This window comes from Puntigrus tetrazona, unplaced genomic scaffold (genome assembly GCF_018831695.1).
Source record: "Puntigrus tetrazona isolate hp1 unplaced genomic scaffold, ASM1883169v1 S000001140, whole genome shotgun sequence".
Taxonomy (NCBI): Eukaryota; Metazoa; Chordata; class Actinopteri; order Cypriniformes; family Cyprinidae; genus Puntigrus; species Puntigrus tetrazona.
The window spans coordinates 78,714-150,802 of NW_025048726.1; the positions used below are offsets into that span (position 1 = coordinate 78,714).

A 72,089-nucleotide genomic window follows, 5' to 3' on the forward strand; every position below is an offset into this window, starting at 1 on the left:
TTGCCTCTTGCCTGAATGATTACCGCGCAGTTCTGGCACGGTAGAGATGAAGTGCTTTGAGAGACTCGTCAGAGACTTCATCACCGCATCACTACCGGACACACTCGACCCACTACAATTCGCCCACCGCCAGAACCGGTCTACGGAGGATGCCATCACACACCTCCTCCACACAACCACGAGCCACCTGGATTTTAGAAAGGGAACTATGTGAAATTGCTGTTCGTGGACTATAGTTCAGCGTTCAACACCATAGTTCCCTCCACACTCACCTCGAAGTTGGAGGTCCTGGGACTCAGCCCATCCCTGCGTCACTGGATCACCAACTTCCTGACCGACAGACCACAAGCCGTCACGGATGGGAAAACACACCTCATCCTCCCTCACTCTCAGCACTGGAGCCCCTCAGGGTTGTGTTCTGAGCCCCTGTTGTACTCGCTGTACACACATGACTGTGTGGCCACTACAAACTCCATCACCATCATTAAATTTGCTGACGACACTGTCGTGGTGGGCCTGATATCCAACAACGATGAGATGGTCTACCTTCAGGAGAACAATCTGCTCCTGAACGTCAGAAAAACAAAGGAGTTAATAGTGGACTTCAGCACGAAGCAGGTGCGCTCTTACCATCCCATCATGATCAAAGGGGACCCGGTGGAGAGAGTGGACAGTTTTCGGTACCTGGGTGTTCACATCACGCAGGACCTGTCTTGGTCCTGTCACATCAACACCCTGGTGAAGAAGGCCCGGCAGCGTCTATACCATCTGAGGCGCTTAAGGGACTTCAGACTCCCATCTCAGGTGCTCAGGAACTTTTACACCTGCACCATTGAGAGTGTCCTGACGGAAACATCACCTCCTGGTTCGGGAACAGCACCATGCAGGACAGGCGAGCCCTTCAGAGGGTGGTGCGGTCAGCTGAGCGCACCACCCGCACTGACCTCCCTGTGCTGCAGCACATCTACAACAAGCGGTGCTGTACCAGGGCCAGGAAGATCGTGGAAGACCTCGGCCATCCCAACAATGGACTCTTCTTTCTGTTGCGTTAAGGAAAGCGCTTTCCTTCCCTGAAGGCAAACACAGAGAGAATGAGGAGGAGCTTCTTCCATGGCCATTCGAGTCTGAACCAGAGAACACCCAGCGCCTAATCACGGGATTCCCATGTTCACCCCTCTTTCCCCAGATACCCACTTACAACTGGACAATTACACTGGACAATACTCCACTAGTCACTTTACATTGGACATTCACACAGCCACTTTATATTTTATACTTTATTTTATTTTTACCTTTTATACTTTGTACACTTCTTCGTATATATATATTTTTTTATATTTTATATTTTTCGTTTTCTATTCCGACGCTGGAAGGTTGTAAAAAACATTTCACTGCATGTCATTACCATGTATGTATGTGTATGTGACAAATCAAATTTGAATTTGAATTTTTGAAGTGCCTTGATGCTGTCCGCCTCTTTCTCTGTGCTGTTCGCGCTGGTGGAGGTGTTGAGTGCCTTTTCTTTCAGCAAAGCTACATCGCTTTCCAACTTCAGCAGCCTTCGAGCGGTGTTACTCAGTTTTAGCTCCAAGTCCAACGCATTTTAAACAAAAGAGTCACAAATTGCTTCAAAGATCAAGTCCAAATTACTAATGACTAAAGAATGGCTAAAACGGTCCCCTTTGGAACCAATGGCTAGAAATGTAGACTTACGGAGACCAGCAGGTCTTGCGTTCCCTTGATGTCAGCGCTGGCCTGTTTCAGAGCCTCGGTCACTGAACTCTGGGCGCGCTCAGCCTGCTGCAAGGCCTCCTTCACCATCTCAGAGGTGTCTTTCACATCCGTCGCCTCCTTTCTGTGAAAACCAGACAATATACAAACATTTACATTCATTTCCAGTTATTATTGTCATTTGACTGCACAGACACTACATTTTACTTTACTATTCTCCTGTTTGATACTCTTAAGTGCTTTGACACAATCTGTATTGTTAAAAGCGCTATATAAATCTGATTAACAATGAACCGGTCAGTAGGTGGCAATGCTACCACATTCCACAGATATGGTACATTTTAGTGAAGTGCTTCTCAACCAGAATCCCACTCAAAATTGCTCATTCCAAAAATAGTTTTTCCTTCACGTCAGATTTTTCTACTAAATGTTTTTGCTTTCGACAATTATTTGTACGACAAAGAAGTCTTGTACTACGCCTTAATTAAAAATGCTATAAAGACATGATTTCTATTTTCCTCTGATACTTTTTGTTCCAGTCAATTTTCACATTTTAATGATTTAGAAAACATTATTTCATGCCTATTTTTGTTTATAAATACCTGAAGGCAAATACATATCTATAAATAGATGTACTCCCGACAGCCGCAGATTCTCTCTCTCTCTCTCTCTCTTTCTGTCCTTCTTTTATTCCTTTCTTTACTCTTTCTTTCTTCAGGGAAACTGACAGAATTAAACTGACCGTACATAAAGAGCGAGAGATATGTTGCCATGTAATATTCTCCATAAACTCTTGCACAATGACTTCCTCACAACACTCACACATGCATCAAAAACAGAATTGTGATAAACTCCAAAACAATTGCCTGATATTAACACAAAAATATCAGAATTCAGAGGAATTTAGTCATTTCTTCAGCTCTGGAATGGGATTCGTGCTGTAAAGGCTTTTAACAAGTGGGTTTAATGAGGGTTTAACAAGTCAGGGATAAGGTTACCTTTCTGATCTTCTTTGTGAGGCCAGCATCGTCACATTTATTAATTCGAAGTGTTTTAAAAGAAACCTTAACACTTACACAGCTTACTGCTAAATGAGCAAATAATGTCAGATCATTTCAAACCTGCTGTTTTTTTCTATTTGTATTTCACACACACTCAAAAATGAAGGTACAAAAGCTGTCACTGGGCGAGTACGTTTTTAAAAATACACTTTTGTACCTATTAGGTTGTCACACGTGTGGACTCTTTTGTTGTTGTTTTGTCTTCTCCCATGTGTTCAGTGTCACCTACTTTCTATTAATTGTCTAACTGTGTCTTGTTAATTTAGTCAATTCCTGTGTGTATTTAAGTTCCAGTTTGCTTCTGTTTAATCGTCAGTTCTCGTCTTTAATGCGTGTGGTCCTTTTTGTCCTGCCTGCTTGCAGCTATATTGCTATTTTGTTCGTTTTTAGAGGATTAAAACTGTTTTAGTTTATTTTTCTCATTGAGTGCTCCTTCTCATAAAACCACACCGTGACATAGGCTCAAATATGTACCTTTACGAACTAATATGTGTACCTTTTAAGCTACCAAAATGGACCCTTTAGGTACAAACATGTCCCTTTTAAAATCTACCGCCCCAGTGACAGCTTTTGTACCTTTATTTCCAAGAGTGTATTTGCACTAAAAGGTATAATATACAGTATTATCATAATTCACTGTGTTCCTGTCATAATCCTTAGAAATAGCAGAATGTATCGCTTAAAGTGCAACATAACAAACAAATACACACATTAACCCTCTGTCCACTAAAAGACACTGCAATCATCTGCAAACGTACAGGCTTTATTCAAATATATTTACACTAAATGTATAATTGAAATTACATTTCATTATATGACCAAATTAATTTACAAAACCACAAGCTGGTTTTAGACAGCACAGACTCCTTTTGCAAACCAACTAAAAATCTATTACATCTAAACATGAATAAATATATGAATTATATGTACAATTTAGTGTCTAGTGCCTCGGTCTGTTCCTCTTATTTACACAATGTCCCATTTCTCCTTTTTTCTCTCTCTACTCTCATTCTGAAAAACACGCTTTAGCTAAAAAACCCCAATCTCTATCTGATCTCAGGCTCTGGTTTCTGCTGGTGCTGTGTGTTCAGCTCCTCCAGGATCCACACAGAGCCCCTCACCGGACTGAAGGTGACCAGGAAGCAGTTCTCCGCACTTCCTGTGTCACTCCTGCTCTCCTATACAAACAGTCGAAAAGCATTGATCTAGACTGATCCCAACGACACAATCCAGCCGTGACTCTGCTGTGATTCAGAAAGTGTGTGTCACTGGCCTTACACCTGTTCAGTTTAACCAGGGTGGCTCTCAATGTCCTCTAAACTGGGCGGTCTGATGCCGATGCACTGAGACACCAGCGAATCAGCTGACGGCACTCTGTTACACACAACACAGTCTTCAGCAACACAAAAGCACACGCTTCACCTGGATCTGGGCGTGGCGTCTGTCTCTTGCCTGTAGACAGCTCTCTAGGGAAGGTCAGCCTGCTTTTGGAGGTGACCCTGCGTGCTCCTCTGAAGGGGAAACAGCCGCACAGGATGCTGTAGAGCGTCACCCGACCGACCAAACCGTGGCGGTCCTGCGTGATAGCGGTGCTGCGAAACCACTCAGGAGGCGTATTCAAGAGTGCCTGAGAGACACAACAAGACCACAAGCGTCCGATCAAAATCTTCCCTTTGCTGTTCACAAGCGCATCACTGCAGTGAGATCAAAGCAACCTGCAAAGTGTCGGTAGGCCGAGTCTTGCAGCAGATCTCCACAGCCGAAGTCCAGCAGCTTGATGTCGTGTGACTCAGTGGAGATCAGCAGGTTCTCCGGTTTGGCGTCCCGGTGCAGGACTCGCGGCTCTCGCAGTGTTTCAGCGCCGTGATCAGCTGCAGCAGGACTTTCTTGGCCAGAGTCTCCTCCAGACATCCGTTCTCCTCGCAGAAACTCTGGAGATCTTGGCAAGGAAGCGGGGCGCTCCAGGATCATGGTGTAGCGTCTGCGATGGTCGAACCACTCCAGCAGCTGCAGGACGTTTGGGCAGGCAGGAGCCGAATTGACCAGGGTCATCAACGCCACCTCCAGCGGCAGCAGACCCTGACCTTCCTGCAGAGACCAAAGATCCGTTACATCCAGAGCTGAATGCAGATTCACAACAGATTCACCTTCAACTCACCACTTTCAGCTTCTCAGGCGTCCTGCTTTTGCAAACGTACTTGATGGCAACCTGTGAACAGATCAACCGCAGGAAATCACGCCTTCACTGATATCGCCAACTCTAAAAGCTGTTTGAAGGAGGCAGGGAAGGAAGCGTCTTACTGGCAGTCTGTCGGACCTGCGTATCCCAGCATGCACCGAGCAGATCCACCTCGGCCCAGCAATGGGCCCTTGGCATACGCTTCTGAAACGCACAAGAACATGTATAAACAGAACATTTTCTATTAATAACTGAGTCATGACATCTTTGATAATCCTGACCTCTGCGGAGCGTTTGGCTGGTCTTGTGTTGGAGGTGGACGGCCCTTCATCCTCCCGGCCGCCGCTCTGCCGCTTCCTCTTCCTGTGAGGCTGATCTGTGGACACAGAAACAGCCAGGTCAGAAGGCAGAGGCGCGATGTATCCTGGTAGCTCTTGGCTCAGGGGCTGCTCTGGGTCACGATCACCAGAGCCTCGTCTCCCATCCTCCTGAGCAGCCGTCTGAGAGATAGCAGCGCTCCTGGATCTGGAGCGGCCCGAGGCTGAAATATTACACACTTACAATACTTCATACTGTTTTATTAACAGTCAATAATCAAAACCTTATTTAGCACAGTTTATCTGTCACGTGGAACAAGACACGCATCACTTAACTTCAATATAACAGGTTGCACAAGCTGTCAAACAATGCACATACCAATAATAAATATCCTAAAATAATCCATTAAAAAACATACCTCGTCTTTCGTCCGAGTGAGCCATTGACGACTTCCTCCAAACTCCAAATAGGAGAAAAAAAAGAAAATGTATAAAATAAAATGAAATACAATAACAATACAAGACACAACTGCAGTAATAAGTTTAGTTATAGAACAAATAACAGTTTAAAACTCTTCTCCAAGAAAATCCGCTGATCTCCGTCTGAAATAAAAGTCTTCTTCTCGGGAATCCTCCGATGAGCTTCAGAAAGCAACAAGATCTGATCAGAAAATACTCAAATGTCTCCTCGTCTCACAACCAACAGATAGCGATGGGTTCGAGTGTTTATATATTCAGGCGGAACTCATAACACTGCGTCGCTATAGCAACTAAGACGCGAATCACGCCCGGCGCTTACGTCAGTTCCGCATCGCTCGTACATCTCAGCACGAGTTGAATATTTATGCAATTATTCATTTCTTTTTAAATTAAATTTTTATAATAGATTTCATTTTAATTATTTAACTGTTTTAAAAACAGCTTTAAATGACAATTCAAGGAGTTTCATTTGCAAGATTTCATACAACAGTTCAATAAACGACGCTGATATTAAATGACTTACATTGTATGACTGCAACACTTTTTCATGATTTCGCTCTGCTTCGTCAAAGAAAATAGTTTTAAATGAGTTTGGTTTATGCATGAATGTGCGTTTTTAAACGAACGAGTCAATGATTCAGTTAGACACTCATTAAGAACAGACTCCTGAATGAATCAGTCTTTTGAGCGAATCATTTGAACTATGATTCGCTGTTTTAGTTTCAATTGTAAAATACTATTTGAGTTATTTTAATACTTATTTTAATATATATATAGGCCATCGTAAAATATGCTACTGTATGAACTACACTGCAAAAAAACTGCTGTTCTTGTTTAGATTTGTTTTCATTGTTGTCCAGCCAAAATATTCAAAAAATCTTCAATTAGAGGATTTTCAAGACTGACAGACTTTTCAAGAAAAATCTCTCACTTAATTTTGACTCACTTTTTCTTAAAAGGAAGCAATAATTATAGTATATATTTTTATTTTTCTATTTTTATTTTTGCTGTGTTGCACATTTTATATTTTGTATATTGTACATAATTCTCTTTATATCTGTCTTGTCTTGTTATCGTGTTGCACTGTAGAGTTTTTGTCACTAAAACAAATTCCTCGTATGTGCAAACATACCCTGGCAATAAAGTGATTCTGATTCTGATTCTGATCATTTTGATTTCTAGATATTTTTTTCGGAAACGTATGTAAGAAAAGCATATTTTGCAGTTCGGCAACAAAAACAAAATTGGTCATAAAATTGAAAAACAGAAGGGAAGGACTAAAAGGAAGTCCAGCTATTCTTGTCTGGTGACCATCTGTTAAAAATGAGCATAAATTATATTATTATTTGGTAAGCTATTGTCACTTTTAATATGGGGTGTAAGCTGTTTTGTCTGTCATTACAAATGTCCCTATAGTGAAGTTTGCTGATATGATCAAACCAGTGTGCTTTAAAAATAAATAAAATAAACTGAGCTGCATTAAAACACAATGGAGCTCAGCAAGAGTTTTCTGCTTGTAATTATGGAAATTGCTTGATTTATTGACTTGTCTCTAAGGATCCTCGCTCTTACAATACTAAACACAATGAAAATGAATTGACTTTGAAAGACACAGACCTTGTTTATGTCTGTGTTGTGGTTTGTGATGGTGACCCCGAGACCTTTTGTACGCTGCCATCTAGTGGTCGTTTTATGTTGTTGACATTTTTGCGGTTGATATTCATTTTAGTAGAGTTGCATAATGTATTGTTGGAAATTAGCACAAATGAATATAGAGCCAATTCATTTATTTATTTATTTAAAAGTTTTTGCCATAAAACAACATATATTGACATTTGTATTTCATATTAAAATCAGTCTACAGTAAAATGTACTACAGATTCACTCAGAAACTGCATTTGTTGTAACGACTTGTGGATGTAGCTTCGAAATAATTCTATTAAGATACATTGGGTATTAACATAGCCTGTTTTCGTTGTCCTATAGGCTTTCTAAATTTCTAAATCATTAACATTCCATTTTAAAATGAACAATATCATAAATTCATTTACATGAACCTATAACACGCATATATTCTTTATTCTCACATTTACTGAACTTCTAGAACATAGAAGGATACTCTATTTTATTTAATTTTTCCCTGGTGCTTCTTACATGGCTGAATAAATTCAAATGTAATATAGGTTAAGATTAAAATACATCTGCAGTATAAAGGAAACACAAATTAGGGCTTAGCGTCTTTCCATTAACATCAAACAGTAAGCGCGCGCAAGTGTTTAGGGGTCATTATTTAAGAAAAATAATTCGAAAAAGGTATTGCAGCAGAAAAGCAAACTTCAAAAACCTGTTCTAAAATTATGTTATTACTATAGGTAAATGTTGTAAGGTACGGGTAAGGTTTGTTGAATAAAGGTTTGTGTTGTAGAATACAGTTAGGTCCTGCAGAATACAGGTAAGGTTTGTTGAATAAAGGTTAGTGTTTGTACAGTACAGGTAAGTCCTATAGAGTACAGATAAGTTCTGTAGCATACAAGTAAGGTTTGTTGACTAAAGATAAGTGTTTTAGAGTACAGGTACAATTTGTTGACTGAAGGTAAATGTTGTAGAATACAGGTAAGGTTTGTTGACTGAAGGTCAGTGTTTTAGAAGTCTGAGTAAGGTTATCTTCTTGAAGAGGGAGAACCCCACTGTCCTGCCAGGACGATGGCAGCCGGGTATTCGATGGACGCGTGGGAGAAGTGGCGTCTCGTGTGCTTGGCACCTCTTTCCGTGGAGGATATTGAAGATATCTTTCATTTCGGAACTTTGATTACGGGCTATTGCTGATCGGATTGGGCATAGCCCTGGTATATCGACAAATTGAGAGAACGAGGGCAGCTGTCCACAGCCCCACAAGGCTGCCTGGAATAACTGAAGTAGTGGGCAGATCTGTCGGGACTCAGACTGTGGTTGTAAACCGCACTTTGGATAACATCATGGGGAAGCTCGAGGCTTTGCATCGAAAAATGGATCAATTTGGGGACCACAATGGACAATAGAGTTGTTCGGGTAAACTGCTTACGACTACTCGCACCAAGCCTAAACAAATTCCATTCCTATCTGGTTTCGACTCCCTCTACCATGCACTGCTGGAAAAACAACTCCCCCGGTAGATCACGGCAGTGAAGACGCTCTCGCACTCCTCACTCCCACCTTTCCGCCTGCCTGGCAGACAGGTCTGGATCAACGCTGCATTGACGGCTGCCAGAGAAGGATGACTGCTCGCCAGTGGAGGATCCCAATGACCCAGAGACTTTACATTGTTTTACATGTTGTCAAAGTGTCTAAACTATCTTCTTCTATTGCTGAGGTGTTTTTTTTTCCCCGTTATCACACTGTGGTCCTGTCATGAGTGAGGGGTCTGAGCGCGTTGGATCCATATGCAGGCTTTTATTAAACGAAGGCATGGTCATAGCAGGCAGGCGTCAAACAGGGCAAACAGATGTATAGGAGGCGAGGCAATAACAAAATCCAGAAACAGGCGATGGTCAGGTCAGGCAGCAAACAATCAGAAAACCGAAAAACAGACAGGGTCAAAACCAGGGAACTCAGAAACAATAATCCACGAACGATCTAACAAAGAAACAGGCGAAACAATGCAACCTGCAGGTGAGTGGCTTGCTACAGTTTTTATAGTCCTGGAACAGGAAGTAGCAGCAGAGGGAGTGATCGCAGATCACCCAGGGGTAAGAGCCCCCTCTTCTGGCTTCAGTGACATAGCCCCCTCCTAGGAGCGACTCCTGGCACTCCATAAAACAAACAAAAACACTGTGAGCTTGGGAGGGGTTCCAGGAGGGGGTCAGCAAACGGAGTCCAAGGAGGAAGAGATGGAGGGAGGAGCCAGGAGAAAACAGGAGGAGTCCGGGCGGGAGGCGATCCAGAGCCCAGCCATGATGGTCAGTGGTGGAGCCGACGGAGGAGGAGCCATGGAGAGGTAACTGTCATCGACTCCATGGGGCCGACCGATGGCAGCGGAGCTGGTGGTCGAGAGACTGAGGCGGAGGCGGAGAGCCGAAGAGCCAGGGTGACACAGAGGCGCTGGAGGTCCTAGGCGACACCGCAGGCCGGCAACTGATGCGGAGACGGGGACGAGAAGGGACGCGGTGAAGCCAGAGGACTGAGGTGGAGCCGGGGAGGGAGGAGCCTGACAGAGCCGGAGGATGGAGGGACGAGGCGAAGCTGGAGGAGTGGAATCCTGAGGCGACGGATGGTCGACGACCGACCAAGGCGTAGCTGGAGAGACGATGGAGCCTGGTGGAGCTGGTGGACTGACGGAGCACGGTGGAGAGGAGGGAGCTAGAAGCCCAGGGGAGCCGATGGGTCTACAAGCCGAGGTGGAGTCTGGGACTCGGAGGCGGAGCGATGAAGCGAGGATCCTTCACCCACGGCGGCGATGGAGACTGGCAGACCCGTGGTGAGCTCCAGGTGGAGGGCAGAGGATGAGTGCAGGGGCTGCTGGGATCCATCGACGACGTGTAGCAAGGGTGGGAGGGTGGGATAACTTGAGGTTTTGCACGAGGCGCGGGCACTGGAGGCTTTGCACGGCAGGTGGCCATCTTGGGAAGCGGCTCTGGGCAGGCGGCGGCCATCTTGGGAAGCGGCTCTGGGCAGGCGGCGGCCATCTTGGGAAGTGGCTCTGGGCAGGCGGCGGCCATCTTGGGCAGCAGCTCGGGGAAGGCGGCCATCTTGGGCAGCGGCTCTGGGAAGAAGGCGGCCATCTTGGGCAGCGGCTCTGGGAAGAAGGCGGCCATCTTGGGCAGCGGCTCTGGGAAGAAGGCGGTCATCTTGGTCAGCGGCTCTGGGAAGAAAGCGGCCATCTTGGGCAGCGGCTCTGGGAAGGCAGCCATTACTGGAGTTGATGCTGTATCCTTTTCCTCCTCAACACCCAACGTGAAAGCTGACCCCACAGTCACTAAACCGAACTCAATAAACTGTGCAAGCGACTCACGTGGACCCTCACGAACAAGTTTTGTCTTGAGTGGCTGATTTACTCCCTCATGATACAACTCAATCAATAAGCAGTCAGGTATGTCAGAGAGGTAAGCCATGTCCAGAAACTCTTGAGTATAATCCTCAATTGATCGAGTGCCTTGCTTGAGGGCCAATAAGCGTCTAGCGAGGGTCCTACCTGGACATGGATCAGGTGAAAAGCCGCTGGATCCTGGTGTGAGGTTGCATTCTGTCATGAATGAGGGGCCTGAGGCGTGCGGATCCATATGCAGGCTTTTATTAAACGAAGGCATGGTCATAGCAGGCAGGCGTCAAACAGGGCAAACAGATGTATAGGAGGCGAGGCAATAACAAAATCCAGAAACAGGCGATGGTCAGGTCAGGCAGCAAACAATCAGAAAACCGAAAAACAGACAGGGTCAAAACCAGGGAAATCAGAAACAATAATCCACGAACGATCTAACAAAGAAACAGGCGAAACAATGCAACCTGCAGGCGAGTGGCTTGCTACAGTTTTTATAGTCCTGGAACAGGAAGTAGCAGCAGAGGGAGTGATCGCAGATCACCCAGGGGTAAGAGCTCCCTCTGCTGGCTTGGTGACAGGTCCCCTAGGAGCACAGTCTGGGTTTGTTTTTTGTTTTTTCTCGCCTCACCCTTCCTCATGTAAATGCTGTACTTCCTTATTTCTGTCATCCCATCATGTCTAACCCCATCTTGTATCTGGATGTGGATGGGATGATGGCCCAAAGCATTTCACTACATGTCGTACTACGTATGTCTGTGTATGTGACCAATGGAATTTGAATTTGATTTGATTTGATTTGATTTGACTAAAGGTAAGTCCTGTAGAATACAGGAAAGGTTTGTTGAATGAAGCTAAGTGATTTAGAAAACAGGTAAGTCCTGTGGAATAGATGTAAGGCTTGTTGAATTAAGGTAAGTAATTTAGAAAACAGGTAAGTCCTCTAGAATACAGGTAACGTATGTTGACTAAAGGTAAGAGTACAGGTACAGCTTGTTAACTAAAGGTAAGTCCTGTAGAATGCAGATTAGGTCTGTTGATTAAAGGTAAGTCCAGTAGAATACATGTAAGATTTGTTGAATGAAGGTAAGTGATTTAGAAAACAGGTAAGTCCTGTAGAATACAGGTATGCTTTCTAGACTAAAGGTAAGTGTTTTAGAGTACAAGTAAGGTCTGTTGAGTTAAGATATGTCCTCTAGAATACAGGTAAAGTTTGTTGACTAAAAGTAAGTCTCATAGAATACAGGTAAGGTTTGTTGAATAAAAGTAGGTGTTTGGCAAAAAAATCATATTTAATGTGTCCAAAAGCAGTCTAAAGAGATAAAGACAGATAAAAGACTGAAGTAAATGCATGTAAACACAAATGTAAATGTATCTTTATACACTATATTGACAAAAGTTTTGGGTCACCCACTTCCAATAAACAGGTTGAACTACTTTATTATTAATTTTATCATTAAATTTAGTATGTATTTATTATTATAATATCCATGAGTACAAATCGTAATGTTAAAGCATACAATGATGTTCTAGGGAATTGTGGATACAGATTTATGGACAGGACTCTAACATGACAATGCCTCTGTGTATAAGGCAAGTTTAAATAACAAATGATTGATTGAGTCACTGTGGAAGATCTTGACTGTTCTTCATAAAGCCTGATCCCAGCTGAACACTTCTGAGTGTGCGAGTTTAAATAACGCAGCTGTAACGTAGTAACAAACACAACACGACTGGTGTCTGATTCAGAAGCAAATCCACAAGAGCACAAGAACAATGTCAGAGCTGTAGCCCAAGACTGATGATACACAGGGCAATTGAGAATAGGTAACAGATCTTTATCTGGATCGTTTAGATCAGTCTGCGGGCTCCATGTATCATCAGTCTGCGAGCCTCATTGCTTCAGGACAGGTCCAGCTCCAGTCTACAGCCATGATCCCGGTCCATATCAGTGTCATTTTCCAGCAATAAAACCAACAACTGAAAATAAACAAATGTAAAAATATTTTGGAGTAAAGAGTGATTTTCTTTCACAATACACTTCAGTCTTCAGTGTTGTTTGCATATTTTAAGGTTTCCTCAGATTGATTGATTTCCTTGATTTGAGAAATTTACACAATAACAATGTCAGTTTCACACTTGAGTTTATTCTGATTTGAACTTTCATGGTATTCACAAGTTGGTCCAAGTATCTGTAAACAAAAACGTTTGTAAAAATTACATTTATATTATTTTACTTTTTAACTCTAATCTAAAATTGAAACAATGAGGTCAATGTAATTGCAGTCTCATAGTTATGTTGGGCATATCCTACATTCACTCTTTGGTCTGCTATGGTTTAAAATCCAAATCGCATTCTCTCGTGTTCATAAAAGTGTGTAACACCCTTCCATACAGTGATCATAAAGTATGGGTAAAACTCACAAAACCTTCTCAGGGATTTGGCGTAGAAGGTAATTTCATAAATGTTCCCAAAGCAGTCAGTAGTAGTGTTAAAACAGTCAGGTGCTGTAGACGGTGACTTTGTGACTGATCTCCTGAAGCAGTTCTTTCACAGCCTTATCCACATCCACCAGTTCATTGGCCTTGTCCTCCAGCAGCTTCTGATCTACATCATAGTTCTTCTCAGGATCTGAAAAACACAGACATATTGTTCTTTTAAGCGAGAACATTTAAAAGTTAATGTTTTGTGATGGTTCTCTTCTAATGCTTTAATTAGAGATGCGTTATTGACATACTTTTTAGCAGCTGGAGTTTGTCGCTGGCCTGTAGCAGCCATGTTTTGGCTTCCTGTTGGAGTTTCTCTGCTCTTTTCTTGGCCTCTGCCACTCCTTCTGCTTTCTGTGTGATCACCTGCTCGACACTACTGTACTTGTCCTTCAGCTCTGAATCCAGATCCTGCATAAACAGTCATGTATAGTATAGGTTACAAACCCACAACACTTCTTAGCAGAGATGGCGTATCATATCCAGGTGATTCATGCACCTTTTGAGCTGCTCAGCAAGTGCAAGATGGCGCCGTTGAGGTCGGCTGCCGTCCACGACCGCTCGGCAAAACTTTCTGTTTTTTTGTTAAGTATGTTTGTATTTTAAATAGTCTACGCTGTTTTCTTTATATAAGATGGCTATTACTACATATGACCGAGCCACTCTTATATCTATTGGTGTACAATGCACCCACCTTTCGCCGCGTTTTAAACCCGGACCCATGTTGGCGGCGAGATCCTGTCGAAGACAAAAGGGCGCGACCGCACCGGCATCCCGAGAGAAGCGAGCGGCATCAGGAACAGGTTGAGGGCACGCTCACGCCGCGCTCCCCTACCTAGTGTCCTGTTAGCCAGCGTCCAGTCTCTGGAAAACAAGCTCGATGACCTCAGGGCAAGGATCAAGTTCCAGAGAGACATGGTGCGGGACTGCAACCTCCTCTGCTTCACCAAGACATGGCTGAACCCAGTGGTACGCCATACAACCGCCGAGTTTTTCTCTGTTTACCGCATGGACAGAACAATGGAGTCGGGGAAGACAAGAGGAGGTGGAGTGTGTCTGATGGTGAACAATCGCTGGTGCGAGTTGTTTACCAACCCTCTCTCACGCTCCTGCACACCAAACCTGGAACTTCTGACCATCAATTGTCGCCCTTTCTATCTTCCACAAGAATTCAGCTCGGTCATAGTCAGTGCCGTTTATATTCCACCTCAAGCACGATCACCTAACATCACACCAGTCACAGCACCGGGACGCCGCACTCATTGTGATGGGGATTTTAACAGTGCAAACCTCAAGCGCGCACCGCCAAACTTTCACCAGCAACTCACCTGCCCCACCAGGGGCGAAAGGACACTGGATCACTGCTACACACCCTTCATAGAGAGCTACAAGGCAAAATCATGCCCACCGTTTGGTAAATCGGACCATGGCGCCATCTTCCTCGTGCCTGTTTACAAACAGAGGCTGAAACAGGAAGCCCGGTACAGAGAGGAGGTGTCACGCTGGTCTGAGCATTCGGTGGCCGCTCTGCAGGGCGCTTTGGATGGCGCAGACTGGGCCATGTTCAGGTGTAGCTCCGAGGGCGTCAAGCGTGTTCACAGAAGCAGTGATGGGATTCATCGGGAAACTAGCGGATGACACGGTAGAAAACAGTCATCAGGGCGTTTCCCAACCAGAAGCCGTGGGTAAACCGTGGGTAAACTATCCACGACTCTCTGAGATCCCGCTCCGCGGCCTATAACGGGGATAGTGTTACGAGCCTCCCGTTTGTCTAGAGGGCACGCAAGGCTGTAACAAATAAAGTCTACAAAAAAAAAAAAACGCGTCGGACGGTCACATCAATCCCTGATCCAGAAAAGCACAAACGCAGTCTTGAATAAATATCTTTCATTTATTTAAGAACAGATGAATAACAGAGGAAGCAAATCTTCAGGAGAGGCAAGGCCAACATAACAAAACAAACTACAAATTACAAAATATAAATAACCTACTCAAACGAAAATAAATAAATAACAGAGTCTTACCTTAGATATTTAATCTCTCCCTGAAACAGTCTACAGTCCCCTCGTGTTTCAAACAGTCCATCATTGTTCCTGTGCCGAAGAAACCTCTTGCCTCTTGCCTGAATGATTACGCGCGCAGTTCTGGCGACGGTAGAGATGAAGTGCTTTGAGAGACTCGTCAGAGACTTCATCACCGCATCACTACCGGACACACTCGACCCACTACAATTCGCCCACCGCCAGAACCGGTCTACGGAGGATGCCATCACACACCTCCTCCACACAACCACGAGCCACCTGGATTTTAGAAAAGGGAACTATGTGAAATTGCTGTTCGTGGACTATAGTTCAGCGTTCAACACCATAGTTCCCTCCACACTCACCTCGAAGTTGGAGGTCCTGGGACTCAGCCCATCCCTGCGTCACTGGATCACCAACTTCCTGACCGACAGACCACAAGCCGTCACGGATGGGAAAACACACCTCATCCTCCCTCACTCTCAGCACTGGAGCCCCTCAGGGTTGTGTTCTGAGCCCCTGTTGTACTCGCTGTACACACATGACTGTGTGGCCACTACAAACTCCATCACCATCATTAAATTTGCTGGCGACACTGTCGTGGTGGGCCTGATATCCAACAACGATGAGATGGTCTACCTTCAGGAGAACAATCTGCTCCTGAGCGTCAGAAAAACAAAGGAGTTAATAGTGGACTTCAGCACGAAGCAGGTGCGCTCTTACCATCCCATCATGATCAAAGGGGACCCGGTGGAGAGAGTGGACAGTTTCGGTACCTGGGTGTTCACATCACGCAGGACCTGTCTTGGTCCTGTCACATCAACACCCTGGTGAAGAAGGCCCGGCAGCGTCTATACCATCTGAGGCGCTTAAGGGACTTCAGACTCCCATCTCAGGTGCTCAGGAACTTTTACACCTGCACCATTGAGAGTGTCCTGACGGAAACATCACCTCCTGGTTCGGGAACAGCACCATGCAGGACAGGCGAGCCCTTCAGAGGGTGGTGCGGTCAGCTGAGCGCACCACCCGCACTGACTCCCCTGTGCTGCAGCACATCTACAACAAGCGGTGCTGTACCAGGGCCAGGAAGATCGTGGAAGACCTCGGCCATCCCAACAATGGACTCTTCTTTCTGTTGCGTTAAGGAAAGCGCTTTTCGTTCCCTGAAGGCAAACACAGAGAGAATGAGGAGGAGCTTCTTCCATGAGGCCATTCGGAGTCTGAACCAGAGAACACCCAGCGCCTAATCACCGGGATTCCCATGTTCACCCCTCTTTCCCCAGATACCCACTTACAACTGGACAATTACACTGGACAATACTCCACTAGTCACTTTACATTGGACATTCACACAGCCACTTTATATTTTATACTTTATTTTATTTTTACCTTTTATACTTTGTACACTTCTTCGTATATATATATTTTTATATTTTATATTTTTCGTTTTCTATTCCGACGCTGGAAGGTTGTAAAAACATTTCACTGCATGTCGTACCATGTATGTATGTGTATGTGACAAATCAAATTTGAATTTGAATTTTTGAAGTGCCTTGATGCTGTCCGCCTCTTTCTCTGTGCTGTTCGCGCTGGTGGAGGTGTTGAGTGCCTTTTCTTTCAGCAAAGCTACATCGCTTTCCAACTTCAGCAGCCTTGAGCGGTGTTACTCAGTTTTAGCTCCAAGTCCAACGCATTTTAAACAAAGAGTCACAAATTGCTTCAAAGATCAAGTCCAAATTACTAATGACTAAAGAATGGCTAAAACGGTCCCCTTTGGAACCAATGGCTAGAAATGTAGACTTACGGAGACCAGCAGGTCTTGCGTTCCCTTGATGTCAGCGCTGGCCTGTTTCAGAGCCTCGGTCACTGAACTCTGGGCGCGCTCAGCCTGCTGCAAGGCCTCCTTCACCATCTCAGAGGTGTCTTTCACATCCGTCGCCTCCTTTCTGTGAAAACCAGACAATATACAAACATTTACATTCATTTCCAGTTATTATTGTCATTTGACTGCACAGACACTACATTTTACTTTACTATTCTCTGTTTGATACTCTTAAGTGCTTTGACACAATCTGTATTGTTAAAAGCGCTATATAACTCTGATTAACAATGAACCGGTCAGTAGGTGGCAATGCTACCACATTCCACAGATATGGTACATTTTAGTGAAGTGCTTCTCAACCAGAATCCCACTCAAAATTGCTCATTCCAAAAATAGTTTTTCCTTCACGTCAGATTTTTCTACTAAATGTTTTGCTTTCGACAATTATTTATGCGACAAAGAAGTCTTGTACTACGCCTTAATTAAAAATGCTATAAAGACATGATTTCTATTTTCCTCTGATACTTTTTGTTCCAGTCAATTTTCACATTTTAATGATTTAGAAAACATTATTTCATGCCTATTTTTGTTTATAAATACCTGAAGGCAAATACATATCTATAAATAGATGTACTCCCGACAGCCGCAGATTCTCTCTCTCTCTCTCTCTCTTTCTGTCCTTCTTTTATTCCTTTCTTTACTCTTTCTTTCTTCAGAAACTGACAGAATTAAACTGACCGTACATAAAGAGCGAGAGATATGTTGCCATATAATATTCTCCATAAACTCTTGCACAATGACTTCCTCACAACACTCACACATGCATCAAAAACAGAATTGTGATAAACTCCAAAACAATTGCCTGATATTAACACAAAAATATCAGAATTCAGAGGAATTTAGTCATTTCTTCAGCTCTGGAATGGGATTCGTGCTGTAAAGGCTTTTAACAAGTGGGTTTAATGAGGGTTTAACAAGTCAGGGATAAGGTTACCTTTCTGATCTTCTTTGTGAGGCCAGCATCGTCACATTTATTAATTCGAAGTGTTTTAAAAAACCTTAACACTTACACAGCTTACTGCTAAATGAGCAAATAATGTCAGATCATTTCAAACCTGCTGTTTTTTTCTATTTGTATTTCACACACACTCAAAAATGAAGGTACAAAAGCTGTCACTGGGTGATACGTTTTTAAAAAATACACTTTTGTACCTATTAGGTTGTCACACGTGGACTCTTTTGTTGTTGTTTTGTCTTCTCCCATGTGTTCAGTGTCACCTACTTTCTATTAATTGTCTAACTGTGTCTTGTTAATTTAGTCAATTCCTGTGTGTATTTAAGTTCCAGTTTGCTTCTGTTTAATCGTCAGTTCTCGTCTTTTAATGCGTGTGGTCCTTTTTGTCCTGCCTGCTTGCAGCTATATTGCTATTTTGTTCGTTTTTAGAGGATTAAAACTGTTTTAGTTTATTTTTCTCATTGAGTGCTCCTTCTACTTAAACCACACCGTGACATAGGCTCAAATATGTACCTTTACGAACTAATATGTACCTTTTAAGCTACCAAAATGGACCCTTTAGGTACAAACATGTCCCTTTTAAAAATCTACCGCCCCAGTGACAGCTTTTGTACCTTTATTTCCAAGAGTGTATTTGCACTAAAAGGTATAATATACAGTATTATCATAATTCACTGTGTTCCTGTCATAATCCTTAGAAATAGCAGAATGTATCGCTTAAAGTGCAACATAACAAACAAATACACACATTAACCCTCTGTCCACTAAAAGACACTGCAATCATCTGCAAACGTACAGGCTTTATTCAAATATATTTACACTAAATGTATAATTGAAATTACATTTCATTATATGACCAAATTAATTTACAAAACCACAAGCTGGTTTTAGACAGCACAGACTCCTTTTGCAAACCAACTAAAAATCTATTACATCTAAACATGAATAAATATGAATTATATGTACAATTTAGTGTCTAGTGCCTCAGTCTGTTCCTCTTATTTACACAATGTCCCATTTCTCCCTTTTTCTCTCTACTCTCATTCTGAAAAACACGCTTTAGCTAAAAACCCCAATCTCTATCTGATCTCAGGCTCTGGTTTCTGCTGGTGCTGTGTGTTCAGCTCCTCCAGGATCCACACAGAGCCCCTCACCGGACTGAAGGTGACCAGGAAGCAGTTCTCCGCACTTCCTGTGTCACTCTGCTCTCCCTATACAAACAGTCGAAAAGCATTGATCTAGACTGATCCCAACGACACAATCCAGCCGTGACTCTGCTGTGATTCAGAAAGTGTGTGTCACTGGCCTTACACCTGTTCAGTTTAACCAGGGGTGGCTCTCAATGTCCTCTAAACTGGGCGGTCTGATGCGATGCACTGAGACACCAGCGAATCAGCTGGCGGCACTCTGTTACACACAACACAGTCTTCAGCAACACAAAAGCACACGCTTCACCTGGATCTGGGCGTGGCGTCTGTCTCTTGCCTGTAGACAGCTCTCTAGGGAAGGTCAGCCTGCTTTTGGAGGTGACCCTGCGTGCTCCTCTGAAGGGAAACAGCCGCACAGGATGCTGTAGAGCGTCACCCGACCGACCAAACCGTAGCGGTCCTGCGTGATAAGCGGTGCTGCGAAACCACTCAGGAGGCGTATTCAAGAGTGCCTGAGAGACACAACAAGACCACAAGCGTCCGATCAAAATCTTCCCTTTGCTGTTCACAAACGCATCACTGCAGTGAGATCAAAGCAACCTGCAAAGTGTCGGTAGGCGAGTCTTGCAGCAGATCTCCACAGCCGAAGTCCAGCAGCTTGATGTCGTGTGACTCAGTGGAGATCAGCAGGTTCTCGGTTTGGCGTCCCGGTGCAGGACTCCGGCGGCTCGCAGTGTTTCAGCGCCGTGATCAGCTGCAGCAGGACTTTCTTGGCCAGAGTCTCCTCCAGACATCCGTTCTCCTCGCAGAAACTCTGGAGATCTTGGCAAGAGAGCGGGGCGCTCCAGGATCATGGTGTAGCGTCTGCGATGGTCGAACCACTCCAGCAGCTGCAGGACGTTTGGGCAGGCAGGAGCCGAATTGACCAGGGTCATCAACGCCACCTCCAGCGGCAGCAGACCCTGACCTTCCTGCAGAGACCAAAGATCCGTTACATCCAGAGCTGAATGCAGATTCACAACAGATTCACCTTCAACTCACCACTTTCAGCTTCTCAGGCGTCCTGCTTTTGCAAAGCGTGCTTGATGGCAACCTGTGAACAGATCAACCGCAGGAAATCACGCCTTCACTGATATCGCCAACTCTAAAAGCTGTTTGAAGGAGGCAGGGAAGGAAAGCGTCTTACTGGCAGTCTGTCGGACCTGCGTATCCCAGCATGCACCGAGCGAATCCACCTCGGCCCAGCAATGGGCCCTTGGCATACGCTTCTGAAACGCACAAGAACATGTATAAACAGAACATTTTCTATTAATAACTGAGTCATGACATCTTTGATAATCCTGACCTCTGCGGGAGGCGTTTGGCTGGTCTTGTGTTGGAGGTGGGCGGCCCTTCATCCTCCCGGCCGCCGCTCTGCGCTTCCTCTTCCTGTGAGGCTGATCTGTGGACACAGAAACAGCCAGGTCAGAAGGCAGAGGCGCGATGTATCCTGGTAGCTCTTGGCTCAGGGGCTGCTCTGGGTCACGATCACCAGAGCCTCGTCTCCCATCCCCTCCTGAGCAGCCGTCTGAGAGATAGCAGCGCTCCTGGATCTGGAGCGGCCCGAGGCTGAAATATTACACACTTACAATACTTCATACTGTTTTATTAACAGTCAATAATCAAAACCTTATTTAGCACAGTTTATCTGTCACGTGGAACAAGACACGCATCACTTAACTTCAATATAACAGGTTGCACAAGCTGTCAAACAATGCACATACCAATAATAAATATCCTAAAATAATCCATTAAAAAACATACCTCGTCTTTCGTCCGAGTGAGCCATTGACGACTTCCTCCAAACTCCAAATAGGGAAAAAAAAAGAAAATGTATAAAATAAAATGAAATACAATAACAATACAAGACACAACTGCAGTAATAAGTTTAGTTATAGAACAAATAACAGTTTAAAACTCTTCTCCAAGAAAATCCGCTGATCTCCGTCTGAAATAAAAGTCTTCTTCTCGGGAATCCTCCGATGAGCTTCAGAAAGCAACAAGATCTGATCAGAGAAAATACTCAAATGTCTCCTCGTCTCACAACCAACAGATAGCGATGGGTTCGAGTGTTTATATATTCAGGCGGAACTCATAACACACGTCGCTATAGCAACTAAAGGCGCGAATCACGCCGGCGCTTACGTCAGTTCCGCATCGCTCGTACATCTCAGCACGAGTTGAATATTTATGCAATTATTCATTTCTTTTTAAATTAAATTTTTATAATAGATTTCATTTTAATTATTTAACTGTTTTAAAAACAGCTTTAAATGACAATTCAAGGAGTTTCATTTGCAAGATTTCATACAACAGTTCAATAAGCAGCGCTGATATTAAATGACTTACATTGTATGACTGCAACACTTTTTCATGATTTCGCTCTGCTTCGTCAAAGAAAATAGTTTTAAATGAGTTTGGTTTATGCATGAATGTGCGTTTTTAAGCGAACGAGTCAATGATTCAGTTAGACACTCATTAAGAACAGACTCCTGAATGAATCAGTCTTTTGAGCGAATCATTTGAACTATGATTCGCTGTTTTAGTTTCAATTGTAAAATACTATTTGAGTTATTTTAATACTTATTTTAATATATATATAGGCCATCGTAAAATATGCTACTGTATGAACTACACTGCAAAAAAACTGCTGTTCTTGTTTAGATTTGTTTCATTGTTGTCCAGCCAAAATATTCAAAAAATCTTCAATTAGAGGATTTTCAAGACTGACAGACTTTTCAAGAAAAATCTCTCACTTAATTTTGACTCACTTTTTCTTAAAAGGAAGCAATAATTATAGTATATATTTTTATTTTTCTATTTTTATTTTTGCTGTGTTGCACATTTTATATTTTGTATATTGTACATAATTCTCTTTATATCTGTCTTGTCTTGTTATCGTGTTGCACTGTAGAGTTTTTGTCACTAAAACAAATTCCTCGTATGTGCAAACATACCTGGCAATAAAGTGATTCTGATTCTGATTCTGATCATTTTGATTTCTAGATATTTTTCCGGAAGCGTATGTAAGAAAAGCATATTTTGCAGTTCGGCAACAAAAACAAAATTGGTCATAAAATTGAAAAACAGAAGGAAGGACTAAAAGGAAGTCCAGCTATTCTTGTCTGGTGACCATCTGTTAAAAATGAGCATAAATTATATTATTATTTGGTAAGCTATTGTCACTTTTAATATGGGGTGTAAGCTGTTTTGTCTGTCATTACAAATGTCCCTATAGTGAAGTTTGCTGATATGATCAAACCAGTGTGCTTTAAAAAATAAATAAAATAAACTGAGCTGCATTAAAACACAATGGAGCTCAGCAAGAGTTTTCTGCTTGTAATTATGGAAATTGCTTGATTTATTGACTTGTCTCTAAGGATCCTCGCTCTTACAATACTAAACACAATGAAAATGAATTGACTTTGAAAGACACAGACCTTGTTTATGTCTGTGTTGTGGTTTGTGATGGTGACCCCGAGACCTTTTTTGTACGCTGCCATCTAGTGGTCGTTTTATGTTGTTGACATTTTTGCGGTTGATATTCATTTTAGTAGAGTTGCATAATGTATTGTTGGAAATTAGCACAAATGAATATAGAGCCAATTCATTTATTTATTTATTTAAAAGTTTTGCCATAAAACAACATATATTGACATTTGTATTTCATATTAAAATCAGTCTACAGTAAAATGTACTACAGATTCACTCAGAAACTGCATTTGTTGTAACGACTTGTGGATGTAGCCGAAATAATTCTATTAAGATACATTGGGTATTAACATAGCCTGTTTTCGTTGTCCTATAGGCTTTCTAAATTTCTAAATCATTAACATTCCATTTTAAAATGAACAATATCATAAATTCATTTACATGAACCTATAACACGCATATATTCTTTATTCTCACATTTACTGAACTTCTAGAACATAGAAGGATACTCTATTTTATTTAATTTTTCCTGGTGCTTCTTACATGGCTGAATAAATTCAAATGTAATATAGGTTAAGATTAAAATACATCTGCAGTATAAAGGAAACACAAATTAGGGCTTAGCGTCTTTCCATTAACATCAAACAGTAAGCGCGCAAGTGTTTAGGGGTCATTATTTAAGAAAAATAATTCGAAAAGGTATTGCAGCAGAAAAGCAAACTTCAAAAACCTGTTCTAAAATTATGTTATTACTATAGGTAAATGTTGTAAAAGGTGCGGGTAAGGTTTGTTGAATAAAGGTTTGTGTTGTAGAATACAGTTAGGTCCTGCAGAATACAGGTAAGGTTTGTTGAATAAAGGTTAGTGTTGTACAGTACAGGTAAGTCCTATAGAGTACAGATAAGTTCTGTAGCATACAAGTAAGGTTTGTTGACTAAAGATAAGTGTTTTAGAGTACAGGTACAATTTGTTGACTGAAGGTAAATGTTGTAGAATACAGGTAAGGTTTGTTGACTGAAGGTCAGTGTTTTAGAAGTCGAGTAAGGTTATCTTCTTGAGAGAGGGACCCCACTGTCCTGCCGGGACGATGGCAGCGGGTATTCGATGGGCCGCGTGGGAGAAGTGGCGTCTCGTGTGCTTGGCACCTCTTTCCGTGGAGGATATTGAAGATATCTTTCATTTGGAACTTTGATTACGGGGCTATTGCTGATCGGATTGGGCATAGCCCTGGTATATCGACAAATTGAGAGAACGAGGGCAGCTGTCCACAGCCCCACAAGGCTGCCTGGAATAACTGAAGTAGTGGGCAGATCTGTCGGGACTCAGACTGTGGTTGTAAACCGCACTTTGGATAACATCATGGGAAGCTCGAGGCTTTGCATCGAAAAATGGATCAATTTGGGGACCACAATGGACAATAGAGTTGTTCGGGTAAACTGCTTACGACTACTCGCACCAAGCCTAAACAAATTCCATTCCTATCTGGTTTCGACTCCCTCTACCATGCACTGCTGGAAAAACAACTCCCCCGGTAGATCACGGCAGTGAAAGCGCTCTCGCCTCCTCACTCCCACCTTTCCGCCTGCCTGGCAGACAGGTCTGGATCAACGCTGCATTGGCGGCTGCCAGAGAAGGATGACTGCTGCTCGCCAGTGGAGGATCCCAATGACCCAGAGACTTTACATTGTTTTACATGTTGTCAAAGTGTCTAAACTATCTTCTTCTATTGCTGAGGTGTTTTTTTTTCCCCGTTATCACACTGTGGTCCTGTCATGAGTGAGGGGTCTGAGGCGTGCGGATCCATATGCAGGCTTTTATTAAACGAAGGCATGGTCATAGCAGGCAGGCGTCAAACAGGGCAAACAGATGTATAGGAGGCGAGGCAATAACAAAATCCAGAAACAGGCGATGGTCAGGTCAGGCAGCAAACAATCAGAAAACCGAAAAACAGACAGGGTCAAAACCAGGGAACTCAGAAACAATAATCCACGAGCGATCTAACAAAGAAACAGGCGAAACAATGCAACCTGCAGGTGGTGGCTTGCTACAGTTTTTATAGTCCTGGAACAGGAAGTAGCAGCAGAGGAGTGATCGCAGATCACCCAGGGTGAAACCCCCTCTTCTGGCTTGGTGACATAGCCCCCTCCTAGGAGCGACTCCTGGCACTCCATAAAACAAACAAAAAACACTGTGAGCTTGGGAGAGGGGTTCCAGGAGGGGGTCAGCAAGCGGAGTCAAGGAGGAAGAGATGGAGGAGGAGCCAGGGAGAAAACAGGAGGAGTCCGGAGGCGGGAGGCGATCCAGAGCCCAGCCATGATGGTCAGTGGTGGAGCCGGCGGAGGAGGAGCCATGGAGAGGTAACTGTCATCGACTCCATGGGGCCGACCGATGGCAGCGGAGCTGGTGGTCGAGAGACTGAGGCGGAGGCGGAGAGCCGAAGAGCCAGGGTGACACAGAGGCGCTGGAGGTCTAGGCGACACGCGAGGCCGGCAACTGATGCGGAGGCGGGGGGGCGAAGGGCGCGGTGAAGCCAGAGGACTGAGGTGGGCCGGGGAGGAGGAGCCTGACAGAGCCGGAGGGATGGAGGGGGCGGCGAAGCTGGAGGAGTGGAATCCTGAGGCGACGGATGGTCGACGACCGACCAAGCGTAGCTGGAGAGGCGATGGAGCCTGGTGGAGCTGGTGGACTGGCGGAGCACGGTGGAGAGGAGGGAGCTAGAAGCCCAGGGGAGCCGATGGGTCTACAAGCCGAGGTGGAGTCTGGGACTCGGAGGCGGAGCGATGAAGCGAGGATCCTTCACCCACGGCGGCGATGGAGACTGGCAGACCCGTGGTGAGCTCCAGGTGGAGGGCAGAGGATGAGTGCAGGGGCTGCTGGGATCCATCGGCGGCGTGTAGCAAGGGTGGGAGGGTGGGATAACTTGAGGTTTTGCACAGGCGCGGGCACTGGAGGCTTTGCGGCAGGTGGCCATCTTGGGAAGCGGCTCTGGGCAGGCGGCGGCCATCTTGGGAGCGGCTCTGGGCAGGCGGCGGCCATCTTGGGAAGTGGCTCTGGGCAGGCGGCGGCCATCTTGGGCAGCAGCTCGGGGAAAAGCGGCCATCTTGGGCAGCGGCTCTGGGAAGAAAGCGGCCATCTTGGGCAGCGGCTCTGGGAAGAAAGCGGCCATCTTGGGCAGCGGCTCTGGGAAGAAGGCGGTCATCTTGGTCAGCGGCTCTGGGAAGAAAGCGGCCATCTTGGGCAGCGGCTCTGGGAAGGCAGCCATTACTGGAGTTGATGCTGTATCCTTTTCCTCCTCAACACCCAACGTGAAAGCTGACCCCACAGTCACTAAACCGAACTCAATAAACTGTGCAAGCGACTCACGTGGACCCTCACGAACAAGTTTTGTCTTGAGTGGCTGATTTACTCCCTCATGATACAACTCAATCAATAAGCAGTCAGGTATGTCAGAGAGGTAAGCCATGTCCAGAAACTCTTGAGTATAATCCTCAATTGATCGAGTGCCTTGCTTGAGGGCCAATAAGCGTCTAGCGAGGTCCTACCTGGACATGGATCAGGTGAAAAGCCGCTGGATCCTGGTGTGAGGTTGCATTCTGTCATGAATGAGGGCCTGAGGCGTGCGGATCCATATGCAGGCTTTTATTAAGCGAAGGCATGGTCATAGCAGGCAGGCGTCAAACAGGGCAAACAGATGTATAGGAGGCGAGGCAATAACAAAATCCAGAAACAGGCGATGGTCAGGTCAGGCAGCAAACAATCAGAAAACCGAAAAACAGACAGGGTCAAAACCAGGAAATCAGAAACAATAATCCACGAACGATCTAACAAAGAAACAGGCGAAACAATGCAACCTGCAGGCGAGTGGCTTGCTACAGTTTTATAGTCCTGGAACAGGAAGTAGCAGCAGAGGAGTGATCGCAGATCACCCAGGGTAAGAGCTCCTCTGCTGGCTTGGTGACAGGTCCCCTAGGAGCACAGTCTGGGTTTGTTTTTGTTTTTCTCGCCTCACCCTTCCTCATGTAAATGCTGTACTTCCTTATTTCTGTCATCCCATCATGTCTAACCCCATCTTGTATCTGGATGTGGATGGGATGATGGCCCAAAGCATTTCACTACATGTCATTACTACGTATGTCTGTGTATGTGACCAATGGAATTTGAATTTGATTTGATTTGATTTGATTTGACTAAAGGTAAGTCCTGTAGAATACAGGAAAGGTTTGTTGAATGAAGCTAAGTGATTTAGAAAACAGGTAAGTCCTGTGGAATAGATGTAAGGCTTGTTGAATTAAGGTAAGTAATTTAGAAAACAGGTAAGTCCTCTAGAATACAGGTAACGTATGTTGACTAAAGGTAAGAGTACAGGTACAGCTTGTTAACTAAAGGTAAGTCCTGTAGAATGCAGATTAGGTCTGTTGATTAAAGGTAAGTCAGTAGAATACATGTAAGATTTGTTGAATGAAGGTAAGTGATTTAGAAAACAGGTAAGTCCTGTAGAATACAGGTATGCTTTCTAGACTAAAGGTAAGTGTTTTAGAGTACAAGTAAGGTCTGTTGAGTTAAGATATGTCCTCTAGAATACAGGTAAAGTTTGTTGACTAAAAGTAAGTCTACTTAGAATACAGGTAAGGTTTGTTGAATAAAAGTAGGTGTTTGGCAAAAAAATCATATTTAATGTGTCCAAAAGCAGTCTAAAGAGATAAAGACAGATAAAAGACTGAAGTAAATGCATGTAAACACAAATGTAAATGTATCTTTATACACTATATTGACAAAAGTTTTGGGTCACCCACTTCCAATAAACAGGTTGAACTACTTTATTATTAATTTTATCATTAAATTTAGTATGTATTTATTATTATAATATCCATGAGTACAAATCGTAATGTTAAAGCATACAATGATGTTCTAGGAATTGTGGATACAGATTTATGGACAGGACTCTAACATGACAATGCCTCTGTGTATAAGGCAAGTTTAAATAACAAATGATTGATTGAGTCACTGTGGAAGATCTTGACTGTTCTTCATAAAGCCTGATCCCAGCTGAACACTTCTGAGTGTGCGAGTTTAAATAACGCAGCTGTAGCGTAGTAACAAACACAACACGACTGGTGTCTGATTCAGAAGCAAATCCACAAGAGCACAAGAACAATGTCAGAGCTGTAGCCCAAGACTGATGATACACAGGGCAATTGAGAATAGGTAACAGATCTTTATCTGGATCGTTTAGATCAGTCTGCGGGCTCCATGTATCATCAGTCTGCGAGCCTCATTGCTTCAGGACAGGTCCAGCTCCAGTCTACAGCCATGATCCCGGTCCATATCAGTGTCATTTTCCAGCAATAAAACCAACAACTGAAAATAAACAAATGTAAAAATATTTTGGAGTAAAAGTGATTTTCTTTCACAATACACTTCAGTCTTCAGTGTTGTTTGCATATTTTAAGGTTTCCTCAGATTGATTGATTTCCTTGATTTGAGAAATTTACACAATAACAATGTCAGTTTCACACTTGAGTTTATTCTGATTTGAACTTTCATGGTATTCACAAGTTGGTCCAAGTATCTGTAAACAAAAACGTTTGTAAAAATTACATTTATATTATTTTACTTTTTAACTCTAATCTAAAATTGAAACAATGAGGTCAATGTAATTGCAGTCTCATAGTTATGTTGGGCATATCCTACATTCACTCTTTGGTCTGCTATGGTTTAAAATCCAAATCGCATTCTCTCGTGTTCATAAAAGTGTGTAACACCCTTCCATACAGTGATCATAAAGTATGGGTAAAACTCACAAAACCTTCTCAGGGATTTGGCGTAGAAGGTAATTTCATAAATGTTCCCAAAGCAGTCAGTAGTAGTGTTAAAACAGTCAGGTGCTGTAGACGGTGACTTTGTGACTGATCTCCTGAAGCAGTTCTTTCACAGCCTTATCCACATCCACCAGTTCATTGGCCTTGTCCTCCAGCAGCTTCTGATCTACATCATAGTTCTTCTCAGGATCTGAAAAACACAGACATATTGTTCTTTTAAGCGAGAACATTTAAAAGTTAATGTTTTGTGATGGTTCTCTTCTAATGCTTTAATTAGAGATGCGTTATTGACATACTTTTTAGCAGCTGGAGTTTGTCGCTGGCCTGTAGCAGCCATGTTTTGGCTTCCTGTTGGAGTTTCTCTGCTCTTTTCTTGGCCTCTGCCACTCCTTCTGCTTTCTGTGTGATCACCTGCTCGACACTACTGTACTTGTCCTTCAGCTCTGAATCCAGATCCTGCATAAACAGTCATGTATAGTATAGGTTACAAACCCACAACACTTCTTAGCAGAGATGACGTATCATATCCAGGTGATTCATGCACCTTTTGAGCTGCTCAGCAAGTGCAAGATGGCGCCGTTGAGGTCGGCTGCCGTCACGACCGCTCGGCAAAACTTTCTGTTTTTTTGTTAAGTATGTTTGTATTTTAAATAGTCTACGCTGTTTTCTTTATATAAGATGGCTATTACTACATATGACCGAGCCACTCTTATATCTATTGGTGTACAATGCACCCACCTTTCGCCCGTTTTTAAACCCGGACCCATGTTGGCGGCGAGATCCTGTCGAAGACAAAGGGCGCGACCGCACCGGCATCCACGAGGGAAGCGAGCGGCATCAGGAACAGGTTGAGGGCACGCTCACGCCGCGCTCCCTACCTAGTGTCCTGTTAGCCAGCGTCCAGTCTCTGGAAAACAAGCTCGATGACCTCAGGGCAGGATCAAGTTCAGAGAGACATGGTGCGGGACTGCAACCTCCTCTGCTTCACCAAGACATGGCTGAACCCAGTGGTGCGCCATACAACCGGCCGAGTTTTTCTCTGTTTACCGCATGGACAGAACAATGGAGTCGGGAAGACAAGAGGAGGTGGAGTGTGTCTGATGGTGAACAATCGCTGGTGCGAGTTGTTTACCAACCCTCTCTCACGCTCCTGCACACCAAACCTGGAACTTCTGACCATCAATTGTCGCCCTTTCTATCTTCCACAAGAATTCAGCTCGGTCATAGTCAGTGCCGTTTATATTCCACCTCAAGCACGATCACCTAACATCACACCAGTCACAGCACCGGGGCCGCGCACTCATTGTGATGGGGATTTTAACAGTGCAAACCTCAAGCAGCGCACCGCCAAACTTTCACCAGCAACTCACCTGCCCCACCAGGGGCGAAAGGACACTGGATCACTGCTACACACCCTTCATAGAGAGCTACAAGGCAAAATCATGCCCACCGTTTGGTAAATCGGACCATGGCGCCATCTTCCTCGTGCCTGTTTACAAACAGAGGCTGAAACAGGAAGCCCGGTACAGAGGGAGGTGTCACGCTGGTCTGACCATTCGGTGGCGCTCTGCAGGGGCGCTTTGGATAGCGCAGACTGGGCCATGTTCAGGTGTAGCTCGAGGGCGTCAACGTGTTCACAGAAGCAGTGATGGGATTCATCGGGAAACTAGCGGATGACACGGTAGAAAACAGTCATCAGGGCGTTTCCCAACCAGAAGCCGTGGGTAAACCGTGGGTAAACTATCCACGACTCTCTGAGATCCCGCTCCGCGGCCTATAACACGGGGATAGTGTTACGAGCCTCCCGTTTGTCTAGGACACGCAAGGCTGTAACAAATAAAGTCTACAAAACAAAAAAAAAAACGTCGGACGGTCACATCAATCCCTGATCCAGAAAAGCACAAACGCAGTCTTGAATAAATATCTTTCATTTATTTAAGAACAGATGAATAACAGAGGAAGCAAATCTTCAGGAGAGAGGCAAGGCCAACATAATAAACAAACTACAAACTACAAACTACAAAATATAAATAACCTACTCAAACGAAAATAAATAAATAACAGAGTCTTACCTTAGATATTTAATCTCTCCCTGAAACAGTCTACAGTCCCCTCGTGTTTCAAACAGTCCATCATTGTTCCTGTGCCGAAGAAACCTCTTGCCTCTTGCCTGAATGATTACGCGCAGTTCTGGCGGCGGTAGAGATGAAGTGCTTTGAGAGACTCGTCAGAGACTTCATCACCGCATCACTACCGGACACACTCGACCCACTACAATTCGCCCACCGCCAGAACCGGTCTCACGGAGGATGCCATCACACACCTCCTCCACACAACCACGAGCCACCTGGATTTTAGAAAAGGGAACTATGTGAAATTGCTGTTCGTGGACTATAGTTCAGCGTTCAACACCATAGTTCCCTCCACACTCACCTCGAAGTTGGAGGTCCTGGGACTCAGCCCATCCCTGCGTCACTGGATCACCAACTTCCTGACCGACAGACCACAAGCCGTACGGATGGGAAAACACACCTCATCCTCCCTCACTCTCAGCACTGGAGCCCCTCAGGGTTGTGTTCTGAGCCCCTGTTGTACTCGCTGTACACACATGACTGTGTGGCCACTACAAACTCCATCACCATCATTAAATTTGCTGACGACACTGTCGTGGTGGGCCTGATATCCAACAACGATGAGATGGTCTACCTTCAGGAGAACAATCTGCTCCTGAACGTCAGAAAAACAAAGGAGTTAATAGTGGACTTCAGCACGAAGCAGGTGCGCTCTTACCATCCCATCATGATCAAAGGGGACCCGGTGGAGAGAGTGGACAGTTTTTCGGTACCTGGGTGTTCACATCACGCAGGACCTGTCTTGGTCCTGTCACATCAACACCCTGGTGAAGAAGGCCCGGCAGCGTCTATACCATCTGAGGCGGCAGGGACTTCAGACTCCCATCTCAGGTGCTCAGGAACTTTTACACCTGCACCATTGAGAGTGTCCTGACGGGAAACATCACCTCCTGGTTCGGGAACAGCACCATGCAGGACAGGCGAGCCCTTCAGAGGGTGGTGCGGTCAGCTGAGCGCACCACCCGCACTGACCTCCCTGTGCTGCAGCACATCTACAACAAGCGGTGCTGTACCAGGGCCAGGAAGATCGTGGAAGACCTCGGCCATCCCAACAATGGACTCTTCTTTCTGTTGCGTTAAGAAAGCGCTTTCGTTCCCTGAAGGCAAACACAGAGAGAATGAGGAGGAGCTTCTTCCATGAGCCATTCGGAGTCTGAACCAGAGAAACCCAGCGCCTAATCACCGGGATTCCCATGTTCACCCCTCTTTCCCCAGATACCCACTTACAACTGGACAATTACACTGGACAATACTCCACTAGTCACTTTACATTGGACATTCACACAGCCACTTTATATTTTATACTTTATTTTATTTTTACCTTTTATACTTTGTACACTTCTTCGTATATATATATTTTTTTATTTTATATTTTTCGTTTTCTATTCAGCGCTGGAAGGTTGTAAAAAACATTTCACTGCATGTCGTACCATGTATGTATGTGTATGTGACAAATCAAATTTGAATTTGAATTTTTGAAGTGCCTTGATGCTGTCCGCCTCTTTCTCTGTGCTGTTCGCTGGTGGAGGTGTTGAGTGCCTTTTCTTTCAGCAAAGCTACATCGCTTTCCAACTTCAGCAGCCTTGAGCGGTGTTACTCAGTTTTAGCTCCAAGTCCAACGCATTTTAAACAAAAGAGTCACAAATTGCTTCAAAGATCAAGTCCAAATTACTAATGACTAAAGAATGGCTAAAACGGTCCCCTTTGGAACCAATGGCTAGAAATGTAGACTTACGGAGACCAGCAGGTCTTGCGTTCCCTTGATGTCAGCGCTGGCCTGTTTCAGAGCCTCGGTCACTGAACTCTGGGGGCGCTCAGCCTGCTGCAAGGCCTCCTTCACCATCTCAGAGGTGTCTTTCACATCCGTCGCCTCCTTTCTGTGAAAACCAGACAATATACAAACATTTACATTCATTTCCAGTTATTATTGTCATTTGACTGCACAGACACTACATTTTACTTTACTATTCTCCTGTTTGATACTCTTAAGTGCTTTGACACAATCTGTATTGTTAAAAGCGCTATATAAATCTGATTAACAATGAACCGGTCAGTAGGTGGCAATGCTACCACATTCCACAGATATGGTACATTTTAGTGAAGTGCTTCTCAACCAGAATCCCACTCAAAATTGCTCATTCAAAAATAGTTTTTCCTTCACGTCAGATTTTTCTACTAAATGTTTTGCTTTCGACAATTATTTGTACGACAAAGAAGTCTTGTACTACGCCTTAATTAAAAATGCTATAAAGACATGATTTCTATTTTCCTCTGATACTTTTTGTTCCAGTCAATTTTCACATTTTAATGATTTAGAAAACATTATTTCATGCCTATTTTTGTTTATAAATACCTGAAGGCAAATACATATCTATAAATAGATGTACTCCCGACAGCCGCAGATTCTCTCTCTCTCTCTTTCTGTCCTTCTTTTATTCCTTTCTTTACTCTTTCTTTCTTCAGGGAAACTGACAGAATTAAACTGACCGTACATAAAGAGCGAGAGATATGTTGCCATATAATATTCTCCATAAACTCTTGCACAATGACTTCCTCACACACACTCACACATGCATCAAAAACAGAATTGTGATAAACTCCAAAACAATTGCCTGATATTAACACAAAAATATCAGAATTCAGAGGAATTTAGTCATTTCTTCAGCTCTGGAATGGGATTCGTGCTGTAAAGGCTTTTAACAAGTGGGTTTAATGAGGGTTTAACAAGTCAGGGATAAGGTTACCTTTCTGATCTTCTTTGTGAGGCCAGCATCGTCACATTTATTAATTCGAAGTGTTTTAAAAGAAACCTTAACACTTACACAGCTTACTGCTAAATGAGCAAATAATGTCAGATCATTTCAAACCTGCTTTTTTTCTATTTGTATTTCACACACACTCAAAAATGAAGGTACAAAAGCTGTCACTGGGCGGTACGTTTTTAAAAAATACACTTTTGTACCTATTAGGTTGTCACACGTGTGGACTCTTTTGTTGTTGTTTTGTCTTCTCCCATGTGTTCAGTGTCACCTACTTTCTATTAATTGTCTAACTGTGTCTTGTTAATTTAGTCAATTCCTGTGTGTATTTAAGTTCCAGTTTGCTTCTGTTTAATCGTCAGTTCTCGTCTTTTAATGCGTGTGGTCCTTTTTGTCCTGCCTGCTTGCAGCTATATTGCTATTTTGTTCGTTTTTAGAGGATTAAAACTGTTTTAGTTTATTTTTCTCATTGAGTGCTCCTTCTACTTAAACCACACCGTGACATAGGCTCAAATATGTACCTTTACGAACTAATATGTACCTTTTAAGCTACCAAAATGGACCCTTTAGGTACAAACATGTCCCTTTTAAAAATCTACCGCCCCAGTGACAGCTTTTGTACCTTTATTTCCAAGAGTGTATTTGCACTAAAAGGTATAATATACAGTATTATCATAATTCACTGTGTTCCTGTCATAATCCTTAGAAATAGCAGAATGTATCGCTTAAAGTGCAACATAACAAACAAATACACACATTAACCCTCTGTCCACTAAAAGACACTGCAATCATCTGCAAACGTACAGGCTTTATTCAAATATATTTACACTAAATGTATAATTGAAATTACATTTCATTATATGACCAAATTAATTTACAAAACCACAAGCTGGTTTTAGACAGCACAGACTCCTTTTGCAAACCAACTAAAAATCTATTACATCTAAACATGAATAAATATGAATTATATGTACAATTTAGTGTCTAGTGCCTCGGTCTGTTCCTCTTATTTACACAATGTCCCATTTCTCCCTTTTTCTCTCTACTCTCATTCTGAAAAACACGCTTTAGCTAAAAACCCCAATCTCTATCTGATCTCAGGCTCTGGTTTCTGCTGGTGCTGTGTGTTCAGCTCCTCCAGGATCCACACAGAGCCCCTCACCGGACTGAAGGTGACCAGGAAGCAGTTCTCCGCACTTCCTGTGTCACTCCTGCTCTCCCTATACAAACAGTCGAAAAGCATTGATCTAGACTGATCCCAACGACACAATCCAGCCGTGACTCTGCTGTGATTCAGAAAGTGTGTGTCACTGGCCTTACACCTGTTCAGTTTAACCAGGGGTGGCTCTCAATGTCCTCTAAACTGGGCGGTCTGATGCCGATGCACTGAGACACCAGCGAATCAGCTGACGGCACTCTGTTACACACAACACAGTCTTCAGCAACACAAAAGCACACGCTTCACCTGGATCTGGGCGTGGCGTCTGTCTCTTGCCTGTAGACAGCTCTCTAGGGAAGGTCAGCCTGCTTTTGGAGGTGACCCTGCGTGCTCCTCTGAAGGGGAAACAGCCGCACAGGATGCTGTAGAGCGTCACCCGACCGACCAAACCGTAGCGGTCCTGCGTGATAGCGGTGCTGCGAAACCACTCAGGAGGCGTATTCAAGAGTGCCTGAGAGACACAACAAGACCACAAGCGTCCGATCAAAATCTTCCCTTTGCTGTTCACAAACGCATCACTGCAGTGAGATCAAAGCAACCTGCAAAGTGTCGGTAGGCCGAGTCTTGCAGCAGATCTCCACAGCCGAAGTCCAGCAGCTTGATGTCGTGTGACTCAGTGGAGATCAGCAGGTTCTCGGTTTGGCGTCCCGGTGCAGGACTCCGCGGCTCTCGCAGTGTTTCAGCGCCGTGATCAGCTGCAGCAGGACTTTCTTGGCCAGAGTCTCCTCCAGACATCCGTTCTCCTCGCAGAAACTCTGGAGATCTTGGCAAGGAGGCGGGGCGCTCCAGGATCATGGTGTGGCGTCTGCGATGGTCGAACCACTCCAGCAGCTGCAGGACGTTTGGGCAGGCAGGAGCCGAATTGACCAGGGTCATCAACGCCACCTCCAGCGGCAGCAGACCTGACCTTCCTGCAGAGACCAAAGATCCGTTACATCCAGAGCTGAATGCAGATTCACAACAGATTCACCTTCAACTCACCACTTTCAGCTTCTCAGGCGTCCTGCTTTTGCAAGCGTGCTTGATGGCAACCTGTGAACAGATCAACCGCAGGAAATCACGCCTTCACTGATATCGCCAACTCTAAAAGCTGTTTGAAGGAGGCAGGGAAGGAAAGCGTCTTACTGGCAGTCTGTCGGACCTGCGTATCCCAGCATGCACCGAGGCGAATCCACCTCGGCCCAGCAATGGGCCCTTGGCATACGCTTCTGAAACGCACAAGAACATGTATAAACAGAACATTTTCTATTAATAACTGAGTCATGACATCTTTGATAATCCTGACCTCTGCGGGAGCGTTTGGCTGGTCTTGTGTTGGAGGTGGGCGGCCCTTCATCCTCCCGGCCGCCGCTCTGCGCTTCCTCTTCCTGTGAGGCTGATCTGTGGACACAGAAACAGCCAGGTCAGAAGGCAGAGGCGCGATGTATCCTGGTAGCTCTTGGCTCAGGGGCTGCTCTGGGTCACGATCACCAGAGCCTCGTCTCCCATCCTCCTGAGCAGCCGTCTGAGAGATAGCAGCGCTCCTGGATCTGGAGCGGCCCGAGGCTGAAATATTACACACTTACAATACTTCATACTGTTTTATTAACAGTCAATAATCAAAACCTTATTTAGCACAGTTTATCTGTCACGTGGAACAAGACACGCATCACTTAACTTCAATATAACAGGTTGCACAAGCTGTCAAACAATGCACATACCAATAATAAATATCCTAAAATAATCCATTAAAAAACATACCTCGTCTTTCGTCCGAGTGAGCCATTGACGACTTCCTCCAAACTCCAAATAGGGAGAAAAAAAAGAAAATGTATAAAATAAAATGAAATACAATAACAATACAAGACACAACTGCAGTAATAAGTTTAGTTATAGAACAAATAACAGTTTAAAACTCTTCTCCAAGAAAATCCGCTGATCTCCGTCTGAAATAAAAGTCTTCTTCTAAGGGAATCCTCCGATGAGCTTCAGAAAGCAACAAGATCTGATCAGAAAATACTCAAATGTCTCCTCGTCTCACAACCAACAGATAGCGATGGGTTCGAGTGTTTATATATTCAGGCGGAACTCATAACACACGTCGCTATAGCAACTAAGGCCGCGAATCACGCCGGCGCTTACGTCAGTTCGCATCGCTCGTACATCTCAGCACGAGTTGAATATTTATGCAATTATTCATTTCTTTTTAAATTAAATTTTTATAATAGATTTCATTTTAATTATTTAACTGTTTTAAAAACAGCTTTAAATGACAATTCAAGGAGTTTCATTTGCAAGATTTCATACAACAGTTCAATAAACGGCGCTGATATTAAATGACTTACATTGTATGACTGCAACACTTTTTCATGATTTCGCTCTGCTTCGTCAAAGAAAATAGTTTTAAATGAGTTTGGTTTATGCATGAATGTGCGTTTTTAAACGAACGAGTCAATGATTCAGTTAGACACTCATTAAGAACAGACTCCTGAATGAATCAGTCTTTTGAGCGAATCATTTGAACTATGATTCGCTGTTTTAGTTTCAATTGTAAAATACTATTTGAGTTATTTTAATACTTATTTTAATATATATATAGGCCATCGTAAAATATGCTACTGTATGAACTACACTGCAAAAAAACTGCTGTTCTTGTTTAGATTTGTTTCATTGTTGTCCAGCCAAAATATTCAAAAAATCTTCAATTAGAGGATTTTCAAGACTGACAGACTTTTCAAGAAAAATCTCTCACTTAATTTTGACTCACTTTTTCTTAAAAGGAAGCAATAATTATAGTATATATTTTTATTTTTCTATTTTTATTTTTGCTGTGTTGCACATTTTATATTTTGTATATTGTACATAATTCTCTTTATATCTGTCTTGTCTTGTTATCGTGTTGCACTGTAGAGTTTTTGTCACTAAAACAAATTCCTCGTATGTGCAAACATACCTGGCAATAAAGTGATTCTGATTCTGATTCTGATCATTTTGATTTCTAGATATTTTTTCCGGAAGCGTATGTAAGAAAAGCATATTTTGCAGTTCGGCAACAAAAACAAAATTGGTCATAAAATTGAAAAACAGAAGGGAAGGACTAAAAGGAAGTCCAGCTATTCTTGTCTGGTGACCATCTGTTAAAAATGAGCATAAATTATATTATTATTTGGTAAGCTATTGTCACTTTTAATATGGGGTGTAAGCTGTTTTGTCTGTCATTACAAATGTCCCTATAGTGAAGTTTGCTGATATGATCAAACCAGTGTGCTTTAAAAAATAAATAAAATAAACTGAGCTGCATTAAAACACAATGGAGCTCAGCAAGAGTTTTCTGCTTGTAATTATGGAAATTGCTTGATTTATTGACTTGTCTCTAAGGATCCTCGCTCTTACAATACTAAACACAATGAAAATGAATTGACTTTGAAAGACACAGACCTTGTTTATGTCTGTGTTGTGGTTTATGATGGTGACCCCGAGACCTTTTGTACGCTGCCATCTAGTGGTCGTTTTATGTTGTTGACATTTTTGCGGTTGATATTCATTTTAGTAGAGTTGCATAATGTATTGTTGGAAATTAGCACAAATGAATATAGAGCCAATTCATTTATTTATTTATTTAAAAGTTTTTGCCATAAAACAACATATATTGACATTTGTATTTCATATTAAAATCAGTCTACAGTAAAATGTACTACAGATTCACTCAGAAACTGCATTTGTTGTAACGACTTGTGGATGTAGCTCGAAATAATTCTATTAAGATACATTGGGTATTAACATAGCCTGTTTTCGTTGTCCTATAGGCTTTCTAAATTTCTAAATCATTAACATTCCATTTTAAAATGAACAATATCATAAATTCATTTACATGAACCTATAACACGCATATATTCTTTATTCTCACATTTACTGAACTTCTAGAACATAGAAGGATACTCTATTTTATTTAATTTTTCCCTGGTGCTTCTTACATGGCTGAATAAATTCAAATGTAATATAGGTTAAGATTAAAATACATCTGCAGTATAAAGGAAACACAAATTAGGGCTTAGCGTCTTTCCATTAACATCAAACAGTAAGCGCATAAGTGTTTAGGGGTCATTATTTAAGAAAAATAATTCGAAAAAGGTATTGCAGCAGAAAAGCAAACTTCAAAAACCTGTTCTAAAATTATGTTATTACTATAGGTAAATGTTGTAAGGTACGGGTAAGGTTTGTTGAATAAAGGTTTGTGTTGTAGAATACAGTTAGGTCCTGCAGAATACAGGTAAGGTTTGTTGAATAAAGGTTAGTGTTGTACAGTACAGGTAAGTCCTATAGAGTACAGATAAGTTCTGTAGCATACAAGTAAGGTTTGTTGACTAAAGATAAGTGTTTTAGAGTACAGGTACAATTTGTTGACTGAAGGTAAATGTTGTAGAATACAGGTAAGGTTTGTTGACTGAAGGTCAGTGTTTTAGAAGTCTGAGTAAGGTTATCTTCTTGAAGAGGGGGAACCCCACTGTCCTGCCGGGACGATGGCAGCCGGGTATTCGATGGACGCGTGGGAGAAGTGGCGTCTCGTGTGCTTGGCACCTCTTTCCGTGGAGGATATTGAAGATATCTTTCATTTCGGAACTTTGATTACGGGGCTATTGCTGATCGGATTGGGCATAGCCCTGGTATATCGACAAATTGAGAGAACGAGGGCAGCTGTCCACAGCCCCACAAGGCTGCCTGGAATAACTGAAGTAGTGGGCAGATCTGTCGGGACTCAGACTGTGGTTGTAAACCGCACTTTGGATAACATCATGGGGAAGCTCGAGGCTTTGCATCGAAAAATGGATCAATTTGGGGACCACAATGGACAATAGAGTTGTTCGGGTAAACTGCTTACGACTACTCGCACCAAGCCTAAACAAATTCCATTCCTATCTGGTTTCGACTCCCTCTACCATGCACTGCTGGAAAAACAACTCCCCCGGTAGATCACGGCAGTGAAGGCGCTCGCACTCCTCACTCCCACCTTTCCGCCTGCCTGGCAGACAGGTCTGGATCAACGCTGCATTGGCGGCTGCCAGAGAAGGATGACTGCTCGCCAGTGGAGGATCCCAATGACCCAGAGACTTTACATTGTTTTACATGTTGTCAAAGTGTCTAAACTATCTTCTTCTATTGCTGAGGTGTTTTTTTTCCCGTTATCACACTGTGGTCCTGTCATGAGTGAGGGGTCTGAGGCGTCATGGATCCATATGCAGGCTTTTATTAAGCGAAGGCATGGTCATAGCAGGCAGGCGTCAAACAGGGCAAACAGATGTATAGGAGGCGAGGCAATAACAAAATCCAGAAACAGGCGATGGTCAGGTCAGGCAGCAAACAATCAGAAAACCGAAAAACAGACAGGGTCAAAACCAGGGAACTCAGAAACAATAATCCACGAACGATCTAACAAAGAAACAGGCGAAACAATGCAACCTGCAGGTGAGTGGCTTGCTACAGTTTTTATAGTCCTGGAACAGGAAGTAGCAGCAGAGGAGTGATCGCAGATCACCCAGGGTAAGCCCCCTCTTCTGGCTTGGTGACATAGCCCCCCTCCTAGGAGCGACTCCTGGCACTCCATAAAACAAACAAAAAACACTGTGAGCTTGGGAGGGGTTCCAGGAGGGGTCAGCAAGCGGAGTCAAGGAGGAAGAGATGGAGGAGGAGCCAGGGGAGAAAACAGGAGGAGTCCGGAGCGGGAGGCGATCCAGAGCCCAGCCATGATGGTCAGTGGTGGAGCCGACGGAGGGAGGAGCCATGGAGAGGTAACTGTCATCGACTCCATGGGGCCGACCGATGGCAGCGGAGCTGGTGGTCGAGGAGACTGAGGCGGAGGCGGAGAGCCGAAGAGCCAGGGTGACACAGAGGCGCTGGAGGTCTAGGCGACACCGCGGGCCGGCAACTGATGCGGAGGCGACGGGGCGAGAAGGGCGCGGTGAAGCCAGAGGACTGAGGTGAGCCGGGGAGGGAGGAGCCTGACAGAGCCGGAGGGATGGAGGGACGAGGCGAAGCTGGAGGAGTGGAATCCTGAGGCGACGGATGGTCGACGACCGACCAAGGCGTAGCTGGAGAGACGATGGAGCCTGGTGGAGCTGGTGGACTGACGGAGCACGGTGGAGAGGGAGGAGCTAGAAGCCCAGGGGAGCCGATGGGTCTACAAGCCGAGGTGGAGTCTGGGACTCGGAGGCGGAACGATGAGCGAGGATCCTTCACCCACGGCGGCGATGGAGACTGGCAGACCCGTGGTGAGCTCCAGGTGGAGGGCAGAGGATGAGTGCAGGGGCTGCTGGGATCCATCGGCGGCGTGTAGCAAGGGTGGGAGGGTGGGATAACTTGAGGTTTTGCAGGCGCGGGCACTGGAGGCTTTGCACGGCAGGTGGCCATCTTGGGAAGCGGCTCTGGGCAGGCGGCGGCCATCTTGGGAAGCGGCTCTGGGCAGGCGGCGGCCATCTTGGGAAGTGGCTCTGGGCAGGCGGCGGCCATCTTGGGCAGCAGCTCGGGAAGAAAGCGGCCATCTTGGGCAGCGGCTCTGGGAAGAAAGCGGCCATCTTGGGCAGCGGCTCTGGGAAGAAGGCGGCCATCTTGGGCAGCGGCTCTGGGAAGAAGGCGGTCATCTTGGTCAGCGGCTCTGGGAAGAAAGCGGCCATCTTGGGCAGCGGCTCTGGGAAGGCAGCCATTACTGGAGTTGATGCTGTATCCTTTTCCTCCTCAACACCCAACGTGAAAGCTGACCCCACAGTCACTAAACCGAACTCAATAAACTGTGCAAGCGACTCACGTGGACCCTCACGAACAAGTTTTGTCTTGAGTGGCTGATTTACTCCCTCATGATACAACTCAATCAATAAGCAGTCAGGTATGTCAGAGAGGTAAGCCATGTCCAGAAACTCTTGAGTATAATCCTCAATTGATCGAGTGCCTTGCTTGAGGGCCAATAAGCGTCTAGCGAGGGTCCTACCTGGACATGGATCAGGTGAAAAGCCGCTGGATCCTGGTGTGAGGTTGCATTCTGTCATGAATGAGGGGCCTGAGGCGTGCGGATCCATATGCAGGCTTTTATTAAGCGAAGGCATGGTCATAGCAGGCAGGCGTCAAACAGGGCAAACAGATGTATAGGAGGCGAGGCAATAACAAAATCCAGAAACAGGCGATGGTCAGGTCAGGCAGCAAACAATCAGAAAACCGAAAAACAGACAGGGTCAAAACCAGGGAAATCAGAAACAATAATCCACGAACGATCTAACAAAGAAACAGGCGAAACAATGCAACCTGCAGGCGAGTGGCTTGCTACAGTTTTTATAGTCCTGGAACAGGAAGTAGCAGCAGAGGGAGTGATCGCAGATCACCCAGGGGTAGAGCTCCCTCTGCTGGCTTGGTGACAGGTCCCCTAGGAGCACAGTCTGGGTTTGTTTTTGTTTTTCTCGCCTCACCCTTCCTCATGTAAATGCTGTACTTCCTTATTTCTGTCATCCCATCATGTCTAACCCCATCTTGTATCTGGATGTGGATGGGATGATGGCTAAAGCATTTCACTACATGTCATTACTACGTATGTCTGTGTATGTGACCAATGGAATTTGAATTTGATTTGATTTGATTTGATTTGACTAAAGGTAAGTCCTGTAGAATACAGGAAAGGTTTGTTGAATGAAGCTAAGTGATTTAGAAAACAGGTAAGTCCTGTGGAATAGATGTAAGGCTTGTTGAATTAAGGTAAGTAATTTAGAAAACAGGTAAGTCCTCTAGAATACAGGTAACGTATGTTGACTAAAGGTAAGAGTACAGGTACAGCTTGTTAACTAAAGGTAAGTCCTGTAGAATGCAGATTAGGTCTGTTGATTAAAGGTAAGTCCAGTAGAATACATGTAAGATTTGTTGAATGAAGGTAAGTGATTTAGAAAACAGGTAAGTCCTGTAGAATACAGGTATGCTTTCTAGACTAAAGGTAAGTGTTTTAGAGTACAAGTAAGGTCTGTTGAGTTAAGATATGTCCTCTAGAATACAGGTAAAGTTTGTTGACTAAAAGTAAGTCTCGCATAGAATACAGGTAAGGTTTGTTGAATAAAAGTAGGTGTTTGGCAAAAAAATCATATTTAATGTGTCCAAAAGCAGTCTAAAGAGATAAAGACAGATAAAAGACTGAAGTAAATGCATGTAAACACAAATGTAAATGTATCTTTATACACTATATTGACAAAAGTTTTGGGTCACCCACTTCCAATAAACAGGTTGAACTACTTTATTATTAATTTTATCATTAAATTTAGTATGTATTTATTATTATAATATCCATGAGTACAAATCGTAATGTTAAAGCATACAATGATGTTCTAGGGAATTGTGGATACAGATTTATGGACAGGACTCTAACATGACAATGCCTCTGTGTATAAGGCAAGTTTAAATAACAAATGATTGATTGAGTCACTGTGGAAGATCTTGACTGTTCTTCATAAAGCCTGATCCCAGCTGAACACTTCTGAGTGTGCGAGTTTAAATAACGCAGCTGTAACGTAGTAACAAACACAACACGACTGGTGTCTGATTCAGAAGCAAATCCACAAGAGCACAAGAACAATGTCAGAGCTGTAGCCCAAGACTGATGATACACAGGGCAATTGAGAATAGGTAACAGATCTTTATCTGGATCGTTTAGATCAGTCTGCGGGCTCCATGTATCATCAGTCTGCGAGCCTCATTGCTTCAGGACAGGTCCAGCTCCAGTCTACAGCCATGATCCCGGTCCATATCAGTGTCATTTTCCAGCAATAAAACCAACAACTGAAAATAAACAAATGTAAAAATATTTTGGAGTAAAGAGTGATTTTCTTTCACAATACACTTCAGTCTTCAGTGTTGTTTGCATATTTTAAGGTTTCCTCAGATTGATTGATTTCTTGATTTGAGAAATTTACACAATAACAATGTCAGTTTCACACTTGAGTTTATTCTGATTTGAACTTTCATGGTATTCACAAGTTGGTCCAAGTATCTGTAAACAAAAACGTTTGTAAAAATTACATTTATATTATTTTACTTTTTAACTCTAATCTAAAATTGAAACAATGAGGTCAATGTAATTGCAGTCTCATAGTTATGTTGGGCATATCCTACATTCACTCTTTGGTCTGCTATGGTTTAAAATCCAAATCGCATTCTCTCGTGTTCATAAAAGTGTGTAACACCCTTCCATACAGTGATCATAAAGTATGGGTAAAACTCACAAAACCTTCTCAGGGATTTGACGTAGAAGGTAATTTCATAAATGTTCCCAAAGCAGTCGGTAGTAGTGTTAAAACAGTCAGGTGCTGTAGACGGTGACTTTGTGACTGATCTCCTGAAGCAGTTCTTTCACAGCCTTATCCACATCCACCAGTTCATTGGCCTTGTCCTCCAGCAGCTTCTGATCTACATCATAGTTCTTCTCAGGATCTGAAAAACACAGACATATTGTTCTTTTAAGCGAGAACATTTAAAAAGTTAATGTTTTGTGATGGTTCTCTTCTAATGCTTTAATTAGAGATGCGTTATTGACATACTTTTTAGCAGCTGGAGTTTGTCGCTGGCCTGTAGCAGCCATGTTTTGGCTTCCTGTTGGAGTTTCTCTGCTCTTTTCTTGGCCTCTGCCACTCCTTCTGCTTTCTGTGTGATCACCTGCTCGACACTACTGTACTTGTCCTTCAGCTCTGAATCCAGATCCTGCATAAACAGTCATGTATAGTATAGGTTACAAACCCACAACACTTCTTAGCAGAGATGACGTATCATATCCAGGTGATTCATGCACCTTTTTGAGCTGCTCAGCAAGTGCAAGATGGCGCCGTTGAGGTCGGCTGCCGTCACGACCGCTCCGGCAAAACTTTCTGTTTTTTTTGTTAAGTATGTTTGTATTTTAAATAGTCTACGCTGTTTTCTTTATATAAGATGGCTATTACTACATATGACCGAGCCACTCTTATATCTATTGGTGTACAATGCACCCACCTTTCGCCGTTTTTAAACCCGGACCCATGTTGGCGGCGAGATCCTGTCGAAGACAAAGGGCGCGACCGCACCGGCATCCACGAGGGAAACGAGCCGGCATCAGGAACAGGTTGAGGGCACGCTCACGCCGCGCTCCCCTACCTAGTGTCCTGTTAGCCAACGTCCAGTCTCTGGAAAACAAGCTCGATGACCTCAGGGCAAGGATCAAGTTCCAGAGAGACATGGTGCGGGACTGCAACCTCCTCTGCTTCACCAAGACATGGCTGAACCCAGTGGTACGCCATACAACCGGCCGAGTTTTTCTCTGTTTACCGCATGGACAGAACAATGGAGTCGGGGAAGACAAGAGGAGGTGGAGTGTGTCTGATGGTGAACAATCGCTGGTGCGAGTTGTTTACCAACCCTCTCTCACGCTCCTGCACACCAAACCTGGAACTTCTGACCATCAATTGTCGCCCTTTCTATCTTCCACAAGAATTCAGCTCGGTCATAGTCAGTGCCGTTTATATTCCACCTCAAGCACGATCACCTAACATCACACCAGTCACAGCACCGGACGCGCGCACTCATTGTGATGGGGATTTTAACAGTGCAAACCTCAAGCGCGCACCGCCAAACTTTCACCAGCAACTCACCTGCCCCACCAGGGGCGAAAGGACACTGGATCACTGCTACACACCCTTCATAGAGAGCTACAAGGCAAAATCATGCCCACCGTTTGGTAAATCGGACCATGACGCCATCTTCCTCGTGCCTGTTTACAAACAGAGGCTGAAACAGGAAGCCCGGTACAGAGGAGGTGTCACGCTGGTCTGACCATTCGTGGCCGCTCTGCAGGGCGCTTTGGATGGCGCAGACTGGGCCATGTTCAGGTGTAGCTCCGAGGGCGTCAACGTGTTCACAGAAGCAGTGATGGGATTCATCGGAAACTAGCGGATGACACGTAGAGAAAACAGTCATCAGGACGTTTCCCAACCAGAAGCCGTGGGTAAACCGTGGGTAAACTATCCACGACTCTCTGAGATCCCGCTCCGCAGCCTATAACACGGGGATAGTGTTACGAGCCTCCCCGTTTGTCTAGGGGGCACGCAAGGCTGTAACAAATAAAGTCTACAAAAAAAAAAAAAAAACGTCGGACGGTCACATCAATCCCCTGATCCAGAAAAGCACAAAGCGCAGTCTTGAATAAATATCTTTCATTTATTTAAGAACAGATGAATAACAGAGGAAGCAAATCTTCAGGAGAGGGCAAGGCCAACATAATAAACAAACTACAAACTACAAAATATAAATAACCTACTCAAACGAAAATAAATAAATAACAGAGTCTTACCTTAGATATTTAATCTCTCCCTGAAACAGTCTACAGTCCCCTCGTGTTTCAAACAGTCCATCATTGTTCCTGTGCCGAAGAAACCTCTTGCCTCTTGCCTGAATGATTACCGCGCAGTTCTGGACGGTAGAGATGAAGTGCTTTGAGAGACTCGTCAGAGACTTCATCACCGCATCACTACCGGACACACTCGACCCACTACAATTCGCCCACCGCCAGAACCGGTCTACGGAGGATGCCATCACACACCTCCTCCACACAACCACGAGCCACCTGGATTTTAGAAAAGGGAACTATGTGAAATTGCTGTTCGTGGACTATAGTTCAGCGTTCAACACCATAGTTCCCTCCACACACTCACCTCGAAGTTGGAGGTCCTGGGACTCAGCCCATCCCCGCGTCACTGGATCACCAACTTCCTGACCGACAGACCACAAGCCGTACGGATGGGAAAACACACCTCATCCTCCCTCACTCTCAGCACTGGAGCCCCTCAGGGTTGTGTTCTGAGCCCCCTGTTGTACTCGCTGTACACACATGACTGTGTGGCCACTACAAACTCCATCACCATCATTAAATTTGCTGGCGACACTGTCGTGGTGGGCCTGATATCCAACAACGATGAGATGGTCTACCTTCAGGAGAACAATCTGCTCCTGAACGTCAGAAAAACAAAGGAGTTAATAGTGGACTTCAGCACGAAGCAGGTGCGCTCTTACCATCCCATCATGATCAAAGGGGACCCGGTGGAGAGAGTGGACAGTTTTCGGTACCTGGGTGTTCACATCACGCAGGACCTGTCTTGGTCCTGTCACATCAACACCCTGGTGAAGAAGGCCCGGCAGCGTCTATACCATCTGAGGCGCTTAAGGGACTTCAGACTCCCATCTCAGGTGCTCAGGAACTTTTACACCTGCACCATTGAGAGTGTCCTGACGGGAAACATCACCTCCTGGTTCGGGAACAGCACCATGCAGGACAGGCGAGCCCTTCAGAGGGTGGTGCGGTCAGCTGAGCGCACCACCCGCACTGACCTCCCTGTGCTGCAGCACATCTACAACAAGCGGTGCTGTACCAGGGCCAGGAAGATCGTGGAAGACCTCGGCCATCCCAACAATGGACTCTTCTTTCTGTTGCGTTAAGGAAAGCGCTTTCCTTCCTGAAGGCAAACACAGAGAGAATGAGGAGGAGCTTCTTCCCGCAGGCCATTGGAGTCTGAACCAGAGAACACCCAGCGCCTAATCACCGGGATTCCCATGTTCACCCCCTCTTTCCCCAGATACCCACTTACAACTGGACAATTACACTGGACAATACTCCACTAGTCACTTTACATTGGACATTCACACAGCCACTTTATATTTTATACTTTATTTTATTTTTACCTTTTATACTTTGTACACTTCTTCGTATATATATATTTTTTATATTTTATATTTTTCGTTTTCTATTCCGGACGCTGGAAGGTTGTAAAAACATTTCACTGCATGTCGTACCATGTATGTATGTGTATGTGACAAATCAAATTTGAATTTGAATTTTGAAGTGCCTTGATGCTGTCCGCCTCTTTCTCTGTGCTGTTCGCTGGTGGAGGTGTTGAGTGCCTTTTCTTTCAGCAAAGCTACATCGCTTTCCAACTTCAGCAGCCTTGAGCGGTGTTACTCAGTTTTAGCTCCAAGTCCAACGCATTTTAAACAAAAGAGTCACAAATTGCTTCAAAGATCAAGTCCAAATTACTAATGACTAAAGAATGGCTAAAACGGTCCCCTTTGGAACCAATGGCTAGAAATGTAGACTTACGGAGACCAGCAGGTCTTGCGTTCCCTTGATGTCAGCGCTGGCCTGTTTCAGAGCCTCGGTCACTGAACTCTGGGCGCGCTCAGCCTGCTGCAAGGCCTCCTTCACCATCTCAGAGGTGTCTTTCACATCCGTCGCCTCCTTTCTGTGAAAACCAGACAATATACAAACATTTACATTCATTTCCAGTTATTATTGTCATTTGACTGCACAGACACTACATTTTACTTTACTATTCTCCTGTTTGATACTCTTAAGTGCTTTGACACAATCTGTATTGTTAAAAGCGCTATATAAATACTGATTAACAATGAACCGGTCAGTAGGTGGCAATGCTACCACATTCCACAGATATGGTACATTTTAGTGAAGTGCTTCTCAACCAGAATCCCACTCAAAATTGCTCATTCCAAAAATAGTTTTTCCTTCACGTCAGATTTTTCTACTAAATGTTTTTGCTTTTCGACAATTATTTGTACGACAAAGAAGTCTTGTACTACGCCTTAATTAAAAATGCTATAAAGACATGATTTCTATTTTCCTCTGATACTTTTTGTTCCAGTCAATTTTCACATTTTAATGATTTAGAAAACATTATTTCATGCCTATTTTTGTTTATAAATACCTGAAAGGCAAATACATATCTATAAATAGATGTACTCCCGACAGCATGCAGATCTCTCTCTCTCTCTCTTTCTGTCCTTCTTTTATTCCTTTCTTTACTCTTTCTTTCTTCAGGGAAACTGACAGAATTAAACTGACCGTACATAAAGAGCGAGAGATATGTTGCCATATAATATTCTCCATAAACTCTTGCACAATGACTTCCTCACAACACTCACACATGCATCAAAAACAGAATTGTGATAAACTCCAAAACAATTGCCTGATATTAACACAAAAATATCAGAATTCAGAGGAATTTAGTCATTTCTTCAGCTCTGGAATGGGATTCGTGCTGTAAAGGCTTTTAACAAGTGGGTTTAATGAGGGTTTAACAAGTCAGGATAAGGTTACCTTTCTGATCTTCTTTGTGAGGCCAGCATCGTCACATTTATTAATTCGAAGTGTTTTAAAAGAAACCTTAACACTTACACAGCTTACTGCTAAATGAGCAAATAATGTCAGATCATTTCAAACCTGCTGTTTTTTTCTATTTGTATTTCACACACACTCAAAAATGAAGGTACAAAAAGCTGTCACTGGGCGATACGTTTTTAAAAATACACTTTTGTACCTATTAGGTTGTCACACGTGTGGACTCTTTTGTTGTTGTTTTGTCTTCTCCCATGTGTTCAGTGTCACCTACTTTCTATTAATTGTCTAACTGTGTCTTGTTAATTTAGTCAATTCCTGTGTGTATTTAAGTTCCAGTTTGCTTCTGTTTAATCGTCAGTTCTCGTCTTTAATGCGTGTGGTCCTTTTTGTCCTGCCTGCTTGCAGCTATATTGCTATTTTGTTCGTTTTTAGAGGATTAAAACTGTTTTAGTTTATTTTTTCTCATTGAGTGCTCCTTCTCGCAAACCACACCGTGACATAGGCTCAAATATGTACCTTTACGAACTAATATGTACCTTTTAAGCTACCAAAATGGACCCTTTAGGTACAAACATGTCCCTTTTAAAAATCTACCGCCCCAGTGACAGCTTTTGTACCTTTATTTCCAAGAGTGTATTTGCACTAAAAGGTATAATATACAGTATTATCATAATTCACTGTGTTCCTGTCATAATCCTTAGAAATAGCAGAATGTATAAGCTTAAAGTGCAACATAACAAACAAATACACACATTAACCCTCTGTCCACTAAAAGACACTGCAATCATCTGCAAACGTACAGGCTTTATTCAAATATATTTACACTAAATGTATAATTGAAATTACATTTCATTATATGACCAAATTAATTTACAAAACCACAAGCTGGTTTTAGACAGCACAGAACTCCTTTTGCAAACCAACTAAAAATCTATTACATCTAAACATGAATAAATATGAATTATATGTACAATTTAGTGTCTAGTGCCTCGGTCTGTTCCTCTTATTTACACAATGTCCCATTTCTCCTTTTTTCTCTCTACTCTCATTCTGAAAAACACGCTTTAGCTAAAAACCCCAATCTCTATCTGATCTCAGGCTCTGGTTTCTGCTGGTGCTGTGTGTTCAGCTCCTCCAGGATCCACACAGAGCCCCTCACCGGACTGAAGGTGACCAGGAAGCAGTTCTCCGCACTTCCTGTGTCACTCCTGCTCTCCCCTATACAAACAGTCGAAAAGCATTGATCTAGACTGATCCCAACGACACAATCCAGCGTGTGACTCTGCTGTGATTCAGAAAGTGTGTGTCACTGGCCGCCACCTGTTCAGTTTAACCAGGGGTGGCTCTCAATGTCCTCTAAACTGGGCGGTCTGATGCCGATGCACTGAGACACCAGCGAATCAGCTGGCGGCACTCTGTTACACACAACACAGTCTTCAGCAACACAAAAGCACACGCTTCACCTGGATCTGGGCGTGGCGTCTGTCTCTTGCCTGTAGACAGCTCTCTAGGAAAGGTCAGCCTGCTTTTGGAGGTGACCCTGCGTGCTCCTCTGAAGGGAAACAGCCGCACAGGATGCTGTAGAGCGTCACCCCGACCGACCAAACCGTAGGCGGTCCTGCGTGATAAGCGGTGCTGCGGAAACCACTCAGGAGGCGTATTCAAGAGTGCCTGAGAGACACAACAAGACCACAAGCGTCCGATCAAAATCTTCCCTTTGCTGTTCACAAGCGCATCACTGCAGTGAGATCAAAGCAACCTGCAAAGTGTCGGTAGGCGAGTCTTGCAGCAGATCTCCACAGCGAAGTCCAGCAGCTTGATGTCGTGTGACTCAGTGGAGATCAGCAGGTTCTCGGTTTGGCGTCCCGGTGCAGGACTCCGCGGCTCGCAGTGTTTCAGCGCCGTGATCAGCTGCAGCAGGACTTTCTTGGCCAGAGTCTCCTCCAGACATCCGTTCTCCTCGCAGAAACTCTGGAGATCTTGGCAGGGAGCGGGGCGCTCCAGGATCATGGTGTAGCGTCTGCGATGGTCGAACCACTCCAGCAGCTGCAGGACGTTTGGGCAGGCAGGAGCCGGGTGACCAGGGTCATCAACGCCACCTCCAGCGGCAGCAGACCTGACCTTCCTGCAGAGACCAAAGATCCGTTACATCCAGAGCTGAATGCAGATTCACAACAGATTCACCTTCAACTCACCACTTTCAGCTTCTCAGGCGTCCTGCTTTTGCAAAGCGTGCTTGATGGCAACCTGTGAACAGATCAACCGCAGGAAATCACGCCTTCACTGATATCGCCAACTCTAAAAGCTGTTTGAAGGAGGCAGGGAAGGAAGCGTCTTACTGGCAGTCTGTCGGACCTGCGTATCCCAGCATGCACCGAGGCAGATCCACCTCGGCCCAGCAATGGGCCCTTGGCATACGCTTCTGAAACGCACAAGAACATGTATAAACAGAACATTTTCTATTAATAACTGAGTCATGACATCTTTGATAATCCTGACCTCTGCGGGAGCGTTTGGCTGGTCTTGTGTTGGAGGTGGAGCGGCCCTTCATCCTCCCGGCCGCCGCTCTGCGCTTCCTCTTCCTGTGAGGCTGATCTGTGGACACAGAAACAGCCAGGTCAGAAGAGCAGAGCGCGATGTATCCTGGTAGCTCTTGGCTCAGGGGCTGCTCTGAGTCACGATCACCAGAGCCTCGTCTCCCATCCTCCTGAGCAGCCGTCTGAGAGATAGCAGCGCTCCTGGATCTGGAGCGGCCCGAGGCTGAAATATTACACACTTACAATACTTCATACTGTTTTATTAACAGTCAATAATCAAAACCTTATTTAGCACAGTTTATCTGTCACGTGGAACAAGACACGCATCACTTAACTTCAATATAACAGGTTGCACAAGCTGTCAAACAATGCACATACCAATAATAAATATCCTAAAATAATCCATTAAAAAACATACCTCGTCTTTCGTCCGAGTGAGCCATTGACGACTTCCTCCAAACTCCAAATAGGAGAAAAAAAAAAAAGAAAATGTATAAAATAAAATGAAATACAATAACAATACAAGACACAACTGCAGTAATAAGTTTAGTTATAGAACAAATAACAGTTTAAAACTCTTCTCCAAGAAAATCCGCTGATCTCCGTCTGAAATAAAAGTCTTCTTCTCGGGGAATCCTCCGATGAGCTTCAGAAAGCAACAAGATCTGATCAGAAAATACTCAAATGTCTCCTCGTCTCACAACCAACAGATAGCGATGGGTTCAGAGTGTTTATATATTCAGGCGGAACTCATAACACACGTCGCTATAGCAACTAAGACGCGAATCACGCTTGGCGCTTACGTCAGTTCCGCATCGCTCGTACATCTCAGCACGAGTTGAATATTTATGCAATTATTCATTTCTTTTTAAATTAAATTTTTATAATAGATTTCATTTTAATTATTTAACTGTTTTAAAAACAGCTTTAAATGACAATTCAAGGAGTTTCATTTGCAAGATTTCATACAACAGTTCAATAAGCAGCGCTGATATTAAATGACTTACATTGTATGACTGCAACACTTTTTCATGATTTCGCTCTGCTTCGTCAAAGAAAATAGTTTTAAAATGAGTTTGGTTTATGCATGAATGTGCGTTTTTAAGCGAGCGAGTCAATGATTCAGTTAGACACTCATTAAGAACAGACTCCTGAATGAATCAGTCTTTTGAACTGAATCATTTGAACTATGATTCGCTGTTTTAGTTTCAATTGTAAAATACTATTTGAGTTATTTTAATACTTATTTTAATATATATATAGGCCATCGTAAAATATGCTACTGTATGAACTACACTGCAAAAAAACTGCTGTTCTTGTTTAGATTTGTTTCATTGTTGTCCAGCCAAAATATTCAAAAAAATCTTCAATTAGAGGGATTTTCAAGACTGACAGACTTTTCAAGAAAAATCTCTCACTTAATTTTGACTCACTTTTTCTTAAAAGGAAGCAATAATAATTATAGTATATATTTTATTTTTCTATTTTTATTTTTGCTGTGTTGCACATTTTATATTTTGTATATTGTACATAATTCTCTTTATATCTGTCTTGTCTTGTTATCGTATTTGCACTGTAGAGTTTTGTCACTAAAACAAATTCCTCGTATGTGCAAACATACCTGGCAATAAAGTGATTCTGATTCTGATTCTGATCATTTTGATTTCTAGATATTTTTTTCCGGAAACGTATGTAAGAAAAGCATATTTTGCAGTTAAGCAACAAAAACAAAATTGGTCATAAAATTGAAAAACAGAAGGAAGGACTAAAAAGGAAGTCCAGCTATTCTTGTCTGAGTGACCATCTGTTAAAAATGAGCATAAATTATATTATTATTTGGTAAGCTATTGTCACTTTTAATATGGGGTGTAAGCTGTTTTTGTCTGTCATTACAAATGTCCCTATAGTGAAGTTTGCTGATATGATCAAACCAGTGTGCTTTAAAAATAAATAAAATAAGCTGAGCTGCATTAAAACACAATGGAGCTCAGCAAGAGTTTTCTGCTTGTAATTATGGAAATTGCTTGATTTATTGACTTGTCTCTAAGGATCCTCGCTCTTACAATACTAAACACAATGAAAATGAATTGACTTTGAAAGACACAGACCTTGTTTATGTCTGTGTTGTGGTTTGTGATAGTGACCCCAGAGACCTTTTGTACGCTGCCATCTAGTGGTCTCGTTTTATATTTGTTGACATTTTTGCGGTTGATATTCATTTTAGTAGAGTTGCATAATGTATTGTTGAAATTAGCTGCAAATGAATATAGAGCCAATTCATTTATTTATTTATTTAAAAGTTTTTGCCATAAAACAACATATATTGACATTTGTATTTCATATTAAAATCAGTCTACAGTAAAATGTACTACAGATTCACTCAGAAACTGCATTTGTTGTAACGACTTGTGGATGTAGCTTGAAATAATTCTATTAAGATACATTGGGTATTAACATAGCCTCTTTTTCGTTGTCCTATAGGCTTTCTAAATTTCTAAATCATTAACATTCCATTTTAAAATGAACAATATCATAAATTCATTTACATGAACCTATAACACGCATATATTCTTTATTCTCACATTTACTGAACTTCTAGAACATAGAAGGATACTCTATTTTATTTAATTTTTCCCTGAGTGCTTCTTACATGGCTGAATAAATTCAAATGTAATATAAGTTAAGATTAAAATACATCTGTAGTATCTAAAGAAACACAAATTAGGGCTTAGCGTCTTTCCGTAACATCAAACTGATAAGCAGCGCAGAGTGTTTAGGGTCGTGTTAAGAAAAATAATTCGAAAAAGGTATTGCAGCAGAAAAAGCAAACTTAAAACCTGTTCTAAAAAATTATATTTATTACTATAGGTAAATGTTATGAAGTGCAGGTAAGGTTTGTTGAATAAAGAGTTTGTGTTGTAGAATACAGTTAGGTCTGCAGAATACCCAGGTAGTTTGTTGAATAAAGAGTTAGTATTTGTACAGGTACAGGTAAGTCTATAAATTACAGATAAGTTCTGTAGCATACAAGTAAAGGTTTGTTGACTAAAGATAAGTGTTTTAGAGTACAGAGTACAATTTGTTGACTGAAGGTAAATGTTGTGGAATGCAAAAAGGAGTGAGTTTGTTGACTGAAGGTCAGTGTTTTGAAATCTGAGAGTAGGTTATCTTGCCAGAGAACACTGTCCTGCAGGCGATGGCGGCCGGGTATTAGATGGGCGCGTGGGAGAGTGGCGTCTGGGTGGTAGCCAGCACCTCTTTCCGTGGAGGATGTGAAGATATCTTTCATTTGAACTTTGATTCTGAGCTATTGCTGATGCAGTTGGGCATAGCACAGTATGCTCGACAAATTGAGAGAAACGAGGGCAGCTGTCCACAGCCCCACAAGGCTGCCTGGAATAACTGGAAGTAGTAGGCAGATCTGTCCCGGGACTCAGACTGTGAATTTGTAAACGCACTTTGGATAACATCGCTAGAGGAAACTCGAGGCTTTGCATCGAAAAATGGATCAATTTAGGGACCACAATGGACAATAGAGTTGTTCGGAGTAAACTGCTTAGGCTACTTTCAAGCCTAAACCAAATTCCATTCCTATCTGGTTTGACTCCTCTACCACCCCATGCACTGCTGGAAAAACAACTCCCCGGTAGATCCACGGCAGTGAAGGGCGCTCTCGCACTCCTCACTCCCACCTTTCCGCCTGCCTGGCAGACAGGTCTGGATCAACGCTGCATTGTGGCTGCCAGAGAAGGATGACTGCTCGCCAGTGGAAGTCCCAATGACCCAGAGACTTTACATTTATTTTACATGTTGTCAAAGTATCTAAACTATCTTCTTCTATTGCTGAGTGTTTTTTCCCCGTTATCACACTGTAGTCCTGTCATGAGTGAGGTCTGGGCGAAATGCGGATCCATATGCAGCTTTTTATTAGCGGCATGGTCATGCAGGCAGAGCGTCAAACAGGGCAAACAGATGTATAGGAGGCGAGCCAATAACAAAATCCAGAAACAGGCGATGGTCAGGTCAGGCAGCAAACAATCAAAACCGAAAAACAGACAGAGGTCAAAACAGAACTCAGAAACAATAATCCTGACGATCTAACAAAGAGAGCAGAGCGAAACAATGCTGCATGCCTGCAGGTAGTGGCTTGCTACAGTTTTATAGTCCTGGAACAGGAAGTAGCAGCAGAGGTGATGGCAGATGCAGAAATTAAACCCCTCTTCTGGCTTAGTGACATAAGCCCCTCTGAGAGCTGACTCCTGGCACTCCATAAAACAAACAAAAAACACTGTGAGCTTGGGAGGGGTTCAGGAGGGGTCAGCAAACGGAGTCCAAGGAGGAAGAGAGATGGAGAGAGGCCAGGAGGGACAGGAGAGTCCGGGCGGGAGGCGTCCAGAGCCAGCCATGATGGTCAGTGAGTGGAGCCGTGGAGGGAGGAGCCATGGAGTGCATCATCGGCTCCATGGGAGCCGACCCGATGGCAGCGGAGCTGGTGGTCGAGAGACTGAGCGGAGGCGGAGGCCGAAGAGCCAGGGGGTGACACAGGCGCTGGAGGTCTGGCGACACATGACCGGCAGCTGATGCGGAGGCAGGGGGCGAGAAGGGCGCGGTGAAGCCAGAGGACTGTGAAGGTGGAGCCGGGGGAGGGAGGAGCCTGAGGCAGAGCCGGAGGGGATGGAGGGGCGGCGAAGCTGGAGAGTGGAATCCTGAGGCGTGGATGGTCGACGGCCGACCAGAAGCGTGGCTGGAGGAGCGATGGAGCCTGGTGGAGCTGGTGGACTGAGACGCGGTGGAGAGGAGGAGCTAGGCCCAGGGGAGCCGATGGGTCTGACCGAGGTGATCTACCAGGACTCGGAAGCGGGCGATGAGCGAGGATCCTTCACCCACGGCGCGATGGAGACTGGCAGACCCGTGTTGAGCTCAGGTGGAGGCAGAGGATGAGTGCAGGGGCTGCTGGGATCCATCGACGGCGTGTAGCAAGGGTGGGAGGTGGATAACCGAGGTTTTGCACGGGCGGGCACTGGAGGCTTGCACGGCGAGTGGCCATCTTGGGAGAGCTGACTCTGGGCAGGCAGCGTACCATCTTGACGGCTCTGGGCAGGCGGCGGCCATCTTAGGAAGTAGCTCTGGGCAGTGGCGGCCATCTTGAGGCAGCAGCTGGGAAAGCCCGGCCATCTTGGGCAGCGGCTCTGGGAAGAAAGCGCATCTTCAGAGCGGCTCTGGGAAGAAGCGGCCATCTTGGGCGGCAGCGGCTCTGGGAAGAAGAGCGGTCATCTTGGTCAGCGGCTCTGGGAAGAAGGCGGCCATCTTGGGCAGCGGCTCTGGGAAGGCAGCCATTACTGGAGTTGATGCTGTATCCTTTTCTCCTCCTCAGCACCCAGCGTGAAAGCTGACCCCACAGTCACTAAACCGAACTCAATAAGCTGTGCAAGCGACTCCACGTGGACCCTCACGAACAAGTTTTGTCTTGGTGGCTGATTTACTCACATGATACAACTCAATCAATAAGCGATCAGGTATGTCAGAGAGGTAAGCCATGTCAGAAACTCTTGAGTATAATCCTCAATTGATCGGTGCAGCCGAGGGCCAATAAGCGTCTATGAGTCCTGCCTGGACATGGATCAGGTGAAAACCGCTGGATCCTGGTGTGAGGTTGCATTCTGTCATGAATGAGGGCTGGGTGCGGATCCATATACGAGCTTTTATTAAACAGAGAGCATGGTCATAGCAGGCCTTGGAGCGTCAAAACAGGGCAAACAGATGTATAGGAAATGAGGCAATAACAAAATCCAGAAACAGGCGATGGTCAGGTCAGGCAGCAAACAATCAGAAAACCGAAAAACCGACAGGAGTCAAAACCAGGGAAATCAGAAACAATAATCCTGACGATCTAACAAAACAGAGCGAAACAATGCAACCTGCAGGCGGTGGCTTGCTACAATTTTTATAGTCCTGGAACAGGAAGTAGCAGCAGAGGGTGATGCAAGATCACCCAGGGGTAGAGCTCCCTCCTGCTGGCTTGGTGACTTAAGGTCCCCTAGGAACACAGTGGGTTTGTTGTTTTCTCGCCCTCACCCTTCCTCATGTAAATGCTGTACTTCCTTATTTCTATCATCCCATCATGTCTAACCCCATCTCTTGTATCTGGATGTGGATGGGATGATATTAAAGCATTTCACTACATGTCATTACCCTACGTGTCTGTGTCATTTGACCAATGGAGATTTGAATTTGATTTGGTTGATTTGATTTGACTAAGGTAAGTCTGTAGAATACAGAAGGTTTATTGAATGAAGCTAGAAGTGATTTAGAAAACAGGTAAGTCCTGTGGAATAGATGTAAGGCTTATTGAATTAAAGTAAGTAATTTAGAAAACAGGTAAGTCCTCTAAATACAGGTAACGTATGTTGACTAAGGTAAAGTACAGAGTACAGCTTGTTAACTAAAGGTAAGTCTGTAGAATGCAGATTAGGTCTGTTGATTAAAGGTAAGTCAGTAGAATACATATAAGATTTGTTGAATGAAGGTAAGTGATTTGAAAACAGGTAAGTCCTGTAGAGATACAGAGTATGCTTTCTTGACTAAAGGTAAGTGTTTTAGAGTACAAGTAAGGTCTATTGAGTTAAGATGTGTCCTCTAGAATACAGGTAAAGTTTGTTGACTAAAGTAAGTCTACAGAGAATACAGGTAAGGTTTGTTGAATAAAAGTAAATTGTTGGCAAAAAATCATATTTAATGTGTCCAAAAGCAGTCTAAAGAGATAAAGACAGATAAAAGACTGGAAGTAAATGCATGTAAACACAAATGTAAATGTATCTTTATACACTATATTGACAAAAGTTTTAAGGTCACCCACTTCAATAAACAGGTTGAACTACTTTATTATTAATTTTATCATTAAATTTAGTATGTATTTATTATTATAATATCCATAGTACAAATCGTAATGTTAAACATACAATGATGTTCACAAGGTGTAGATACAGATTTATGGACAGGACTCTAACATGACAATGCCTCTGTGTATAAGGCAAAGTTTAAATAACAAATGATTAGTTAGTCATATGGAAGATCTTGACTTATTTCTTATAGAAGCCTGATCCCAGCTGAACACTTCTGGTGTGCGAGTTTAAATAAGCATGGCTATAGCGTATTAACAAACCACAACTACGACTGGTATCTGATTCGAAACTAAATCCACGAAACTGAACAATGTCAGGCTGTAGCTGGACTGATGATACACAGGGCAATTGAGAATAGGTAACAGATCTTATCTGGATGGGTTGATTGATCCTACGGGCTCTTGTATCATCAATCTGCGACCTCATTGCTTCAGGACAGGTCAGCTCCAGTCTACAGCCATGATCACAGTCCATATCAGTGTCATTTTCAACAGCCGACCAACAGCGAAAATAAACAAGTATAAAAATATTTACAGGTAAAAGGTGATTTTCTTTCACAATACACTTCCAGTCTTCAGTGTTGTTTGCATATTTTAAGGTTTCCTCAGATTGATTGATTTCCTTGATTTAAGAAATTTACACAATAACAGTATCAGTTTCACACTTGAGTTATTTCTGATTGAACTTTCATAGGTATTCACAAATTCCAATTCAAGTATCTGTAAACAAAAACAGTTTGTAAAAATTACATTTATGTTATTTCTTTTTAACTCTAATCTAAAATTGAAACAATGAGGTCAATGTAATTGCAGTCTCACATAGTTTATGGTAGGCATATCCTACATTCACTCTTTGGTCTGCTGGTTTAAAATCCAAATCGCATTCTCTGGAAGTGTTCATAAAAGTGTGTAACACCCCCTTCCATACAGTGATCATAAAACTATGGGTAAAACTCACAAAACTCTTCTCAGGGATTTGGCGCCAGAAGGTAATTTCATAAATGTTCCCAAAGCGAGTCCCAGTAGTAGTGTTAAAACAGTCAGGTGCTGTAGACGGTGACTTGTGACTGATCTCCTGAAGCAATGAAGTTCTTTCACAGCCTTATCCATCACAGTTCATTGGCATGTCCTCCAGCAGCTTCTGATCTACATCATAGATTCTTCTCAGGATCTAAAAACACAGCATATTGTTCTTTTAGCGAGAACATTTAAAAGTTAATGTTTTATGATAGGTTCTCTTCTAATGTTTAATTAGAGATCGTTATTGACATACTTTTTAGCAGCTGGAGTTTGTCGCTGGCCTGTAGCCAGCCATGTTTGGCTTCCTGTTGGAGTTTCTCTGCTCCTTTTTCTTGGCCTCTGCCCTCCTTCTGCTTTCTGTGCTGATCACCTGCAAACACTGCAGTACTTGTCCTTCAGCTCAGATCCAGATCCTGCATAAACAGTCATATAGTATAAGGTTACAAACCACAACACTTCTTAGCAGAGATAGCGTATCATATCAGGTGATTCATACCTTTTGGAAGCACTCAGCAAGTGCAAGATGGCGCCGTTGAAGTCGGCTGCCGTCACGACCGCTCGGCAAAACTTTCTGTTTTTATTGCAGTGACATATTTTAAATAGTCGCTGTTTTTCTTTATATGAGATGGCTATTACTACATATGGCAGGCCACTCTTATATCATTGGTGTACAATGCACCCACCTTTCGCGTTTTTAAGCCGGACCCATGTTGGCGGCGAGATCCTGCTCCGAGAAGACAAAGGGCGCGACCGCTTTTGACATCACGAGAAGCAGGCCGGCATCAGAACAGTTGAGAACACGCTGCGCGCGCTCCCCTACCTAGTGTCCTGTTAGCCCAGCACGTCCAGTCTCTGGAAAACAAACTCGATGACCTCAGGGCAGGAGATCAGGATTCCAGAGAGACATGGTCTTGGGACTGCAACCTCCTCCTGCTTCACCCAAGACATAAGCTGAACCCAGTGGTACGCCATACAACCCGGCAGAAATTTTCTCTGTTTACGCATGGACAGAACAATGGAGTCGGGAAGACAAAGGAGGTGGAGTAATATCTGATAGTGAACAATCGCTGGTGCGGGTTGTTTGCCCAACCCTCTCTCACGCTCCTGCACACCAAACCTGGAACTTCTGACCATCAATTGTCGCCCTTTCTATCTTCCACAAGAATTCAGCTCGGTCATAGTCAGTGCCGTTTATATTCCACCTCAAGCCACGATCACCTAACATCACACCAGTCACAGCACCGGGGCGCCGCACTCATTGTGATGGGGGATTTTAACAGTGCAAACCTCAGCGCGCACCGCCAAACTTTCACCAGCAACTCACCTGCCCCACCAGGGCGAAAGGACACTGGATCACTGCTACACACCCTTCATAGAGAGCTACAAGGCAAAATCCTGCCCACCGTTTGGTAAATCGGACCATGACGCCATCTTCCTCGTGCCTGTTTACAAACAGAGGCTGAAACAGGAAGCCCGGTACAGAGGAGGTGTCACGCTGGTCTGACCATTGATGTGGCCGCTCTGCAGGGGCGCTTTGGATGGCGCCAGACTGGGCCATGTTCAGGTGTAGCTCCGAGGGCGTCAAGCGTGTTCACAGAAGCAGTGATGGGATTCATCGGGAAACTAGCGGATGACACGGTAGAAAAACAGTCATCAGGGCGTTTCCCAACCAGAAGCCGTGGGTAAACCGTGGGTAAACTATCCACGACTCTCTGAGATCCGCTCCATGGCCTATAACACGGGGATAGTGTTCACGAGCCTCCCCGTTTGTCTAGAGGCACGCATGAAGGCTGTAACAAATAAAGTCTACAAAAACAAAAAAAAAAGCGTCGGACGGTCACATCAATCCCTGATCCAGAAAAGCACAAGCGCAGTCTTGAATAAATATCTTTCATTTATTTAAGAACAGATGAATAACAGAGGAAGCAAATCTTCAGGAGAGGGCAAGGCCAACATAATAAACAAACTACAAACTACAAACTACAAAATATAAATAACCTACTCAAACGAAAATAAATAAATAACAGAGTCTTACCTTAGATATTTAATCTCTCCTGAAACAGTCTACAGTCCCCTCGTGTTTCAAACAGTCCATCATTGTTCCTGTGCCGAAGAAACCTCTTGCCTCTTGCCTGAATGATTACCGCGCAGTTCTGGCGACGGTAGAGATGAAGTGCTTTGAGAGACTCGTCAGAGACTTCATCACCGCATCACTACCGGACACACTCGACCCACTACAATTCGCCCACACCAGAACCGGTCTCTACGGAGGATGCCATCACACACCTCCTCCACACAACCACGAGCCACCTGGATTTTAGAAAGGGAACTATGTGAAATTGCTGTTAAGTGGACTATAGTTCAGCGTTCAACACCATAGTTCCCTCCACACTCACCTCGAAGTTGGAGGTCCTGGGACTCAGCCCATCCCTGCGTCACTGGATCACCAACTTCCTGACCGACAGACCACAAGCCGTCTGGATGGGAAAACACACCTCATCCTCCCTCACTCTCAGCACTGGAGCCCCTCAGGGTTGTGTTCTGAGCCCCTGTTGTACTCGCTGTACACACATGACTGTGTGGCCACTACAAACTCCATCACCATCATTAAATTTGCTGGCGACACTGTCGTGGTGGGCCTGATATCCAACAACGATGAGATGGTCTACCTTCAGGAGAACAATCTGCTCCTGAGCGTCAGAAAAACAAAGGAGTTAATAGTGGACTTCAGCACGAGGAAGCAGGTGCGCTCTTACCATCCCATCATGATCAAAGGGGACCGGTGGAGAGTGGACAGTTTTCGGTACCTGGGTGTTCACATCACGCAGGACCTGTCTTGGTCCTGTCACATCAACACCCTGGTGAAGAAGGCCCGGCAGCGTCTATACCATCTGAGGCGCTTAGGGACTTCAGACTCCCATCTCAGGTGCTCAGGAACTTTTACACCTGCACCATTGAGAGTGTCCTGACGGGAAACATCACCTCCTGGTTCGGGAACAGCACCATGCAGGACAGGCGAGGCCCTTCAGAGGGTGGTGCGGTCAGCTGAGCGCACCACCCGCACTGACCTCCCTGTGCTGCAGCACATCTACAACAAGCGGTGCTGTACCAGGGCCAGGAAGATCGTGGAAGACCTCGGCCATCCCAACAATGGACTCTTCTTTCTGTTGCGTTAAGGAAAGCGCTTTCTTCCCTGAAGGCAAACACAGAGAGAATGAGGAGGAGCTTCTTCCATGCAGGCCATTGGAGTCTGAACCAGAGAACACCCAGCGCCTAATCACCGGGATTCCCATATTCACCCCTCTTTCCCCAGATACCCACTTACAACTGGACAATTACACTGGACAATACTCCACTAGTCACTTTACATTGGACATTCACACAGCCACTTTATATTTTATACTTTATTTTATTTTTACCTTTTATACTTTGTACACTTCTTCGTATATATATATTTTTTATATTTTATATTTTTCGTTTTCTATTCCAGCTGGAAGGTTGTAAAAAACATTTCACTGCATGTCATTACCATGTATGTATGTGTATGTGACAAATCAAATTTGAATTTGAATTTTTGAAGTGCCTTGATGCTGTCCGCCTCTTTCTCTGTGCTGTTCGCTGGTGGAGGTGTTGAGTGCCTTTTCTTTCAGCAAAGCTACATCGCTTTCCAACTTCAGCAGCCTTGAGCGGTGTTACTCAGTTTTAGCTCCAAGTCCAACGCATTTTTAAACAAAAGAGTCACAAATTGCTTCAAAGATCAAGTCCAAATTACTAATGACTAAAGAATGGCTAAAACGGTCCCCTTTGGAACCAATGGCTAGAAATGTAGACTTACGGAGACCAGCAGGTCTTGCGTTCCCCCTTGATGTCAGCGCTGGCCTGTTTCAGAGCCTCGGTCACTGAACTCTGGGCGCGCTCAGCCTGCTGCAAGGCCTCCTTCACCATCTCAGAGGTGTCTTTCACATCCGTCGCCTCCTTTCTGTGAAAACCAGACAATATACAAACATTTACATTCATTTCCAGTTATTATTGTCATTTGACTGCACAGACACTACATTTTACTTTACTATTCTCCTGTTTGATACTCTTAAGTGCTTTGACACAATCTGTATTGTTAAAAGCGCTATATAAATCTGATTAACAATGAACCGGTCAGTAGGTGGCAATGCTACCACATTCCACAGATATGGTACATTTTAGTGAAGTGCTTCTCAGCCAGAATCCCACTCAAAATTGCTCATTCCAAAAATAGTTTTTCCTTCCACGTCAGATTTTTCTACTAAATGTTTTTGCTTTACGACAATTATTTATCACGACAAAGAAGTCTTGTACTCGCCTTAATTAAAATGCTATAAAGACATGATTTCTATTTTCCTCTGATACTTTTTGTTCCAGTCAATTTTCACATTTTAATGATTTAGAAAACATTATTTCATGCCTATTTTTGTTTATAAATACCTGAAGGCAAATACATATCTATAAATAGATGTACTCCCGACAGCCGCAGATTCTCTCTCTCTCTCTCTCTCTTTCTGTCCTTCTTTTATTCCTTTCTTTACTCTTTCTTTCTTCAGAAACTGACAGAATTAAACTGACCGTACATAAAGAGCGAGAGATATGTTGCCATATAATATTCTCCATAAACTCTTGCACAATGACTTCCTCACAACACTCACATGCATCAAAAACAGAATTGTGATAAACTCCAAAACAATTGCCTGATATTAACACAAAAAATATCAGAATTCAGAGAATTTAGTCATTTCTTCAGCTCTGGAATGGGATTCGTGCTGTAAAGGCTTTTAACAAGTGGGTTTAATGAGGGTTTAACAAGTCAGGGATAAGGTTACCTTTCTGATCTTCTTTGTGAGGCCAGCATCGTCACATTTATTAATTGAAGTGTTTTAAAAGAAACCTTAACACTTACACAGCTTACTGCTAAATGAGCAAATAATGTCAGATCATTTCAAACCTGCTGTTTTTCTATTTGTATTTCACACACACTCAAAAATGAAGGTACAAAAGCTGTCACTGGGTGATACGTTTTTAAAAATACACTTTTGTACCTATTAGGTTGTCACACGTGTGGACTCTTTTGTTGTTGTTTTGTCTTCTCCCATGTGTTCAGTGTCACCTACTTTCTATTAATTGTCTAACTGTGTCTTGTTAATTTAGTCAATTCCTGTGTGTATTTAAGTTCCAGTTTGCTTCTGTTTAATCGTCAGTTCTCGTCTTTAATGCGTGTGGTCCTTTTTGTCCTGCCTGCTTGCAGCTATATTGCTATTTTGTTCGTTTTAGAGGATTAAAACTGTTTTAGTTTATTTTTCTCATTGAGTGCTCCTTCTACTAAACCACACCGTGACATAGGCTCAAATATGTACCTTTACTGAACTAATATGTACCTTTTAAGCTACCAAAATGGACCCTTTAGGTACAAACATGTCCCTTTTAAAAATCTACCGCCCCAGTGACAGCTTTTGTACCTTTATTTCCAAGAGTGTATTTGCACTAAAAGGTATAATATACAGTATTATCATAATTCACTGTGTTCCTGTCATAATCCTTAGAAATAGCAGAATGTATCGCTTAAAGTGCAACATAACAAACAAATACACACATTAACCCTCTGTCCACTAAAAGACACTGCAATCATCTGCAAGCGTACAGGCTTTATTCAAATATATTTACACTAAATGTATAATTGAAATTACATTTCATTATATGACCAAATTAATTTACAAAACCACAAGCTGGTTTTAGACAGCACAGACTCCTTTTGCAAACCAACTAAAAATCTATTACATCTAAACATGAATAAATATGAATTATATGTACAATTTAGTGTCTAGTGCCTCGGTCTGTTCCTCTTATTTACACAATGTCCCATTTCTCCTTTTTCTCTCTACTCTCATTCTGAAAAACACGCTTTAGCTAAAAACCCCAATCTCTATCTGATCTCAGGCTCTGGTTTCTGCTGGTGCTGTGTGTTCAGCTCCTCCAGGATCCACACAGAGCCCCTCACCGGACTGAAGGTGACCAGGAAGCAGTTCTCCGCACTTCCTGTGTCACTCCTGCTCTCCCTATACAAACAGTCGAAAAGCATTGATCTAGACTGATCCCAACGACACAATCCAGCCGTGACTCTGCTGTGATTCAGAAAGTGTGTGTCACTGGCCTTACACCTGTTCAGTTTAACCAGGGTGGCTCTCAATGTCCTCTAAACTGGGCCGGTCTGATGCCGATGCACTGAGACACCAGCGAATCAGCTGGCGGCACTCTGTTACACACAACACAGTCTTCAGCAACACAAAAGCACACGCTTCACCTGGATCTGGGCGTGACGTCTGTCTCTTGCCTGTAGACAGCTCTCTAGGGAAGGTCAGCCTGCTTTTGGAGGTGACCCTGCGTGCTCCTCTGAAGGGGAAACAGCCGCACAGGATGCTGTAGAGCGTCACCCCGACCGACCAAACCGTAGCCGGTCCTGCGTGATAAGCGGTGCTGCGAAACCACTCAGGAGGGGCGTATTCAAGAGTGCCTGAGAGACACAACAAGACCACAAACGTCCGATCAAAATCTTCCCTTTGCTGTTCACAAACGCATCACTGCAGTGAGATCAAAGCAACCTGCAAAGTGTCGGTAGGCGAGTCTTGCAGCAGATCTCCACAGCCGAAGTCCAGCAGCTTGATGTCGTGTGACTCAGTGGAGATCAGCAGGTTCTCGGTTTGGCGTCCCGGTGCAGGACTCCGCGGCTCTCGCGCAGTGTTTCAGCGCCGTGATCAGCTGCAGCAGGACTTTCTTGGCCAGAGTCTCCTCCAGACATCCGTTCTCCTCGCAGAAACTCTGGAGATCTTGGCAAGGCAGGGCGCTCCAGGATCATGGTGTAGCGTCTGCGATGGTCGAACCACTCCAGCAGCTGCAGGACGTTTGGGCAGGCAGGAGCCGAATTGACCAGGGTCATCAACGCCACCTCCAGCGGCAGCAGACCCTGACCTTCCTGCAGAGACCAAAGATCCGTTACATCCAGAGCTGAATGCAGATTCACAACAGATTCACCTTCAACTCACCACTTTCAGCTTCTCAGGCGTCCTGCTTTTGCAAACGTACTTGATGGCAACCTGTGAACAGATCAACCGCGGGAAATCACGCCTTCACTGATATCGCCAACTCTAAAAGCTGTTTGAAGGAGGCAGGGAAGGAAACGTCTTACTGGCAGTCTGTCGGACCTGCGTATCCCAGCATGCACCGAGCGAATCCACCTCGGCCCAGCAATGGGCCCTTGGCATACGCTTCTGAAACGCACAAGAACATGTATAAACAGAACATTTTCTATTAATAACTGAGTCATGACATCTTTGATAATCCTGACCTCTGCGGGAGCGTTGGCTGGTCTTGTGTTGGAGGTGGGCGGCCCTTCATCCTCCCGGCCGCCGCTCTGCCGCTTCCTCTTCCTGTGAGGCTGATCTGTGGACACAGAAACAGCCAGGTCAGAAGGCAGAGCGCGATGTATCCTGGTAGCTCTTGGCTCAGGGGCTGCTCTGAGTCACGATCACCAGAGCCTCGTCTCCCATCCTCCTGAGCAGCCGTCTGAGAGATAGCAGCGCTCCTGGATCTGGAGCGGCCCGAGGCTGAAATATTACACACTTACAATACTTCATACTGTTTTATTAACAGTCAATAATCAAAACCTTATTTAGCACAGTTTATCTGTCACGTGGAACAAGACACGCATCACTTAACTTCAATATAACAGGTTGCACAAGCTGTCAAACAATGCACATACCAATAATAAATATCCTAAAATAATCCATTAAAAACATACCTCGTCTTTCGTCCGAGTGAGCCATTGACGACTTCCTCCAAACTCCAAATAGGGAGAAAAAAAGAAAATGTATAAAATAAAATGAAATACAATAACAATACAAGACACAACTGCAGTAATAAGTTTAGTTATAGAACAAATAACAGTTTAAAACTCTTCTCCAAGAAAATCCGCTGATCTCCGTCTGAAATAAAAGTCTTCTTCTCGGGAATCCTCCGATGAGCTTCAGAAAGCAACAAGATCTGATCAGAAAATACTCAAATGTCTCCTCGTCTCACAACCAACAGATAGCGATGGGTTCGAGTGTTTTATATATTCAGGCGGAACTCATAACACACGTCGCTATAGCAACTAAGACGCGAATCACGCCGGGCGCTTACGTCAGTTCCGCATCGCTCGCTCGTACATCTCAGCACGAGTTGAATATTTATGCAATTATTCATTTCTTTTTAAATTAAATTTTTATAATAGATTTCATTTTAATTATTTAACTGTTTTAAAAACAGCTTTAAATGACAATTCAAGGAGTTTCATTTGCAAGATTTCATACAACAGTTCAATAAACGACGCTGATATTAAATGACTTACATTGTATGACTGCAACACTTTTTCATGATTTCGCTCTGCTTCGTCAAAGAAAATAGTTTTAAATGAGTTTGGTTTATGCATGAATGTGCGTTTTTAAACGAACGAGTCAATGATTCAGTTAGACACTCATTAAGAACAGACTCCTGAATGAATCAGTCTTTTGAGCGAATCATTTGAACTATGATTAAGCTGTTTTAGTTTCAATTGTAAAATACTATTTGAGTTATTTTAATACTTATTTTAATATATATATAGGCCATCGTAAAATATGCTACTGTATGAACTACACTGCAAAAAAACTGCTGTTCTTGTTTAGATTTGTTTCATTGTTGTCCAGCCAAAATATTCAAAAAATCTTCAATTAGAGGATTTTCAAGACTGACAGACTTTTCAAGAAAAATCTCTCACTTAATTTTGACTCACTTTTTCTTAAAAGGAAGCAATAATTATAGTATATATTTTTATTTTTCTATTTTTATTTTTGCTGTGTTGCACATTTTATATTTTGTATATTGTACATAATTCTCTTTATATCTGTCTTGTCTTGTTATCGTGTTGCACTGTAGAGTTTTGTCACTAAAACAAATTCCTCGTATGTGCAAACATACCTAACAATAAAGTGATTCTGATTCTGATTCTGATCATTTTGATTTCTAGATATTTTTTCGGAAGCGTATGTAAGAAAAGCATATTTTGCAGTTCGGCAACAAAAACAAAATTGGTCATAAAATTGAAAAACAGAAGGGAAGGACTAAAAGGAAGTCAGCTATTCTTGTCTGGTGACCATCTGTTAAAAATGAGCATAAATTATATTATTATTTGGTAAGCTATTGTCACTTTTAATATGGGGTGTAAGCTGTTTTGTCTGTCATTACAAATGTCCCTATAGTGAAGTTTGCTGATATGATCAAACCAGTGTGCTTTAAAAAATAAATAAAATAAACTGAGCTGCATTAAAACACAATGGAGCTCAGCAAGAGTTTTCTGCTTGTAATTATGGAAATTGCTTGATTTATTGACTTGTCTCTAAGGATCCTCGCTCTTACAATACTAAACACAATGAAAATGAATTGACTTTGAAAGACACAGACCTTGTTTATGTCTGTGTTGTGGTTTGTGATGGTGACCCCGAGACCTTTTATACGCTGCCATCTAGTGGTCGTTTTATGTTGTTGACATTTTTGCGGTTGATATTCATTTTAGTAGAGTTGCATAATGTATTGTTGGAAATTAGCACAAATGAATATAGAGCCAATTCATTTATTTATTTATTTAAAAGTTTTTGCCATAAAACAACATATATTGACATTTGTATTTCATATTAAAATCAGTCTACAGTAAAATGTACTACAGATTCACTCCAGAAACTGCATTTGTTGTAACGACTTGTGGATGTAACTTCGAAATAATTCTATTAAGATACATTGGGTATTAACATAGCCTGTTTTCGTTGTCCTATAGGCTTTCTAAATTTCTAAATCATTAACATTCCATTTTAAAATGAACAATATCATAAATTCATTTACATGAACCTATAACACGCATATATTCTTTATTCTCACATTTACTGAACTTCTAGAACATAGAAGGATACTCTATTTTATTTAATTTTTCCTGGTGCTTCTTACATGGCTGAATAAATTCAAATGTAATATAGGTTAAGATTAAAATACATCTGCAGTATAAAGGAAACACAAATTAGGGCTTAGCGTCTTTCCATTAACATCAAACAGTAAGCGCATGAGTGTTTAGGGGTCATTATTTAAGAAAAATAATTCGAAAAGGTATTGCAGCAGAAAAGCAAACTTCAAAAACCTGTTCTAAAATTATGTTATTACTATAGGTAAATGTTGTAAGGTACGGGTAAGGTTTGTTGAATAAAGGTTTGTGTTGTAGAATACAGTTAGGTCCTGCAGAATACAGGTAAGGTTTGTTGAATAAAGGTTAGTGTTGTACAGTACAGGTAAGTCCTATAGAGTACAGATAAGTTCTGTAGCATACAAGTAAGGTTTGTTGACTAAAGATAAGTGTTTTAGAGTACAGGTACAATTTGTTGACTGAAGGTAAATGTTGTAGAATACAGGTAAGGTTTGTTGACTGAAGGTCAGTGTTTTAGAAATCTGAGTAAGGTTATCTTCTTGAAGAGAGGAACCCCACTGTCCTGCCGGGACGATGGCAGCCGGGTATTCGATGGGCGCGTGGGAGAAGTGGCGTCTCGTGTGCTTGGCACCTCTTTCCGTGGAGGATATTGAAGATATCTTTCATTTCGGAACTTTGATTACGGGGCTATTGCTGATCGGATTGGGCATAGCCCTGGTATATCGACAAATTGAGAGAACGAGGGCAGCTGTCCACAGCCCCACAAGGCTGCCTGGAATAACTGAAGTAGTGGGCAGATCTGTCGGGACTCAGACTGTGGTTGTAAACCGCACTTTGGATAACATCATGGGGAAGCTCGAGGCTTTGCATCGAAAAATGGATCAATTTGGGGACCACAATGGACAATAGAGTTGTTCGGGTAAACTGCTTACGACTACTCTTTTAAGCCTAAACAAATTCCATTCCTATCTGGTTTCGACTCCCTCTACCATGCACTGCTGGAAAAACAACTCCCCCGGTAGATCACGGCAGTGAAGGCGCTCTCGCCTCCTCACTCCCACCTTTCCGCCTGCCTGGCAGACAGGTCTGGATCAACGCTGCATTGGCGGCTGCCAGAGAAGGATGACTGCTCGCCAGTGGAGGATCCCAATGACCCAGAGACTTTACATTGTTTTACATGTTGTCAAAGTGTCTAAACTATCTTCTTCTATTGCTGAGGTGTTTTTTTTTCCCCGTTATCACACTGTGGTCCTGTCATGAGTGAGGGGTCTGAGGCGTGCGGATCCATATGCAGGCTTTTATTAAACGAAGGCATGGTCATAGCAGGCAGGCGTCAAACAGGGCAAACAGATGTATAGGAGGCGAGGCAATAACAAAATCCAGAAACAGGCGATGGTCAGGTCAGGCAGCAAACAATCAGAAAACCGAAAAACAGACAGGGTCAAAACCAGGAACTCAGAAACAATAATCCACGAGCGATCTAACAAAGAAACAGGCGAAACAATGCAACCTGCAGGTGAGTGGCTTGCTACAGTTTTTATAGTCCTGGAACAGGAAGTAGCAGCAGAGGGAGTGATCGCAGATCACCCAGGGGTAAGAGCCCCCTCTTCTGGCTTGGTGACATAGCCCCCCTCCTAGGAGCGACTCCTGGCACTCCATAAAACAAACAAAAAACACTGTGAGCTTGGGAGGGGTTCCAGGAGGGGTCAGCAAGCGGAGTCAAGGAGGAAGAGATGGAGGGAGGAGCCAGGGAGAAAACAGGAGGAGTCCGGAGCGGGAGGCGATCCAGAGCCCAGCCATGATGGTCAGTGGTGGAGCCGACGGAGGGAGGAGCCATGGAGAGGTAACTGTCATCGACTCCATGGGGCCGACCGATGGCAGCGGAGCTGGTGGTCGAGGAGACTGAGGCGGAGGCGGAGAGCCGAAGAGCCAGGAGTGACACAGAGGCGCTGGAGGTCCTGGGCGACACCGCGAGGCCCGGCAACTGATGCGGAGACGGGGGACGAGAAGGACGCGGTGAAGCCAGAGGACTGAGGTGGAGCCGGGGGGAGGGAGGAGCCTGACAGAGCCGGAGGGATGGAGGGACGAGGCGAAGCTGGAGGAGTGGAATCCTGAGGCGACGGATGGTCGACGACCGACCAAGGCGTAGCTGGAGAGCGATGGAGCCTGGTGGAGCTGGTGGACTGGCGGAGACACGGTGGAGAGGAGGGAGCTAGAAGCCCAGGGGAGCCGATGGGTCTACAAGCCGAGGTGGAGTCTGGGACTCGGAGCGCGGAGCGATGAAGCGAGGATCCTTCACCCACGGCGGCGATGGAGACTGGCAGACCCGTGGTGAGCTCAGGTGGAGGGCAGAGGATGAGTGCAGGGGCTGCTGGGATCCATCGGCGACGTGTAGCAAGGGTGGGAGGGTGGGATAACTTGAGGTTTTGCACGGCGCGGGCACTGGAGGCTTTGCACGGCAGGTGGCCATCTTGGGAGCGGCTCTGGGCAGGCGGCGGCCATCTTGGGAAGCGGCTCTGGGCAGGCGGCGGCCATCTTGGGAAGTGGCTCTGGGCAGGCGGCGGCCATCTTGGGCAGCAGCTCGGGAAAGCGGCCATCTTGGGCAGCGGCTCTGGGAAGAAAGCGGCCATCTTGGGCAGCGGCTCTGGGAAGAAGAGCGGCCATCTTGGGCAGCGCGGCTCTGGGAAGAAGGCGGTCATCTTGGTCAGCGGCTCTGGGAAGAAGGCGGCCATCTTGGGCAGCGGCTCTGGGAAGGCAGCCATTACTGGAGTTGATGCTGTATCCTTTTCCTCCTCAACACC

At 43.9% G+C, this 72,089-nt stretch overlaps 2 long non-coding RNA genes across 2 annotated transcripts; both read right to left on the reverse strand.

Moving 5' to 3' along the window:
- Positions 1-13,264: 13,264 nt before the first annotated feature.
- Positions 13,265-17,198, reverse strand: LOC122341137. The gene is made up of 3 exons (XR_006250430.1): positions 17,092-17,198; positions 13,518-13,677; positions 13,265-13,411 (listed from the first exon to the last, which is right to left on the reverse strand). It is a non-coding gene; the product is annotated as an uncharacterized LOC122341137 (long non-coding RNA).
- A 26,465-nt stretch (positions 17,199-43,663) lies between these two features.
- LOC122341165 lies at positions 43,664-47,896 on the reverse strand. The gene is made up of 3 exons (XR_006250435.1): positions 47,790-47,896; positions 44,212-44,371; positions 43,664-44,104 (listed from the first exon to the last, which is right to left on the reverse strand). It is a non-coding gene; the product is annotated as an uncharacterized LOC122341165 (long non-coding RNA).
- Between the last annotated feature and the right edge of the window lie 24,193 nt (positions 47,897-72,089).